Genomic DNA, 72,089 nt, shown 5'->3' on the forward strand with positions numbered 1-72,089 from the left:
TTTTTTTTTCCAGGACGCTCTCTGCAACAGAGCGCAATTATAGCCAAATCGATAAGGAAGCTTTAGCAGCTGTCGCAGCAGTGAAGAAATTTCATGAATTTCTTTTTGGCCACTTTTGAGCTGGTCACGGATCATAAGCCTCTCCTAGGTCTACTAGCAGGTGACAAACAGACCCCTCAAGTCCTGTCTCCTAGAATGACGAGGTGGACTCTTTTCCTGGCAGCATACTCGTATAGACTCATACACCGTCCAGGTAAAACATTGTCCCACGCAGACGCCCTCAGCCGCTGCCCCTGCCTGCTCCAGCTGAGGATCCTGCCCCAGTCCATGCTATCTTTGAGGTCACCCAACTGGACCTCCCCATCACTGCCCTTGACATTGCCGCCAAATCCAAGGCAGACAAAACGATCGCCCAGGTACTGGACTGGGTGAGAGGGGGTGGCCGGGCAGTGATGTTGAAACCAAATTCACGCCTTTAAGACCCGCCACAGGAGTTATCCAGTTTGCAGGGCTGTTTGCTGTGGGGCACACGAGTGGTCATCCCGACCTCACTGCGTACCCGAGTTTTGGAGGCGTTGCATGAGGGCCACCCTGGCATCGTCAGGATGAAGGCATTATGCACGCAGCTACGTATGGTGGCCTGGCCTCGACGATGACATCATCAGATGGGTAAGTTCCTGCCATCCCTGCCAGGAATCCCGTCCATCTCCTCCAATTGCCACCCCACTAAGTGGGAAAGCGCCAGCACACCTTGGTCCAGGATTCACATCGACCTAGCGGGCCCGATGCACGGCAAAATGTTCCTGGTGGTCGTGGACTCTTACTCTAAATGGATTGACATGGCACAATTATCCACAACCACCACGCAGCGGTTACCAAGGTATTGACTCGCCTGTTCATAACACACGGGCTACCAGACTCTATTGTTTCCGACAATGGCCCCAGTTCGCATCGGCCGAGTTCAGTCGCCCGCTGCCAACCTGGGCATCCGCCACATCTTCACGGCTCCCTTTCATCCTGCCAGTAATGGATTGGCAGAAAGAGCCGTTAGGACCACTAAAGAAGCTCTAGCTAGGTTCAGCAAGGAAGACTGGCACCACAGACTCTCCCGTTTCTTGCTGAGCCAGCACTCAACCCGATGCACAGTCACTAATAAGTCCCGGCTGAACTCCTGATGGGTAGACGCCTGCGGACTGTATTGGACAGGCTTCACCCACATTACTGCCCTGACTCTACCTCGCTTCCACATCGGGGGTTAGGCATTTTGTCTTACAGGAAACCGTGTTCGCAGAGAAACTTCGCTGGAGATCCTCTGTGGATCCCGGGCGAGATCGTGGCCATCACCGGACCCAGGTCGTATCGAGTCAGACTGGAGGATGGTCGAATCTGGAAAAGGCACCTGGACCAGCTGCGGGCGCCAAGGCACTATCGTTAGCAGTGACTCAGGGTTGCAGACCAGTGCGAGGCTACAGCATCAACCCCACATCAGCACCAATTCCGGTGACCTGTTTACACCTGCAGCTGAGCGGGAGCCCAAACACGAACCGGGACCATCAGACGGACTGACCAGTCCAAACCAGTCAGCGGGAGCACATCCCCAGTGACCAGCCCTCTGAGTCCCGAACCAGCACTGACCGAGGAACGCGTTCGTGAAACCCCACCGGTCCGACCTTCCTCTGCAGACTCTGAACTACCTGACAACTCACCAGAGTTGCGCCGTTCTGGGCACCAGCATAAGCCTCCCGCGTACCTTAAGGACTATGCGTGTTCGCATCTGGGGGAAGGGTGTTATGTCCCTGGAACTTAAAGAAGTTCCCACCCAGGTCCGCCCGCGCTGGCGGCGGTTGCCCTCCCTCTCATTGGCTGGTTCTCCCAGCAGCCAGCTATAAAAGCAGGCTGCGGGGTCCGACCAGTTGCTGATCGCTGCGAGCCAGTTCCAGGCTTGGCAAGCACGTTCAGTCCTTTATTATTCTAATAAAGTATTGTTGCACCTATGCCCTGGTTCAGCCTCTCATTACCCGAACTTAACAGTAACAAAAAGGCTCTCTCAATACACCCTGAGTGTTTATTGTTCAGGATCATTGCTGGTGAATTTGAATTGCCAACCTTCTTGATCAAGTCATCATTGGAGTTCCGTTGGACTTTTGTGTTGCGTGGTCATGACATCTGGTCTGGGAAGAGCTGAATAAACTCACGAGCAGCTCTAATCAGCAGCGGGGCAGCGAGATAAGGAAGAAACCAGGTGGCATGCTCTCCCAAAGATTTCTGCCACCCCACACCAGACCCCCCCCACACACCCCTCTCTTCCTATTTTTTCTTTCTTTCATTTCTTTCTCTCTCTCTTTCTGTTCTTTCTTTTTCTTTCTCTCCCTTCCTCTCCCTCTCTCTCTCTTTCTCCATCTTGCTGACATACATGCACACACACCTGGTCTGACTGGGAACTGCACAAGAAGGCAGAATGCAAACAGTGGGGCGGTGGCTGGACTCACTTTGTTTATTTTGTTTCCCAGCAGTTATGGTGGTGCTGGCACTGGTGATATTCCGAGAGGGGATGGGGTGGGCAGATATACTTGAGCTGCCACTGCTGCATGTGTGTACCTCCGCTGCCCCCTCAGCCTCAGTGCAGTGGAGATGCCCCTCAAGGACTGCACGCCCATCCACTGGCCAGGCTGGGATGGAAGCGGTGCATCCCCTGGGAGGAGGCAAAAAGTGGCCAGCACATGCAGCCACCATAGCCGGTCGCTTTGTTCACTTTGTGCCCTGGGAGAAGGCAGAAAGCGAGCGGCTACAGGTCCGGTGGTGCTCCTATGGGAGGCAGCCCTGGGAGTCCCCCCCACCCTCCCTTTTGGAGCAGCTCTTATCATGGGGTCGGACAGATATTCCTCCTGCATGGAGTCAGCTCCTGCACAGCCCTGCCTTCCCAGAACAGCAGCACAAAGCCTGCTTGGGTGGGGAGGAAGGAAAGTCTCGGCCCGCCCGTTCTGGCTGGTAGCTCTGGTCTCCTTGCTATTCCAGGTTCCGGCACACTGGCCAGCTCAGACATGGGGCATTTGATGCCCCGCCAACAAATACTGCCCCATCAGCTGCTTCTGCCACCACTGAGAGCAGTTCTCGCCCATCTCTCGCTGCTGCTCTTTTGGGGAGGCATGGCTGTGTGTGTGAACTACCACTGCCTTCTTACCTGCAGTGGTGGCAGGCTGGCCAGTGCACCAGAACCTGGGAGAGAGCAAGGGGAACAGAAGCACTGGCACACAGGTCCACTCCATTGAGCCCGCTGCACCAAAGGGACTTGCCCATGTGCTTTCTCCTTGCAAAAAGTCCCGGCCTTATGTGTGCACATGTGAGGTCCTGGGACTTCCTGCTAGGAGATGGTGTGTGGGCTACCGGCTTGGTACCAGCTAGCAAAGAGGCATCAATTGGGAGACTTCTTGCACCAAAAAAGAGGCAGCAGCTACTGGCGGGGAGCCCAGCAGCTCTCAGCCCTGGCTTGCCTTCCCTGGCAGCCAGCCACTGGAGGAAGGTAAGGTCGCGGCCATGGACAATGAAAGAGGCAGTCGTAGGGGAGGAAGTGAGGAGATTAAGGGCCAGGCCAGGGCCTCTGAAGGGGGGAATAGACAACGCATTGCACCCAAGAGAGAATGGGTGGCAAGTGGGTGATGGCTCGGGGCAAGGCTGGATCTGGGGAATCATGCATTCCCCAACCCAGCCAAGGCAGCTGGCAGTTCCAGGGACTTAGGGAATAGCACGCATTTCCTGGGACCCTGGCCCCCAACCAAAGGTGAAGGCTCAGTGGGGGGCATGCATTGCTTACCTTTGGTGAGCTGAGCCGACTGGACATCAGCAAGGCAACTGGTGAGGCGATTAGCTGGGCCATGTGGTGAAGGCAGTATATATAGGGTGGGGGATGGGGTAGGCCGGGCAAGCATCAAATGGCTGGAAAAGATGATCGAGCATCTGGAAGGGGCGAGCTACCATCAGGCGACCGTACCAGTTTGGGGGCATGGCCAGCCAAAAGTTGCTACTGGCTCCACGACCCATGCCAAGTTCTTGGCACCAGGCTACCAGAATTGGTGCGAACCAGCTGAATACTACTTCTGGTTGATACCATAGAAACATGAATAACATCCCTTGACACCATAGTAACATCCCTGGACACTTTAAAAGAAAGATTAACTAACCTTGAAAAAAAGACACAACACAAAAACCTGAACAACCAATACAAACCACATCTCTACCAACAACCACAACCTAATCCACAAAAAAACCACAAATCCAACAAATAATGATATCCCGATCCTTGTCAGAGAAGCTGTTGAGCACAAATGGAAGTGTTCAAATGCCATCTTATTTGGTCTAGAGGACAACAATGACAATGATGACATCACAATTGTCCACAACATCATCAGTGACTATCAAGCATCAACCATCTCCCCTGATGAAATACTTGACATTTCCCACATTGGCATAGAGTTCACCAAATACAAACTAGGTGGATATGACCTCATTGATGATCCTCACTCTGTCAAGGACCTTGGAGTCCTGATATCAAATGACTTAAGCACCAGAGCTCACTGTAACAGCATTGCCAAAAAGGCATTAAGAGTTGTAAATCTAATCTTACAAAGCTTCTCCTCTGGAAATATCAAATTGCTAACTAGGGCATACAAAACTTTTGCCAGACCAATACTTGAATACAGCTCATCTGTCTGGAATCCACACTCTATATCAGACATTAATACAATTGAGCATGTCCAGAAATATTTCACAAGAAGAGTACTACACTCCTCTTTTTGCAACAGAATACCCTATATCACCAGGCTTGAGATTTTGGGCTTGAACAACCTTGAACTACACTGCCTATGGTTATATTTAAGCATAGCACACAAAATTATCTGCTACAATGTGCTACCAGTCAATGACTTCAACCACAACAATACAAGAGCACACAACAGAAACAAACTCAATGTAAATTGTTTCAAACTTGATTGCAGAAAGTACAATGTCAGCAACAGAGTGGTCAATGCCTGGAATGCATTACCTAACTTTGTTGTTACATTCTCAAACCCCCACTCCTTTAACCTCAAACTAACCAGTATTGACTTCACCCCATTCCTAAGAGGTCTGTAAGGTGCGTGCATAAGAGCACCATCGTGCCTACTGTCGCTGTCCTATTGTCCCCATTTATTTGTACCTATTTCCTGTATTCTTGCTCATGTTTATACTTATATCTATTACCTTGTAAGCAACTGACAAATCAAATAAATAAATAAATAAATAAATAATAAATAAAAATAAATCTTGTGGCTTGCCAGAAAATGTTGAGAGCAGTAAGAAGGGAGATGAGTAGTATTCTCTTAAGGGAAACCTAAGGACTCTGGTTGACAGAGAGCATTCCCTGGAGCGCTGCAGAGCTTTAGGTTCACTTGCTTATAGACTGAAGCAAAAAGGCAAATATGTAAATCAGGGTCCTCAAACTTTTTAAACAGGGAACCAGTTCATGGTCCCGTAGACTGTTGGGGGCCCAGACCGGCTGGGTGGGTGTGGCTAGGTGATCATGTGACTGGATGGGCATGGCTAAGTAGTCATGTGACTGGGTGGGCATGGGTAGGTGGTCATGTGATTGGGTGGGTGTAGCCAATTTATTTATTAATATGGATTTTTATGTTCTACATTTATAGTTTTATCTCACTGTTGTGAGCTGAGTGGCTATTTAGATTTGATAAATAAATATTTTTTTAAAATCTAAGGCTAGCTCTGGGAGTAAATACCTTTCCGCAGCCAGTCTCATCAGGATCTAAGGCAAAAATATTCAAAGGACCCAAAAGCTAATTTCAGCTTCTTTCAAAGCATTTGCAGGATTGATCTATTCATATGGTTATTCATAACTATTCTGAGCGAGATTGCATTGTTACAGATATTCAAATACCTGGGAAGGAATGGAGATAAAACCTCCAACCACAAAGCCCATAAAAATCCCGATCTTGAGTAAGGGATAGACTGGATCACCTTATTTCAGAAGGAGTTTAGTGGCATCTTTTATTTTATTGAAAGCCGAAAGGCTTTGAGATTAGCACAGTCCTCATATAAACCCCTTCCTCATAATATGAACTCACTGGTCTGAAACATGAAGCAAATCTGTTCATTTAGTACAGGAAAGCTCTTTAAAGATTTGAAGAGAAAGATTCCATTGCTTCTTATTGTCCCTTCTGGCTAGACACCTCTCCTCCAACAGAGATCTTGTTCCAATTTTTTTAAGGAAGGAACATGTCTTGAAAAGCTTTCCAATCCAAAAGAATATATTATGATCGCTCTTAAGATTACACTATATATGTGTCCAAAGTTTGTTATTTGTGATGAAATCAAGTATGTGATTAGGAAAGCCTGACCCAAAATAAAATTCTGATTTATTTCAAAGATAATTTGCTTGATTAAGAAGGATGCTTGGCTGATGGTAGGTGACCTGCCCCTTCTAATTTTCTGAAATTCCTAACCCACAATTGCCCAGCCTAGCAGCAATGAGATCACAGCTTAGCACAATTTCAGTCATGCAGAAGAAGTCAGTGCACACCTACGGAGTGCTCCCACCCCTCAAATGGGGAAATGGGGGGGGGGGGAGAGCACAAAACAAAATGCCCATAAGCCCTGTCTGCAACAAAACACCTGCAGATTCCATATACATACAAAATCCTCCCCAAAAGAAATAACCCAGGCATAGAGTAACTTGTGAAAATGGTAAACTGTGCCTCATCTCTTGCTGAGTCGCACTGGTGCTTCTTCCAGGTGGCTGGATGTGGGGCCTGAGGCAGATGAGAGGGCAAGCAGCAGGCACCCAAAGACCCCACAGAAGCTGAGAGGCAGGCCTGAAAGCCTCGCTCTCCCCCCTGCAAAGTGCCCCATGTCCTTTGGCCAAGTGTGGTGGGTCTCCCTCCCTTGCCATTGGCCTTACATTTGTGGGCAGTCATAGTGAGCTTTGCAAGCTCCATGGTTGGGCTGGAAGGTGAGGCTGACAGTGCATGGACCCCTCCCCCAGACCACATCTCCACCTGGGCTCTCAAAAGCACAGCTGCTGAGGATGGCCAGGGACCATGTGGCTGCAACTGCCAGCCAGCTGGCCTCACCTCCCACCTGCCATCTTCCACCCTTCAGCCAAGAGCAGTGGGCGTGGAGCAAGCCTCTCTCCCTTTCTGTCAGGCATAAATTTGCAGACTGCCACAGGGAACTTTGCAAGCCCCATAGGCTGAAACGTAAGACTGATGGTGCTCAGCCCCCTCCCCCAGCCCGCATCTCCACTCAGACTCTTCACAGCACAGCTGCTGGGGGCATCCAGGGTTCATCTAGCTGCATTGATGGCATCACCCCTATGCCAGCCGTCCCTCCTCCATCCACCCACCCATGCCCTTCAGTCTTACCTTAGCAGTGAGCAGACCTTAACTGCACCCTTCACCCTTACCTTTGGGCTGGAAGACCCCCATGGGCTGGAAGCTAAGGGCAATGGCTGGAGAAGGGGCGATATGGATGGAGCAGCTAGCCATGAATGAAGTGGCTGAGACGAGCCGGTGGAATCACCACTATGCACCAGATAGATTGCATCAGTGGGCCATATCTGTCCCACGGCTCATAGTTTGAGGATCCCTGGTGTGGAGAATTACATTGCCTCACTTGGGACAAAAGGCTGCAACACATAGACAATGTTAATATACACTGCTCAAAAATATAAAGGGAACACAAAAATAAGACATCCTAGAACTGAATGAATAAAATATTCTTATTAAATACTTTGTTCATTACATAGTTGAATGTGCTGACAACAAAATCACACAAAAATTATCAATGGAAATCAAATTTAGCAACCCATGGAGGTCTGGATTTGGAGTTACACTCAAAATTAAAGTGGAAAAAAACACTACAGGCTGATCCAACTTTGATGTAATGTCCTTAAAACAAGTCAAAATGAGTCTCAGTAGTGTGTGTGGCCTCCACATGTCTGTATGGCCTCCCTACAATGCCTGGGCATGCTCCTGATGAGGTGGCAGATGGTCTCCTGAGGGATCTCCTCCCACACCTGGACTAAAGCATCCCCCATCTCCTGGACAGTCTGTGGTGCAACATGGCATTGGTGGATGGAGAAAGACATGATATCCCAGATGTGCTCTATTGGATTCAGATCTGGGGAATGGGCGGGCCAGTCCATAGCATCAATGCCTTCATCTTTCAGGAACTGCTGACACACTCCAGCCACATGAGGTCTAGCATTGTCTTACATTAGGAGGAACCCAGGGCCAACCGCACCAGCATATGGTCTCACAAGGGGTCTGAGGATCTCATCTCGGTACCTAATGGCAGTCAGGCTACCTCTGGTGAGCACATGGAGGGCTGTGCAGCCCCCTAAAGAAATGCCACCCCACACCATTATTGATCCACTGCCAAAACGGTCTCCAGACCCTGTCACTTCTGTCACATGTGCTCAATGTGAACCTGCCTTCATCTGCGAAGAGCACAGGGTACCAGTGGCAAATTTGCCAATCTTGGTGTTCTCTGGCAAATGCTAAATATCCTGCACAGTGTTGGGCTGTAAGTACAACCCCCACCTGTAGACGTCGGGCCCTCATACCACCCTCATGGAGTCTGTTTCTGACCGTTTGAGCAGCTACATGTACATTTGTGGCCTGCTGGAGGTCATTTTGCAGGGCTCTGGCAGCGCTCCTTCTGTCCCTCCTTGCACAAAGGCAGAGGTAGCGGTCCTGATGCTGGGTTGTTGCCCTCCCACAGCCTCCTCCACATCTCCTGATGTACTGTTCTGTCTCCTGATAGTGCCTCTATGCTCTGGACACTATACTGACAGACACAGCAAACCTTCTTGCCACAGCTCGAATTGATGTGCCATCCTGGATGAGCTGCACTACCAGAGCCACTTGTGTGGGTTGTAGACTCCTTCTCATGCTACCACTAGAGTGAAAGCACTACCAGCATTCAAAAGTAACCAAACCATCAGCCAGAAAGCATAGGAACTGAGAAGTGGTCTGTAGTCACCACCTGCAGAACTACTCCTTTATTGGGGATGTTTTGCTAACTGCCTATGCTTTCCACCTGTTGTCTATTCCATTTGCACAACAGCATGTGAAATTGATTGTCAATCAGTGTTTCTACCTAAGTGGATTTCACAGAAGTGTGATTGCCTTGGAGTTACATTGTGTTGTTTAAGTGTTCCTTTTATTTTTTTGAGCAGTATATGAATGAATATTTTCACCAGAAGTCATGGGTCCACCAAATAAAACTAACATTTTAAAACAAGCATTCAGAGCATGACTGCTACAATTCCTTCCTAATTCTTAATAGCAACTCTTTCCTGGGTTATCTGACAAGGAGGGAGGAAGTTAAGGAAAGATCTAGTCAGCAGCATATAAAGTAATATTACTTTGGTACTTTTTGTGCCTCAACCTTGAAATAGACAGGTGCAGACTCTCCATTTCCCAAATACAGAAATTTGTACTTGATTTGGTCAAATATAGCACATTTGAAGCACTATAAAAGAAGCATTAGTATTCTTCAGGCAATGAGTATTTTTCAGACTCTAGATGTTGTGGTAGAGTTGTACATTTTCCATGTGTCGGTCATAGAATAAAAGCAAAGCAATTCAGACAACAGTCTTGTAGCTTCTTTGCCGGTTGCATTAATAGTATCAAAAGAAGACTGTGGTAGCTTTTGTATTATACAATTTGTACAAACTATCAGAAATGTGCTTCAGAAAAACAGTGGTTATGATGCAAAATCAGTTATTGTACCACTCACCAGGTGTATCAAGACAAGTGAAAGTGGCACACCTTTCTTCTGCCTCATCATGTTATTTCATCCATTTTACCTGAATCCCAGAGCAAAAAGGTGTCATTACCCAAAGAGATGGGTTAATATATTAGCTGTTTTTCCACAGGGGGTAGCTTCTTAAGTCTTCAAAGGTAATAAGTGAAGCCATCTGAAATCTCATATTATTGAAAGGTAAGTGAAAGCCATCTGAGATCTCATATTTAATTTTAAATATGGCTCATTGTGATGACTCCCTTGAATGATTCCCCAGATGCCTGTCTAGATGTCAACTCATGGAAGGTTGAACTGGTTTTTGGCATGTCAGGAACTGAGTTAATTGGTTGCTCCAAGCAGTGGTCTGGAAGGGATTTGGCTGGAGCTCCAGCTGGAAAAAGCATGAAGTTGCAGATAGCCAGTTAGAAAGAGGAAGAGAAACTGCCTGCTTCACTGATCCAAGAATACATAGGGCAGAGAAAAGGCAGAAGCAGAGAAGGTCAACCAGACTACTTGAGAGGAGAAAGCATCATCCTTCTTGATGGGCTACATTGGAAGCTGACTATTTAGCACAACAGACAGAGGAAGGTGTTGCTGGGAACATCATGTTTGTTCCTAGCTGTGCGTTTTCTGGTCATTGTGATTCCTGCTTCACATTGGAATGACACCATGCCTTGACTTGAATCATGTCTTTGAAACTCTGGAAGTCAAATTGAAACTTTCTTGACTTGTGAGCTCTCTTATGCTGTGGATTTAAGTTTGCCTGGTGGATTTATTTTGTTTGAGAAAATTTCAAGTGCTTTGGCCATTGCTCTGTGGACTAACATTGGTCTGCTCATGGCTAGATTCAATTGGGACAAATCTGGATATGATGAAGGCAATTGCTGGGGAATATTAGTAAACTCATTAAACCACAGTTACATGTATGTGTGAGTGAGCAGAGCATATTGAATATTGTATATTGAAGTAACTGATCATATCTGTCCTCATGGATATTTCATTGATAATCATCATTGAATTTTCATCAGGCTAACTAGCAGGATAATGGATAAAATATGAGGGCTATCCACAAAATAGATTACGTTTTCGTCTGTAGCAAGAAGGGGCGGAGCTAGCGTGGCCATCTTTGGTCTGTGCGTCCGCCGCTCAGTCCACATCTAGTCATGCTAGTGGGAGGTTCGTATCGTTGCCCATTATTTCACAGCAAACGTTTGAAATGTGTGCTGCAATTGAAAATCCCTTGAGTTGTGAGGTGCGATCAGTGATAAGGTTTTTGTTGGCAAAAAACCATAAACCGATTGAAATTTTTCAGCAACTGTGTGAAGTGTACGGGGACAACATCATCACTGAAGGTGAAGTATGCCAATGGTGCATTAAGTTTAAAAATGGCTGAACTATGGCACTCGAGAAGTCCTGAATGCTTTCAAGTGGGAGATTTTTCCTCATCCGCCCCACAGCCCCGATCTTGCACCAAGTGACTACCACTTGTTTCTGAGGATGAAGACCTGGCTTGGAACACAGCACTTTGACGACGATGTGGAACTGCAGGAGGGCGTGACTGACTGGCTCAAATCTCAGACGTCAAAGCACTGTGTTCGGCCATTTTTAAACTTAATGCACCATTGGCGCACTCCACCTTCAGTGATGATGTTGTCCCCGTACACTTCACACAGTTGCCGAAAAATTTCAATCGGTTTATGGTTTTTTTGCCAACAAAAACCTTATCACTGATCGCACCTCACGACTCGAGGGATTTTCAATTGCAGCACACATTTCAAATGTTTGCTGTGAAATAACGGGCAATGATACGAACCTCCCACTAGCACGACTAGATGCAGACTGAGCGGCGGACACACAGACCAAAGATGGCCACGCTAGCTCTGCCCCTTCTTGCTACAGACAAAAATGTAATCTATTTTGTGGATAGCCCTCGTACATCCAATCACATCTGCCAATTCAGAAATTATAGCTGGTATTACACTGCTATTGCTCAAATTGCATTGGATACTGTTGGGTTTCTGGGTGCAATTTAAGGCCCTGGTTTGTATCCTATGAAGCTCTTCATGACACAGAATAAGTATATTTAAGATGCAATAGGATTGGCATCAGGGCTGGGATCCGACCAGTATAACTACCTATTCGGTGATTTTACATTTCCCATTTCTCATGGGAAAAAAATCCCATGAATTGATTGATTCAACTTTTTTTAGTACCATAAACTTTTGTTTCCCTGCACACAACAGTGAGAAACACAACAGAGAAATGTGACAGAGTTGAAAATCAGATTAGCCATTAAATGCTTGAGGGATGTGAGGGCATCTGGGCAGTGGTAAATGGGGCAAACTCTGAGGCACAGCACTGTGCTGCAATAGAGAAATGGAAATGAAGTGATCGATGTGAGGGAAGGAAAAGGAGCAGGGAGAAAAAAGAGGGAAAGAGCAGAAAACCAATTGTTAGATTATTTGAATCCCACTATTGGATGGCTCCAACATTGCTGGACTGTAGAAAGATCTTAAGATATTGCTCTTCCTTCAAGCATTGGTTGGATATTGCAGGTTGGTATTTGTTATTTATGTTATGTGAATTATTTTTATTGTGCTAAATATGCTTACATATGGCATTTATGTCTGCTATATGAACAATTTTTGATGTTTTTATCTTACAAGCTGTTCAGTGTCCCATGGCAACCATATAAATAAAACAAATAAGTAAATATCTGAGCCTGTTCCTTGTTGTAGTGATGAAGAAACCTTTGGGAGCAGCTTTTATTAGGACTAGGTTTTCTGAATCACAAACAACATTAATCAAAAGCTTGAGGGGAATCATATCCTGATTTTTCTAGAAGTATTATGTGTGTATCTTAATTCCTTGTGCTCCATCTTCAGACATGGTTTTCTAAGCCTGTTCCTTTATTTTGGGAGAGATGGTGGAAAGCTAGTGAAGCATTTTCCCCATGTATTTTATTTTTTAAAAACATATATTATTATCAAAAAATATTAAATTAATCCGGCTTACATAATCTAATGTTGTTATGCATAGCTGTATCAGCACTTACTCCTTCATTTTTCAATTATTGATTTTTGCTATATTCTTTTATAGTAATAGCGTTTATTTTTTGCATACCTAGTAACCTCCTTTTCACATTCTAATCTTAACCTTTGATATTCACATTATATATATTGAGTAAAAGTATGTGTAACAATGTCTCCCCATTTCTCAATTTTATATCTATTCTAATTTTTAATATGGCCAATCTTACAAGTTGCTACATTAATCTAATGTTGTTATATATAACTATGTCAACCCATAATTATTCATTATTCCATTATTCAATATTTGCTACCTCCTTCTAGTAGTAATAATATTGTTTTTGAGTATACCTAATAAAATCCTTTTCCAAGCTCTAATCTCAACTTCTGATATTCTCTTTAAATATTGTATTTGGTAAAAAATGTATAACAATATTCCCTCTATTTCTACAGTTTATATCTATTCTAGTTTTAAGTTGGTCTCATTTTTCTTTCTTTTTTAAAAAAGAATCCTTTCTATCCATCGTCTCTTATTCTCTTAAAAGTTATATTCCTTCTCTTTTTAGCTTGCCTCCCATACTTCTCCCTTGGGTCTTTATCTATATCTTTCATATTCAACCAGAGCTTTATTTCCCTTCCCAATATTTTTTGTTGCCAATTCCCGCATAGGTCTGCCAAGTCCTCTATCTTTTTTCCAAAAATATCTTTCAGTTTATTCAATTACATTTTTCTATCTCCTTGTATATATTCTCCCATCTTTATTTCACCCAACTTTATAATCTCCTCCTTCTTTTCTTCTTGTTCTGTTTGCTGTGTCATTTGTTCTGTCTCATCCTCTGACTTTACAGTTGCCTCCTTTGTCTCCTGGATTTTATTGTCTTGCTTCATAAGTCCTTGTTGCACATTTTCAGTCTTTCCAGTTTTATTATGTAGCAAGTATTTTATCTCCTTAGTATTCCGCATCATTGTATCATAAATAGTTTGCAATAGTCTCATAATTTCTTTTTGTGTCTCCAATTCTTCCTGAGGAGCCATCTTGTCTTGTTCTAAAAAATCCAAGTAGTATGCCAATAATCTGTCACCGCTCCAGGGTCTATTCTTTTTGATTTCTCAGAGCCAGCAGATTACATAGTCTTAATATTGTTCACCAGAAGATGCCATAATTAGAGTTCCTTGTATAACACAATTAATCAATAGGTTTCATTTATACAATCCAGGGAATTTTCCAAGTAGTTCTTTAACAGAAAATAGGAGGATTCAGGATTCTCTGATTCTTTGTTCCTTGTACTAGAATGAGATGAGTTTGGGACTAATTTACTTTCTTTTTTCTTTTACTGTCTTTTTTAAAAAGTTTTTTATTTTTCTAAACAAACACAGACAAAACAATACATAAAAACATAAAACCATCTTTCAATTACATACAGTGTGATGACTGGTTACAATTCTTTTGTGCTACGTGTCCATCGTCCTCCTTCACAAGTCACATAAATTCTCATATTTCCTTTTACGTATATATAAAAGTATTATTATCATTATGGTTCTTTCATTTAACAATAACTATTTGTTCCACCACTTCATATAAGATATTCAAGATTTTAAACCAATATGTAATGTAACTTCCATTGCCACTTCATCTAATAAAAAAATGCATTCTTATATCATTTTCTCTTAAATTCTATTATTTTTATATTGTAAAGTTATCTATAAAATATATCATTTCCACACTTTTTTTTCTAACCATCGATAAAATAAATCCCATATCTTATAATATTATTTTTCTTGTTGTTCTCTAATTTCAAATGTCAATTTACTCATTTCAGCATATTCCACTATTTTCTTAATAACTTCCTCCTGCGTTGGTATTTTCTCATTTTTCCAATTCTTTGCAAATACAATTCTAGCTGCTGTTAGTACATTCACAATCAAATATATCAGTTCTCTACTGTATATATCTGGTACAATACCCAATAAAAATATCTTTGGTTTAAAATCAATATGACTTTTTATCATTTTTTCCAACCATGTGTGGATTGTAGTCCAATATTTTTTTGCCTCTGTGCATGTCCACCACATATGGTAAAATGAGCCAGGTGTCTGATGACATTTCCAACATTTTTGGATTTATTCTTAAACTTTCTTGCTATTCTCGTTGGGGGAAGATGACACCTGTAAAACATCTTATATAAATTTTCTTTATATGCAGTTGACATTGTCATTTTATAATTTTGAGACCACAATTTTTGCCATCTCTCTAGGTCAATCCCGTATCCAAATATTTTCCCCCATGCAATCATTGTTTCTTTAACTTGTTCTTCTTCTAATTTAACCTCTAATAAATATCTGTATAATTTCTTTTTCTTTTTTGGATAAAGTTTTTAATTTTTAAACACAAACATACACATACAAAAACATAAAAACATAAAATCCTCTTCCATTTTATATACATACAGTGCGTCAGTTTATTACGTATTTTTTGTGCTATACTTTTGTAAACATTTACTCACAATTTATGTCAATCTTCACATTGCCAAACTAACATGTTTATATATTTATCAGTTATTAATCATCCATGACTAAACTATTTATTCCATCATTTTATACGAGATGTTCCACATTTTATCTTAAAATTTATGTTATACTTTCAACCAGTGGTTATATATATCTGTATTATGTTTTATATCAATCTATTACATTTCTATCACAAAATTATCTAGTCTATTATGTTACCATGCCTTTTTATCCAACCATTGATCAAACAAATCCTATATCATATAAAATTGCTTATCTTCTTGTTCTCTAATTTCAAATGACAGTTTATTCATTTCAGCACAGTCCATAATTTTTTGATAACTTCCTCCTGCATAGGTATTTTGTCATTTTTCCAGTTCTTCTCAAATACAACTCTAGCTGCTGTTAAGACATTTACAATCAAATATTTCAGTTCTTTATTATATATGTCTGGTATGACTCCCAATAAAAAGATATCTGGTTTAAAGTCTATATGCTGTTTTATCATTTTTTCCAACCATGTGTGGATTTTAGTCCAATATTTCTTTGCATCTGAACATGTCCACTACATATGGTAATATGAACCAGGTATCTGATGACATTTCCAGTATTTATCCAATTTATTCTTAAACATTCTCACAAGTCTCATCAGGGGTAGATGCCACCTTTAAAACATCTTATAAAAATTTTCTTTATATGCAGTTGACATTGTCATTTTGTAATTTTGAGACCACAATTTTTGCCATTTTTCCAAATCAATCCCATATCCAAAATTTTCCCCCCAAGCAATCAACATTTCTTTAACTTGCTCCTCCTCCAATTTAAATTCTAATAGATATCCATAAGGTTTTTTTAATTACCTTTTCATCAGTACCCATCAAAATTTATCTAAGTCAGTCAACTTATCATAAATACCTTCTGCCTTGGAGTCTTTATCAAACCTAGATTGTATCTGCAAATAAGAAAACCAATTCATTTTTACACCTTGTTCTTGCAACATTTGCATAGATTTAAGTTCACCCTTTTCATTCAATAACTCCCCATATCTAACTGTTCCTTTTTATATATTACTGGATAAGAAAAAGCTTCAATAGTTGATATCCATGTTGGAATTTTTAAGTAATATTGTCTTTTAATCTTCTCCTAGCTCAAAAACAATGCCTCACGAATATAATGTCTTCTAAAATACCCCTGTGTTTTAGTTCCCTTATACCAGAGAAAGGCATGCCATCCCAGCAGCAAGTCGTGGCCTTCTAAAGTCAATACTCTACTGTTCCTTAGTGTTATCCATTCCTTTACCCACATCAAACCTGTCACCTGGTAATACAGCTCCCAACTGGGCAAGGCAAACCCTCCTTTTATTTTTGCATCTTGTAACAGCTTTAATTTTATTCTTGCTTTTTTGCCCTGCCAAATATATTTCAACACAATTCTATTTAAATCTTCAAAAAACTCTTTCCCTAATCGAATAGGAATTGTCTGGAATAAATATAAAACTTTGGGCAGTATATTCATCTTAATTGTAGATATTCTCGCAATCAATGATAGTTGCAATTTTTCCCATTTCATCAAGTCTGTTGCAATCTGCTGTTTGACATAGTTATCTTCCTTTAGGGTACTGCATCTTGGTGTAATATAAATCCCTAAGTATTTAACCTTGTTCGTGACCTGTATTTTGAATGTTTCTTCCAACTCTTTCTTTTGTCTTGTTAACATATTCTTTGTTAATATCTTTGTTTTGTTTTTATTTATTCTCAGACCTGCTACTTTTCCATATTCTTCTATTTTTTTCTATTAATTTGGATGTTGTTTCCATTGGGTCTTCTAATATAAATACCAGGTCATCTGCAAAAGCTTGCAATTTATACTCCTCCTTTTTAATTTTCATTCCTTTTATTTCTTTTTCTTCTCTGATATTCCTGTTCAACGCTTCCAATGTTAACACAAACAGCAGAGGTGACAATGGACAGCCTTGCCTTGTCCCTTTTCTTATATCTATGGATTCTGTTAATTCTCCATTCACCATCACCTTTGCAGTTTGTTCATGATATATTGTTTCAATGGCTTGGATAAATTTCTTACCAAAGCCCATTTGTATCAGTTGCAATAAAATAAATCGCCAACTCACATTGTCAAAGGCTTTTTGAGCATCTAAAAACATCAAAGCCATTTGCTTCTCAGGGTGTGCTTCATAATATTCCAGAGTATCCAAAATGATTCTCACATTGTCTTTGATTTGTCTTTTTGGCAGAAATCATTTTGATCAGTATGAATCAAATTATTTAAGTATCTTTTTAGTCTTTCTGCCAAAATTGAAGTAAAGATTTTATAGTTTGAGTTTAATAAAGATATAGGTCTATAATTTTTAACTTGCTGCAGGTCTGTACCTTCCTTTGGTATAAGTGTAATGTATGCTTCTGACCATGTTTTTGGTATTCTTTTCTTTAACATAACTTCATTCATAACTTCTAGAAGATGAAAATTCAATATTTCCTGGAAAGTCTTATAGAATTCCGCTGGCAACCCATCTGGACCTGGAGCTTTCCTAATATTCTGTTTTTTTAAAGGCTTCTGTTAGTTCCATCATTGTTATATTTCCTTCTAACATTGTTTCAATATTTTTGGGTATCTGAGGTAAATTCGCTTTCTAACGATTTTCTTCTTCTTGAATATTCTCTTGAAAATATAGTTTCTCATAGTAATCTTGTATAATTTTTTTCTTGTTCTCATTTCCATAACAAACCTGTCTTTCTTTATTTATCAATTGGCTAATTATTCTTGCTTCTCTTTCCTTTCTCAATTTATAAGCTAGCCATCTGCCTGGTTTATTTGCATCTTCAAAGTAATTCTGTTTTGCACTTTTAATTTTTTGTGCTAATTCCTCTTTTTCCATTAGTCCCATTTTATGTTTAATTATATCCATTTTATTTTTAATGTCTTTTTTTGTGGGGACTTCTGTAAGTCTTTTTCCAGTCTTTTATAGTCATCCTCTAATGTCTTAAATGTCTTTTTCTGTTTTATGTTTCTTCTCCTAGTATAATCTACTATCAAGCCTCTTGTGTAGGCCTTCATCGTGTCCTAGAGATTCTGTAAAGATGTATCCTCTTTTCTATTTTCTTTGAAGAAGAAAACAAATTCTTTTTCTATTTTCTGTTTAAAGTCTTTTTCTTTCAGAATCATATTATTTAGAGTCCATCTGGATCTCTTCTTATACCCTTTCCAAATAACTGATACATGTGCTTGTTTCTATTTCAATCTGTCATACATTAGTCAATAATTCTCCTGACATCCATATAATATCTATTCTAGACCAGGATGTGTGTCTATTTGAATAAAAAGTATATTGCTTACTTTCCTCATTTCTCTCTCTCCATGCATCTTTTAAATTAAATTCTTCTGTTATTTGGAGGAAGGATTTTGGTAGTATCTTTTGTATAATCACCATCACCTTTGCAGTTTGTTCATGATATATTGTTTCAATGGCTTGGATAAATTTCTTACCAAAGCCCATTTGTATCAGTTGCAGTAAAATAAATCGCCAATTTACATTATCAAAGGCTTTCTGTGCATCTCAGAATATCAAGGCCATTTGTTTTTCAGGATGTGCCTCATAGTATTGCAATGTGTCCAGGATAGTTCTCATATTGTCTTTAATATGTCTCTTTGGTAGAAATCCATTTTGATTGAGGTGAATAAAATTATTTAAATATCGTTTGAGTCTTTCTGCCATTATTGAAGCAAAAATTTTATAGTCTGAGTTCAATAAGGAAATGGGTCGATAGTTCTTAATTAGTTGCGGGTCCACTTCCTCCTTTGGCACAAGTGTAATATATGCTTCTGACCATGATTTAGGTGTCTTCTTTTTTAACATAACTTCATTCATAACCTCCAGAAGCAAAAAGTTCAACTGCTCCTGGAATGTCTTATAAAATTCAGCTGGCAATCTGTCCGGGCCCAGTGCTTTTCCATTATTTTGTTTTTTAATTGCTTCCATTAGTTCCATCATCGTTATGTTTCCTTCTAACATCATTTCAATATCTTTTGGTATCTGAGGCAAATTCGCTTTCTGTAGATATTGTTTAATCTTCCCTTCCTCTATTATCTCTTGTTCATATAACTTCCGATAAAAGTCTTGTACAATTGCCCTTGGTCATCTATCAGTTGAGCTATTTTTCTTGATTCTCTCTCCTTTTTCAATTTATATGCTAACCATCTGCCAGGCTTATTTGCATCTTCAAAATAGTTTTGCCTAGCATTTCTAATTTTCTGTGCTAGTTCCTCTTTTTCTATTGGTCCTATTTTGTGTTTAACTATGTCCATTTATATTTTCACATCTTTTTTTAATGGTGATTTTTGTAGTTCTTTCTCAAGTCTCTTGTAATCATCCTCTAACATTTTCAACACTTTTCTTTTTGTTTCTTATCTTTGTATAGTCTATAATCAAACCACAAAGATAAGCCTTCATTGTATCCCACAAGTTTTGTATTGATGTATCCTCCGTTCTATTCTCTTTGAAAAAGAAATCCAATTCTTTCTCCATTTTCTGTGTGAAGTCCTTTTCTTTTAATAAAGCATTATTTAAAGTCCATCTAGATGTTTTTTTTTGTCCTTTCCACTTAATTGTAATTGGGTTGTGGTCTGCCCAGGTACCAGTTTCTATCTCGATTTCCTGTATGTTAATAATCAATTCTACTGACATCCATATCATATCTATTCTGGACCATGATGAGTGTCTATTTGAATAAAAAGTATATTGTCTATTTTTAATATTTCTTTCTTTTCAAGCGTCCTTTAGGTTTAGTTCATCTGTCATTTAAAAAAAAGATTTTGGCAAGATCTTTCTCTTTTGTTTTATTGTTTTCTGTGTTTTATAGTCCATCTTCTCATTAATTATTCCATTAAAGTCCCCCAACATACATATATTGTCATATTCTAAGTCAATTATTGTCCTGTGTAATTTTTTTTATAAAATCCTTCTTGATTGTCATTTGGAGCATAAATTGCAATTAAAAGTAATTTCACATTATTGTCTATTATCTCCACCATCAAGACTCTTCCATCATCATCCGTGTAAATTTGTTTTGCTGGAATTGTATCTTTAATATATAAGATTACTCCTTTTTTCTTAACTCATGTCAGTGAAGTAAATATTTTCCCTAATTTGGCTGGACCAGTAGTTGTACATATTGTTTCTTAATGTGCACTTCTTGCAAGCAAATTATATCAAATTTCAATTTTTCTAATTTATGAAATATTTTCCTTCTTTTACTAGCAGAACTAAGTCCATTTATATTAATTGTAATCAATTTTTTCTCTTCATGTTTTATACTTTATAAGAGGGGTTAACAGCTCTGGTTGATCTCACCTCTCATTGTTCTTTAGGTTCCCCATTGCCTCGTACAGCTCCTTGTTCTTTTTGAATCACTTCAAGGCACTCCTCTTGTAGTTTGAGTATTGCTTCTTGTCTTTCCCTCTCATCTTCCTTGTCTCTGAAATATTCTGCATAAAATAATTCTGCTTTCTCAATTGAATCAATTCTATGTCTTTTCTCTTGCCATATAAACTGAAGGCCTTCTGGTATCAGCCATCTGTAGTTCACACCTTTCTTCAAAAGAATTTTAGTCAGGAATTGCTATTCTCTTCTCATCTCTCTTACTTTTCTAGGTACTTGTTTCAAGACCACAATCTCCTTGCCTTTATATTTCAATGTTTTCTCTCTTGCTATCTGTAATATTTGTGCTTTAATGGCCCTCTTCGTAAATCTTATATGTACTTCTCTTGGTAGATTATTTCTCACTGCATATCTTGTATAGACTCGAAAAATTTCATCTACTCCATCCATCATTTTCTCTTTCGTTATTTCCAGTACTTCTGCCAGAATTTCTATCATTATTTCTGCCAAGTTTTCTCCCTTTTCTTCCTCTATATTTTGAAATCTAAGATAGAATTCAGATATATCTATTTCTCATCTCAGCATACTCTTGTTCTGTTCAATCACGTTCAATCTGTTATCTATATCACCAATCTTCTTATCTCTTTGTTCCTCTCTTCAATTTTTGGGACTCTTTCTTCATACTTCATCATCATCTGGTGGATATTCTCAACTTTATCATCTGTTTTTTCTGTTCTTAACTTTATATCTTGAACTCCTTGCCAAATCATCTGTAAGGTCACCTCTTTCTCTTTTTCCTGTTGTGACATCACCATTGTTGATTGTTGTCCTCCAGATGTCGAAGAAGCTGTAGTTGGGATTGAAGAAGCAGTAATTGATGCTCTTCTACTCCTTTTTACAAGGCAGAAGCAAAGAGAAAGAAAAATCTTCAGGTTCTTGTGTACCCCTCCAATTAAATCCAATTGATTAAAAAGAAAACCATGAAAAAGCAAAAATTATAAAAAGAAAAAAAGAAAAGAAAAAGATCTTCAGGTTCAATACCTTAATCCAAGTAATCAATATGGAAAAAGCCAAATAATATCATAAAAATAGTGTTCCAAATCCCCAAAAAAGAGAAGAAGAAAAAATAAAAATAAAGAAAAAAATAAAAATAAGTAGATCAATATACTTTGAGGTAAAAAGGAATCCAAAGGGAAAAAGAAAAAAGCAAAGTACCGAGGATTAAAAAATTAAAGATTAAAAATTAAAAAGGAAAAGCCATTTAACAGGCCACTATCACAGATGTCAGCAAAAAAATAGATTATTAAAGGGGGAAAATAAAAAAAGCAAAGAAGGGGAAAAAAAAAAGCCACACACTGCCACACTATAGTGTCCAAGACTCTCTTGCTAAGTTAAGTTCCAAAAAAGCTTTAAAATTTTCTTCTCAAGATCCTCTCAATCTTCTTTCTCTTTACTTTTTGCTTTCTCTCACTGTCTGAAAACAACCACAGATAGTAACCCAGAAGAGCACCTGTAATAACATTCTTCCATGCTCATCCCACTATCTTCACAAACTGGCTCACTGTCCTTGACAACGGTTCTTGTTATCAAGCCACAAAGAAGAAAGAAACAGTGTTTCCAAGCCTCTAGATGGCAGTGTTACTTATTGTCTCTATTTTCACTTCCCCCCTTGTATCCAAAGAAAAAAAAGTTAAAAATGGCTAACATATAAGCAGTTAAACTAAAATGCTTTTAGATATTTAAAAGAAGCACTAGGAAAAAGAAAAAAGTTCTAAACAACAACAAAAAAAGAGTAAAGGAATCACTGAATGTAAAATTCAAGAAAAAGACCAGTCAATTTTAAAATTTTAAGGTGTTTGTAAAAATGTCCAGCAATAAAAAATATTAAACACACTAATCTTGACTGCAGGTTTAATCTTGCCACTTTCCCTCTTCTGTCTTCACTTTAAACTTTTTCTCTTCCCTTCTCAGGGTGTTCTCTCAAATAGTAGTATTTTAAAAAATCATCTCATCAGATCGACACACTTTCGCTTTCCACTTTCCTCTTCTTTCCGGAGCTGTCCCAGCTTCAGCGGCTTCAATGGCCGCCTCTCTGCCGCTGGAAAAAAGGGCTTCTCCTGGATCAACCAGGGACTTTGCAATGTCCCTGGGATCAGCAGGATGTGCCCTTCTCTATTACCATCTCTACGGGATGGTTTAGGTCGGTGAGGACTGTCCAGCAGCCGAGGTATTGACGGCAATCTTAGAGCATTAAGATCACACGTCGTACTGCCACGACACCAGATAGGATTGAGGGCAACATGTTTTCAGAGATCGTAAGTCAACTGACTCTATCCTACAAGATTATTAAATGATATTTTTTCTCTATATTATAAACCATTAGCTAACCATCTAACAGAATAAAAGAAATGATAACGGTGAAATTCAGTAAGATCTGCTTGTTTTAAAATTTTATAGAAAACAATGGAAAACTCTGTTTCTTATGACTGAGAAGGTTCTTTGAAATAGTAATTCATTCAACTGGATACTTTTATTACAAAATGAGATGAAAAAGATGACAAACAACTTAGCATGAATTTTTCATTCTATATATGTATGAAAATAGAGTCTATTTTTGAAGGTCTTTTAAAAAACAACCTTCATATTCAGTATAGTATTAGTATTTAAATTAAATACTAACTTTAAATCTCTGTTTTCTTTTAAAAGCATTTAGATAACTATAGATTTTTGATGCCAATAATACTACTCAGGTTCATAAAATAACAATTTGAAAAGATGCACAACTTTAATTTCTTTCATATCTGAGGCTACACATACAGCAAATTCCATGTAAGGTTTTGCAACACATTCAGATTTAATAGGCTACAATAATTGAAGCAGCTATCAGTTGATTGCCCTCATAATTTACTCATTAGACTAATTTATTTAATCTGGTCATTTCAAAATTAACTGAGTTTCAGCACCCATCAACTTCATAAAATCTAGCCAGCACTGTGGATAATTGGGGGTAGGGCAGGGGCCAATGTCTATCACATCTGAATTTAGAAAAGGTTTGTTAATCCAATAAACTTTTCTGTCAGAACCCTATAAAACACCTCTGGTACTTTATGTATTTGAAAAACTTATCTTGGCTTTATATTCACTTAATGATCATTTCAGTTTGTACCCATCTTTTAGAATCTATCTTTAATGACCATCCAGATTCAGATAAATTTGTTAGGACTGTTTCTTATGGAATAATAATGTAAGAAATTTACCTCACTCAAACTTTAGAAAATTGTCTGATTAATAATTTAAAAGCCACTAAGATTGTGACTATTTCCCTCCATTATCGTAAATGAACAGCTGTAGGGTGTTTGTACTTCTAAGTGTCCTGTAGCATAAAAATGGATAAGGGATTTGTTTCCACTTTAATATCATCTGACCTGATTTTTACCTATCAATGAATTTGCAAAAAGAAATCAGTGATTTGTCATAGAAATAGAGATATTGCTTCCAAATATACTAAATGAGTATGAATTTTCCTGTGGATTTTAAAAACAACAACAACAAACTAATAAAATTAATGTACTTTTATGCTTTGAAAAAAGTGAGATGTTTTCAATTGATTATTAAATTATTGTCACTGAGAAATCAGATACTTTAGAAGGTTTTTATTTTAAATCTTATTAGAAGAGCAATCTGTTTATTCTGGGGGCAGCCTAAAGAAACAAAGTGTATTGACATCTTTAATCATTTAAACATTTCATTTTCAACTCTAAGCATCATTTATGCCACAAGTACCAATATTGAGTATCAAAGATGGATCTATCATATTAACCATACTACAGGATAGCATTTATTTGAAATATTACCTGTGTTCCATAGTAGTTTATTCCAGAGGTGAGATCAAATTTTTAACAACTGGTTCTGTGGGCGTGGCTTAGGTGGTGGGTGTGACTGGATGGACATGGCTTGGTGGTCATGTTATTGGATAGGTGGGGCCAACTGAACATCACTCACATCGAGGCACACATCTGGCCTCTCATGATTGTGGGGATGCTTCAACAGTCGGAAGTGTGAAAAATGGTCATAAGTCACTTTTTTTCAGTGCCATTGTAACTTTGAATGGTCACTCCACACAAGCAAAGTACCAGCAAAGGAGGGGAAAAAACTCCAGAGTCATTCCTGAGACAGGAAGTCTAGTCCTGCCAAGAATGTAATAAGGGTTAATGGAGAGGCAGTTTCTGTTAGCAAAACCAGAATGTTTCCTTCCTGCCTTCCTTGCAGGATTAGGCCAGTAATTTCTTCTAACAACCGGTTCTCCGAACTGCTTAGAATGTTAACAACTGGTTCAAGCAAATAGGTACGAACTGGTAGAATCCCAGCCCTGGTTTATTCATTATTCCAGAGTATCTTAAAGAAAAAAGAATCCACAGAAGCCTCTCAATTGTCTGCAATATTATATGATAAATATTACAAATATTTGCAAAAATTTAAAATAATGTCACTCTTCTCATTATTACTTTTATTTATCAAAATAATATAGGATTTTATTCATGAAAAGTATTTGTTTTATGTTAATATCTAATGTGTTTATATCTTACATGATGAAAACAATATTCTATAAATGAGTCAAATTTAATTTTTGATATAGGAAATTTTGATAAATATAAGCTATACAAATAATGGGTTTTGGTCTCACTATCTGCATACTGTTAAAAGTCTCCTGTCTGTTTGTCTATTTGTAATCTTGAACTGGGCAAAAAGATGCATTGTAGGGCAATAATTTCATTAAGTGATTGCAGGATCACAAACCAAACATCAGAATAGTTAAGCAAGACACTGAATGCCTATTGTGGGCCAGTTGCCAAGCACCCAAAATGCAGTCAGGTAACCTTGGGATGGTTCCAACTATCAGAACTTAAAAACAAGTCATAAGTACCCTGGGAAAAGTCCATCGTAACTTTGAGTGGTGGCTAAGCAAATGGTCATAAGTTGAGGATTATCTATACTATTTCCCAGTTTCTAGCTTTTTTTTCTGGGATGATAAGGAACCTGAAAAGGAGAAGAGAATAGGAAGTTTCTCTGGACTGGTTATCTTCCATAGTTGGACTTCATTTTCCAATGACTTTCTAAAATATCCTGAGACTGTATATTCAGTCCTGCTGTTGATAATTTACATTGTTATCTATTATGTTGTTTATTCTGTATCAGAATGCTGTTTTTTTGTTTAAAATTGGTACAAACATGATCTATGATTGCCATTTTTCAAAGAAAAGTCTGTCCTCATCTTCAGCTGCCACTTATATACAATTAGACATATCTTAGCTTTTGAAAGTTTAAATTATAGTTAATTATCACTTGACAGATTTCATCTAAGATTGTTGTTGTTTTACCCTGGATAAATGAAATTTTGCTTTATTGGAATTTTTCTTATTTACAGAATGTTCTGTTATGCATGTACTTTATTCCCACTTTATGGGAACAGCACAGTAGAGACATGCAAGGATCCATTCAGTTATCACTTCTAAAAGTAATGTTTGTTATTTCTCCTTGACCCTCAGGGAGGTGCTTGCCTGCTTTTGGCAGAATAGAAGGCTGTCTTACTCCTGCTGCCATATATACCTTTTGCTTTCAAACTTCTTAGCTAATCACCATTCCACTAGAAATTATTTTAGCAGAAACAATATTGTATTACTGTCAGTCATATCCCTGTAGCTTCTCAAGCAAACTGCTCCCATTTGTTAGAGTTTGCAGCAATCCAACCAACACACAAGTAAATAATTCAGCAAGATTCATTCATAGAAGAGACTTATTTATATACAATAATATGAAGTATGATATATGTATACAATACCCAGAATCAGAACTCAGAATCTAGAAGTCATAATCACAGAAGCAATACAAACACAGAAGCACTCATATATATACAGATCAGTAAACCTAAGCCATGCCCAGGCTCCGACCCATCTCAGTCATCAAACAGTCCCCATTGGCTGACCTGTTACCATGTCTATTCCAATTTATGAACCTTATTCATTGACACTCCTCTCTTCATGACTGGAATAGACATAAAACTGAATAACTTAATATTCTTCCCATGGGGCATTCCACCCAATGGCTTAGTCATTATGTCTGCCAGATTGTCCTCTGAAGAACAGTGAAGCAAGCTAATTAATTTACATTTGATGGCTTCTCCAATAATACAATATTTAATGTCCACATACTTGTATCTAATTCTCTACTCTGTCACCTGTTGCCATTTTTATGCAAACAGCATTATCCTCATATACTGTTACAGCATCATGTACCTTTACACTTAAATCCTGTAACAGCTGTATGTACCAAGTTACCTCTGAACAAAGTTCAGATAGTGCTATACATTCTTTCGCAGTAGAGATGGCTATAGTTGTTTGTTTTCTGGACTTTCAACCAATTAAAGCCCCTCCAAACAATACCACAACCTCAGAATTAGACTTTCTGGTTTTTATATCATTGCCATAATTGCTGTCTACATAACATTTCAATTTCAATTCTTCAGAGACCTGTATTTGATGACCCAAGTTCACAGTTCCCTCCAAATACCTGAGAATCCCTTTCATAACCATCCAATGCAATTGTGTTAGTGCAGCAATAAAGTGACTTAGGATGCTTACTGCACAACCTATGTCTGATCTGGACCATTGTGACAGATATAACAGGCTCCCTATTGCTGACTAATATATCTCTTGATCACAGGCTTCACATTTGTCCTCACCCAAACTGTTATGAAAATCTGTGCACATAGGTGTTGGAGCAGAATTATAATCCTTCATGTTGTATCTGTGCAACAGCTGTTCAATCAGGGGTGGATTCACATTTTTAACAACCGGTTCTGTGGGCGTGGCTTAGTTGGTGGGCATGGCTTGGTGGTCATGTTATTGGCTGGGCATGGCCAACTCAATATCACTCACATTGAGGCACCCATCTCCTCACCTGGCCTCTCATGACTGTGGGGATAATGCAACAGTTTTAAGTGTGAAAAATGGTCACTTTTTTCAGTGCCATTGTAACTTTGAATGGTCATTCCACACAAGTAAAGTACCAGCAAAAAAGGTGAAAAAAATTCCAGATAAGTTCCTGAGACAGGAAGTCTAGTCCTGCCAAGAATGTAATAAGGATTAACGGAGAGGCAGTTTCTGTAAGCAATACCAGAATATTTCCTTCCTGCCTTCCTTACAGGATTAGGTCAGTAATTTCTTCTAACAACCAGTTCTCCAAACTGCTTAGAGTGTTAACAACCGGTTCTAGCGAATAGGTGCGAACTGGTAGAATCCCACCCCTGTGTTCAATTTTTCTTCTTTGAGAACATAACCACCTTTCTCAGTTTTTTGTATCTCTCTATACCAATATAATTTTTTATTTCATCCAAATCCTTTATTTCATTTTTTTTCTCTAATTGATTAGCAAATTCTTTTCTCTATGACAAGTCCTTTGCAATGAAACAAAGATCATCTACAAATGCTAACAATTGACAATCTCCACCTTGTAACTTTCTAGTATATATGCAAGCATCAACCTTGCAACTATTGAACCCAAGACCCTTCAATGCTGTATCTAAATAGATATTCCAATTCCTGGCTGACTTCTTCAGCCCATAAATAGCCTTGTTCAATTTATATACAGGCTTTTTACTTTCATACCCTGGTTACTTTCAAACCTTGTAAATTTCTTCCTCTAATTCTGCATTGAGGAATGCTGTGATTATATCAAAATGCCAAATTTTATGGCCATATGCTGCTGCCAAACTTATGCTTTCACTCTTCACCATTGGTGCGAATAGCTCATTATAGTGCACATTTTTCCTTTGTGAAAAACCTTGTGCCACTAATCTTGCTTTATACTGGACCTTATTGTTGGATAGCCCTTTCTTTTTGTACACCCATTTACATCCTACAGCTTTGCAACCTTATGGCAAAGTCATAGATGTGAACACTTTATGTTCACTCATGGATTTCATTTCTTTGTCCATGGCTTCTTTCCACTTTATTTGTTCAATTTTGGATAGTGCCAATATTTCCTGATAGTTTCTTGGCTCATACCATACATCACACACCTTTACTTCACAAGCAGAATACCTGCCAGATGGAATCTCCTTGTTCCATCACTTTGACCTGCATGGCATTGACTGCTCTTGTGTTTCAACCCTCTCTTGCTTCATATCTGAGTCATCATCTTTTACTGACTCCTTTTCTTGTTCTTTCTCACTTTCTCCTCCCTGAATGCTGACTCCATCACTAAGTAGATCATTCCAAAAATTGGCATTAATTCTGTTCCAATTTTGCTCTGCAAAACTAGCAGACCTGGAAATCACTATTCTTTTGCTCCCATCACTAAAACTATAGCACTTTGAGCCAGGTTCATAGCCTGTAAACCTGAGCTTTCTGGCCTTTGGTTGACCTTTTCTCCTGAGTACTTTTGGGATATGCACCCACACATTGATTCCAAACATCCTTAAATGTGCCAGAGATGCCTTTTTCCTATGTAACACTGCATATGGAGTATCATTTATAGATGAACTTCCACAGACTATTGATTAAATAATTAGTAGTCAACGTTGCTTCCCCCAGTATGACTTGCTCAGACCTGAATTTTCCAGCAGTGAGTCCTTCATTGTTTGTAAGATTGTATTCCACCTCTCAGCTACACATTCTCAGCTGCTGTGTACCGATTAGTGCATCTGTGTTCCATTCCTAACTGTCCCAATTGCTAACGTGAATTCTGAACCTCTGTCAGTTTGCAGCTCACATATCTGTTGTTTATATCTCCTTTCTATAAAGCTTACCCATTGCTTAAATTTCTGAAGCACCTCTATTTTACTCTTCAGTAAATAGCAGAACCCAAATCTGCTGTAATTATCTACAATGGTCAACACATACTTTGCTCCTCCAAAACTGGCTTTCATTGACCCCACCAACTCTGCATGTACCAGCTCTAGAGCTCCTATTGTCTGCTTTGTGCTACTCTTGCTTACTGTGAATGCCTTGGACTTTGATGATTTACATACTGCACAATCCAAATATGCCTTACACCCTTTTAAGTTCATGCCATCTGCAAACTGTTGCATTTTTTGCAAAACTCTGAAGCTGGCATGGCCAAGCTTTCTATGCAAGAGAAAGAACACATGAATGTTGTGCCATATTTCCAGATGTTTGGGCACATTGAGCCTTTTGTCCCTGCAACACACAAAGATTATCCAGTTTTATGCCCTATGCATATACACTCCCATTTCTTTTTATGAAACAGTTCCCACAAGCGTAGTCTCAAAACCTTGTTGGTCTAGATTAGAGACACTCAGTAAATTATGCTCCATTTCAGGCACAAATAATATGTTACTAAACTTTTCCTCCAGACATGGAATCAGCGCACTCCTATGACTTTAGCCTTCTGGCCATTTGCTAAGGTTACTGCATCACCTCCAGCTGGATCCATTCTGAAAACAATTTAGAATTATTAACAATTGTTTGACTAGCCCCACTGTCAATTAACCATTTGTCTCTGCTAGCTAACTTTTGCAACAGCAGCTTGTCCATCTGTTATCTTTCTTCCTTGCAAACAGTTTTTCTTCAAATGATTTTTATCACCTCAGATGAAACACTTCTGGTGTTGCTATCCTGTTTTTTGTTTTTTTTAAAAACCCTGCTGGGCTTTAATCTGATCTCTGCAGATATCTTATCTATTGCTCTCACTGCACCTTGGCCCTCCACCTCAGAAATTTCTCCTTGTGGCTTCTTCTAAAGTGGTGTTTGTTCTCTTCTGAAATAAGGCCTTTAGAGCTTCCATTCATAAGTCTTGTTAGGGATATACCCTAGCAGAATCTGCAGAGTAGTCAGGCAGGCAGGCAGAATATGTGAGATAACGTTTTTTGTAGCTTACACTCAGTAAACCAGATACACAGTGCCTATTAAATAGTTTTATTACAGCAAGAGTTAAAGCATAGTCAAAACAGTCCATATATCATTCACTTAGTTCAGTCCGTCCAGGGATTATTCAGTTGCAAATTCCAGTGTCGAAAAAGAGAGGTCAGTACACTTACAAATGTCAGTCCGGTGATATATCTCCTCGCAGTAGAGAGATATGAAGAACTCAAAAAAACTCCTCTCTTCCTTCAGCAACTCTTCAGTAGGGAAATACGCAGCTAACAAACCATCAACGTAATCCAATCCAGTAATTGTCAGTAATTGCCAGCAAACCGTCAGGGAATCGTCAGGTTGTCTTGCTCCCTCTTATGGTGGTTTCACACCACACCCAAAATTACATGCTTTGCAGTTTTAAAGTGACACACACTTAAACTAGCAATCATAGCTTATATATATTATTTTACCCAAACTACGTTAGGTGACCTATGTTATACCTAACAAGTCTTGTTCTGGTTTGCACTCAAAAACTGCTGCAACAATGACCCACATTTCATCAAGACTATTTAACCCCAACAGCACCCTCTGAGTTTCAGGAATCTTCATTCCACTCTGTTCCAAGTCAATAAATAGTTTGCATTCTCAGCAAATGCTGCTACACACTCTCTTGTGGTAGCATCTGGGCTCTGTATAATTGAATTGATAATGACACAAAATTGCATGCAGATGCACTCACATGCACATTTCTCAACTTCAGTCAAACCTTGCAGTCTTTAAATCAGCTACATTCAAAAATTGTTCATCTTCTAAACTTAAGATTATGTATACCAGTACCTTATTATGATGCCTTTGATCTGCTGCTACTAATGATGCCTGGGGTGGATTAATAATAATATCCCAGAGCTCAGGAAGGATTCAAATTTTGCAGCCCAAACAATATAATTCTTCTGTCCCAATTGAGGCAGAGAGCTCTCCTTGAAATTGACAGCCATCCTGAAAGCCTTTTGAACCTTGTTCTCTTTTCCTTATAACACAGGTGGTCCTTCAGCTTAATTACAGTTTAGTCTTACTATGTGTTTGGTGTGCTCTGGGCCCATGACCTGTTAGGGTTTTCAGAAATCCAACCAGCACACAAGTAAATAATTCAGCAGGATTCATTCATAGAAGAAATTTGTTTATATACAATAATATAAAGTATGATGATTGCATACAATACCCAGAACCAGAACTCAGAATCCATAAGTCATAATCACAGAAGCAATACAAACATAGAAGCACCTATCTATATCTATATCTATATCTATATCTATATCTATATCTATATCTATATCTATATCTATATCTATATCTATATCAATATCAATATCAATATCTATCTATCTATCTATCTATCTATCTATCTATCTATCTATCTATCTATCTATCTATCTATCTATCTATACAGATCAGTAAACATAAGCCATGCCCAGGCTCCAACCCATCTGAGTCATCAAACAGTCCCCATTGGCTGACCAAATACAATGTCTATTGCAATTAATGAATCTTATACACTGGCACCATTTCCTGTGTGAAAGCAGTCCACCTCCTAGAAGGGTTAACACTAATTTTGGATGTATTGTATGGTTTTGATAATGCACCATCCAGCTTGGTGTGGGGAGAAATATAAGAAACCTTGTCCACCCCAAGCACTGTAATTCAAATGTCACTCAACTTTCCAATAACAAAGAATTCAAAGAGTATATGAATATGCTCATTAAACAATTTAATATATACAGCAGTATATATTTTAGAAAATATTTTGTTGTGAGTATAGATAGTGCTTAATAGTGCTTAATAGTGCTTTTTCCAGAATACATGATGCAAAAGAGCCTCCATCACACTACAATATTTGAGGTATATGAATCAATTGTAAATGGGACAATTTCTTCTCTGGTTCCTAATTCAGAATCCTAGAGGTCCATTGGAAATTCTAAACTAATACCTAGCAGCACATCTGTATGGGATTAGCTTGTACAAATTGAAGCATCTTCCAGATGGTTAGTCTTTTTGCTGAGACTTCTCCATATCTTCTGCTGTCTGCTTTTGATAAGTTACAGAAAAGAAAACACATATGTTCTTTTTCTCTCCCAATGACATTAGTGACAGATATTGTTTCATTAAAGAATTACTGGATTTAAAAATCTGAAAGAAATTCTCTCTATTCTTGTATTTTAAAGGAAGCCAAATGAAATGGACATGAGTTAGATGGGAAGCTTATCCACTATTATTTATTTTTTTGGTATAGAGAGTTATTATTCAAAGATTTAATCTGACTCATAGCATTGATTCATTCAACTAAAAAAAAACTTTGAATTTGTGAGTCTTTTGTTAGTTCTCAATAGAATTAAGTAAACTGAGTCATACTCAGGAACTCTGAGAAGAAAAAGAAATTATTCTTCCCTGCCATTGTATATAATACATGCCCATATTCTAGAAGATTAATTGCTGCCTGTAATGAAGACATATCAGAATATACCTCTTCACATCTTCTCTCATCTGCACATGAGACATCTTTTAAATGTATATGGTGCCCCTCAGGACTTTGCAAACCTCCATTGGGAGGACGTGTCATTGCAGCATGGTCAGGATGGATATGTGAAGGTTGGCAGAAAACGTACTGTGCAAGCCAGGGAAAAGGTGCAGCATGTGGCATGTCTCAAAAAAGGATGTATGGGGATGTGCAGGGTGCAAAACTGATGACACAGGGGTCAGACAGAATGCATGTAGGAGTGCACAAATGATGCTGTGTGGGTTGGGGAGGACACAGAGGAGTTTTTTCTGATTGAAAAGACTGTGTGGGGTTTGTGAAGGTGGACAATAGGTACTGTATGGTTCAGAAAGGGGGCATGGGGTTGCATGATGGTGCATGAAAGGTGCCTATGGTCAGAGATGTATGGTGAAATTAGGTAGGGTATTTGAGAGTGCATGTTGGATGGGAAATGTTTTGCAAGAGTCCATAGGTGAGATATACCATGCAAGTTGGGAATGATGTATGAGGCTATGGCTTGGACCTGGGTGGGTATGAAAAGGTGCATGAGTGGCGCATGAGTAAGTTTTCCCATCTGCACAACTCAGCTCTCTTACCTGAGCAATTTGCAATTTTTTCTGCTGTTTTCTTCATTGTCTTGTGGAAAATTGACAGGGAGTATTGGAATTACAGTCACATGAACATGTCTGACCATGGCAACTGTAGTATGGTGGTGCTGAAGGGGGAAACACTTTGTCAAATTTCATTCCCCACAGGAGTAATGGATGCTTGGATTCTATGAGGTAGCCCATTTGAGGTACCTTCCTAAGAACTTCTTAATACGAAGTTTATAGTTTGGAGGTGTTCTTGAGTATAATCCAATTCCTGAACAGCTATCATTTCTGAATACTCACATTCCTTACATTTTTAAAATTAAAATTATAAAGGAGGTAATGTTTATAGATTTACCATATCTATTCTTTTAGATAGAAAAAAAAGATATGAAATCTAAACACAAAATTTTAAAAAGAAGAAAAAATGAAAACATAAAAACATAATAAAATATATAAAATCTACAACCAAGGTAACTCCAGTCATTAAAATAATCTGTACAGCCACTGTATTGCTGACTAGAGTCATTGGTCCTCACAGTTAACAAAACTGTGTCTTCAAGGCCACATGAAAAGCTAGCAGGGCTGGGGCCTATCTGACCTCCAGGAAGACAATGCTGCAAATATGAGTCAGATATGATTTAGAGTCCAAATGAAGAAGGACGGAATATTTTCATGTATCTTTACTTAGGTTTTAATTTTGGCCAGGTGTTTGAGTAGGAGGATTGAATAAGTACTGCATCATTATAAATATGGAATAAATAAGCAAGTGTATAAAAAGAAGGGAAGGAACATTTTACAGCAGGGATCCCTAACATATGGGCCACAGCTCATTACCAGGCCTGGAGCCATTCAGAATCAGGCCACAGAAGTAATGGTCAAATGCGTGCATGCATCCCCACTTATGCAAATGTGGGCAAGTGCGCATGTCTGCTCCCTTTGTGCAAGTGGCAGGCACACATATCCACCACTTGCACAAATGGAGCTATGCATGTGTGCTTGCCCACCACTTGCATGGAACTATCCCTTCCCCCCACCCCTAGATGGTCCACAAAGCTGTAAAGGTTAGGGAAGTCTATTTTACAGGATTATTTATAGTATGGAAATAGATAATTTGCATTGCACACACACACACACACACACACACACACACGTACACACACACACACGTGTGTGTATCTGTGACTGTTATCTCAGATATTAAAAGTTCTGCAGATCTTTAAGCAATCTTATAAAGCTATTTGGCATATAAGAAATGTGTTTCCCTGATTATTCTCCTCTAAATGTCTATTAAATATAAAAGAAGAAATGTGTTCAAGGCTGCTGTTTTTGAAGCTCTGGAACAGAGATGGATGGTGCATTGCACTAGGATCATATCCAGTATTTAACCTAATTTCATATGGTCTCAATACAATGTTCACAGTTCTTAGGAAATGAGTAAGATAAGATAATCTTTATTGTCATTTTTTTTCTGTGAGCACACTGGCACACATTAAAAAGAAAATTCTGTTGCCTGCTCTCAAAAGTATACACATACATAACACACATATAGATATTTTATACACATACATATGTATATACATACGCCCTAACATATAAATACAATGTAATGTAGAAATCTAATAATCTTGTTAGATTTATTTATTTATTTATTGAATTTATATTGCTGCCTATTTGCCCATGGAGAAATCGATGCAGCTTATAGAATATAAAGCCACATTTAAAACAATAAAAACTAACAAAAAGAATCAAATAAATTAATACAGTACAATATAACAAAATCAACTCACACACACCCCACCCCGCCCTGATGACAGCAAATCACACAAGCCATTTAATGGGCTCCATCCCACTCTGGGTTCTCCAGGCCCACTGGCAGGACCAGGTCTTCAGTGTCTTCCAGAAGAGTATTAGTGTGGAGGTTGTTCTAATGTCTGGGGGGATGATGTTCCAGAGAGAGGGAGCCACCCTGGAGAAGGCCATTCTTCTGGGTCCCACCCAGTGTATCTCCCTCAGGAATGGGACCTGCAACATTCCCTGCTTCTCTGCTCTGATGGGTCGGGTAGATGTGACCAGCAAGAGACAGTCCAGTCCCTCAGATTACCTGGTCCCAAGTGATGAAGGGCTTTAAAGGTGACAACCAGCATCTTGAATTTCATCCAGAAGCAAATCAGCAGCCAATGCAGCTCCCGCAGGAGAGGTGATACATGTGCACATCAGGGTCTGCACAAAACCATGCAGGCTGCTGAATTTTGCACCAGCTGGAGCATCTGGATACTTTTCAAGGGCAGCCCCAAGTAGAGCATATTGCAATAGTCAAGACAGGAAGTGACTAGGGCATGAGTGACTGTGAGTAGGGACTGTTGCGCAAAGGCCCCTCTGGCTACGACAGCCACCTGGTCTTTGAGCAGGAGTTATGAGTCCAGGAAAACCTCTGGAATAACAGCATTCCATTTACTTGGCATATAGTTATGCTGGCCACATGATCACAGAAATATCTTCTGATACTTCTGCCTCGACTGGCTGAAAAATGGAGAGGAGCACCTTTGCCTAGATCAGATTTGACCGGACAAGAGAAGGATAAGGAGTGATGAGAAGATTAATTGTATTAGTTGTGCAGACTTTGTAAATAGTTGGACAGTGTTGAGGGAATTATAATGGTGATGCAGAGTGATGGCATTCAGGGAAAAAAACTAGTTGTTCTGGTCTGCAATGCTCTATAGCATCATTTTGAGGGAAAGAGTTGAAACAGTTTATGTCCTGGATGTGAGGGGTCTGTATAATATTATCACAGCCTTCTTTTTGACTCATGCAGTATATACTACTCTATACTATTATATTACTATAATCTTATGCCAGTGAATTGTGCAATTAATGAACAACTTTGCTAACATGTTAGATTCAGAATGGGTCAAACATTGCCTGCTTTTGAGTTTATGCAAACTGTATACTATATTTATAATAGGCATTAAACTACATTTATTTTATTTTATTATTTTGTTCACCAGTTCATTTTGAAATCTCACTAGCTGCTGATCTCCAGGTCAGGTTATGATTTGATCTTCACCTATAATGACTCTTCTTTGTAGTTAGCCAGGTTATAGGTTTTCTATATTAAAAGTCACAGTGATCTGAATGTTAATTGTTAAAAATTTTGCATTCTGAACAATAGTAATGATAATAATAGGATTGGAATAGCAACAACAAATAATTAAATGTATAGCTAAAGGAAGATTGCAGACAATGAGGTCCTAAAAATAACTTAAACATTATTAAAACTCAATAATTAAATCTAACTTAAAATGTTACCAATAAATTAAAGAAATAAATCCTTAACACCAGTCTACAATGCTCAGTGGATTAAACAAAGATTTAAAATGATAAAAGATAATATGAGTTTTGGTGGGCCAGTTCTAAATATATCAGCAAAACAAAATACATTTTTTGTGTCCCATGTATAGCAAAGCTTATTGTCTAAATTTTAGTGCAAACATAAAAACAGCTAACAATTTCAGGTGCAATTATATGTATTTGCATATATTTAATGCCAAGTCAAATGGAAGTTCTAACTGATGAATCCAGTTTCTCTACGGTGAAAGAATTCATGAAAAAGCTCAATGAACAAAGACCATTTTAATAAAAAAAAAGAGGAGGAAATTTTTTTCCCCTTCTGTTCAACTGTGTCCAGTTCTCAGAGACTGCCTGGACAAGTCCTTGCAATTTTCTTGACAGAGTTTTTCAGAAGTGGTTAACCATTGCCTCCTTGCTAGAATTAAGAGAAAGTGACCCAAGACCACCCAAATGGCTTCATGCCCAATACATACAATAACTTATACTTTCTTGTCTGACACTTTAACACCAAAGTGTCTAAGAAAAACTTGCATCACTGCAACACCTGGAGTAATTAAGGTATTGAAAACACAAGAGATACAGGTTCAAATCTAGGACTGCATCTAGGGCAAGATATTTAGATTCTCAATTCCTTGAGAGATGAGAGGGAAGTGGAAAGATGTTTTTATGTTATTGACATTCCATGAAGCTGTAGAAATCTGCTGTAACTGAGTTACTTGGCATTAAATTTACAGGTTTTCTGGATAAACATTTAAACTGAACAGCAGGGACAGAGTATTAATGGATACAGAACATTTCTGTCCCCAGTAACCTAAAATTAATAAGGATACCAGTGCATGTAACATAGATGTTTGTGCAGGTAAGATTTTCAACCTTGCTGTCAAGTAAAACCAAGCATTTAATAGTGAGTGCCATACAATACGCATTAATCAAACAGGTGGCAAGAAAGTAGGGGCAGGCAGGCACAACACAGGTTATGTAGACAGTAAACACAGCATCAGACATAAAGATCTCAAGTGCCTATATACAAATGCACAAAGTCTGGGGAACAAGCAGGGCGAACTAGAACTATGAATACATGAAGGTAGATATGATATAGTTGGAATAATAGAAAGTTAGTGGGATAAAACCCATGATTGGATACAAACTCTTAAAAAAAATCCAGACCCCATAAAAGAGGAGGTGGAGTTGCACTGTATGTAAAGGACCACTATATTGCTACAGAAATGCATGAAACCAAAGATGAAACCCTCATAGAATGAATATGGGTCAATATAAAAGAAAAAAAAAGAATGACATGGCCATAGGTATATATTATAGGCCACCCAATCAAGCAGAAAAAATAGATATCTTTTTTGCAAACCAACTAACAAACATATGCAGGAAACACACAACAATAGTAATGGGGGACTTCAATTATCCTGATATCAGTTGGAAAACTAATTCTGCACTGAGTGAGAAATTAAATAAGTTCCTAACCAACCTAGCTGACAACTTTGTTGTCCAAAAGGTAGAGGATGGAACTAGAGGGGCAGCCATACTGGACTTAATTCTTACAAACAGAGAAGAAGCAATAAAGGAAACTGCAGGAACCATCGGTGAGAGTAACCATGTCATAGTAGAATTCAACATAACACAAACACAAACAATAGAACATAATGACAAAGCCTTGGATTTTAAAAGAACTGATTTTAATAAACTCAGACACAACTTGGGAACGATTCCATGGATGAAAATGCTAAAGGAGAAAACAACTCAAGAATCTTGGGAAACTCTAAAAGGTATGATCTTAGAAGCCCAGACCATCATAATACCATTGAGAAAGAAAAATAAGAAATCCAAGAAGAAACCAGCATGGCTGCACAAAGATCTCTCTGGCTAATTGAAAGAAAAAAAGGACAAGTACAAAAAATGGAAAGAAGGAGATACAATTAAGGCAGAATATCAGCAGATAGCCAGAATCTGCAAAGACGAAGTCAGGATAGCAAAGGCTCAGAACAAACAAAGACTTGCAACAAAAGTCAAAGAAATAAAAAAAAATCCAACATATAAATAACAAGAAAAAAATCAAGGAAACAGTCAGTCCACTAAAGAGAGAAGACGGCAAGGAAGTAACAGGCAACAGAGAGAAAGGAGAACTGCTTAACTTATTCTTTGCATTGGTCTTCTTAAAAAAGAAACTATAGCTCAACCCATCAAAAACTTGGTGTGTAAAAGACAGACCAGAAATAAAAGTTAAAATAAGCAAAAAAATAGTTAAAGAACACCTGTCTGATCTTGTAAATACAAATCATCAGGGCCTGACGGATTACATCCCAGAGTTTTAAAGGAGCTGGCAGAGGTCATCTCAGAACCACTGCACCATATCTTTCAAAAATCCTGGAGCACCGGGGAACTACCAGAGGACTGGAAAAGAGCTGATGTGGTTCCTATCTTCAAAAAAGGGGGGAAAAACAGACCCAGGAAACTATAAACTCATGATGGCAAACCTATGGCACGGTGCCACAAGCGGCATGCAGAGCCATTTGTGCTGGCATGAGAGCCTCAGCAAACTTACCTCATTGCGCATGCATGCGCCTCACAGCTGATTTTTTTTCTGTTGGTTTGAGGCCTTTTACAGCCTCCCAGGGGCTTGGAAAAAGCCTCTGCAAGGTCTTTCAGGCCAAATTATAGGCCGTTTCACCACTTCTTGTAATACCAAAAGTGATGAAATGGACCTATAATTCGGACTGAAAAGCCTTGCAGAGGCTTTCTCCAAGCCTCTGGGAGGCTGAAAAAAGCCTCAAACCAGCTGAAAAATCAGCAGTGAGACACAGTGCAGGTGGTGGTGGGGATTGCGTGTACATGCGCAGGGTGCATGGGAAGGGGGTCGCACATTGCATTCTGGGTGCTGGCACATGAGTGCATGCGTGCTGATGCATGCACAATTTTTGGCACAGGAGCCCAAAAGGTTAGCCACCACTGCTATAGACCAAACAGCCTAACACCAATACCCAGGAAGATACTGGAAAAGATAATAAAAAAACAGATTTGCCAACATCTAGAAACAAATAAAGTAATAACTAGCAATCAGCAACGGGTTGTTAAGAACAGATCATGCCAAGCCATCTTATTTCATTCTTCAACATAGTGACTAAATTAGTAGACCAGTGAAATACTGTGGACATAATATATTTAGATTTCAGCAAGGCATTCGACAAAGTAGATCACAACCTACTTCTTGGTAAACTAGAAAAAAGTGGAATAGATAGCACCACCACCAGATGGACTTGCAACTGGCTGACAAACAGTACTCAACGAGTAGTCCTTAATGGGTCTAAGTTTACATGGAGGGAAGTAAGCAGTGGGGTGCACAAGGTTCTGTCTTAGGCCCAGTACTCTTCAATATCTTCATTAATGACTTAGATGAGAGAATAGAAGGGGAAGTTACCAAATTTGCAGATGATACTAAGCTGGCAGGAATAGCTAACTCCCAAGAAGATAGGCTCAAGATCCAGCTGGATCTTGACAGACTAAAACACTAAACTGTGACAAACAAAATGACATTCACTGTAGAAAAAAGTAAAGTCCTACAGTTAGGCAAGAAAAACCAAAAGTACATTCTTCCAATATTTGAGGGGCTGCCATAGAGAGGAGGGAGTCAAGCTATTTTCTAAAGCACTTGTAGGCCGGTGGTGGGATTCATTTTTTTTTTACTACTGGTTCTGTGGGCATGGCTTGGTGGGCGTGGCAGGGGAAGGATACTGTAAAATCTTCAATTAGAGGTTGCATTTGCTGGTTCTCCGAACTGCTCAAAATTTCCACTACTGGCTCTCCAGAACAGGTCAGAACCTGCTGAATACCATCTCTGCTGTAGGCCAGACAAGGAATAATGGATGGAAACTTAACAAGGAGAGATTTAACCTGGAAACAAGGAGAAACTTTCTGACAGTGAGAACTATCAACCAATGGAACAGCTTGCCCTTGGAAGTTGTGGGAGCACCATCACTTGAGACTTTCAAGAAGAGATTGGACTGCCTTTTTTCAGAAATGGTGTAGTGTTTCCTGCTTGGGCAGGGGGTTTGGACTAGATGACCTATAAGATCCCTTCCAACTATGATTAACTGTTATCTGTTAATGTGATATGTCCATCTTATAGAAGGATCATCTTTATTCCACAAAGACCTCTTGAGTAATCAGTATCTGGGCATACTACATGCATGTAAGTGCTATGGCAGGAACTGTAAAGGTCTTTCAATAGATGTCCAATTTCTAATTCTCAAAGCTGATTTGAAAATCCTTACAAACATAACCAAAAAGTGAAGAAAGGAGATTTAATTTTTCCATGCTCTCTAATCATTCCTGATATAACTGCTATCAAAGACCTTTGTCACTGTCTTGGCAAGCAAGCTTATATCCTTTTATTTCATATATAGAAGATGCTGTTATATTTCATAGCTGTTGTGCAAAAATAGCCTTATATCCCAACATAAATCATCTGAGTTTCCCCTCCCCATTACATTTAGAAATGAATTTAGATTTCTTTAATAGGGCAACATTATTATTTTTTATGCATGTATTCATCCTGTGAAGCCAAAACAAGGACTTGAAAATAAAGCAATGCATTAATTATGCACTCCAATGAGCAAAATCAAATTATAAGAGTAGATATAATTATATAAAAATAGAATGCAGTATTTCCACTGAGAATGTAGTGGAGATGGGGTGGGAGAATGGAGAAAGAACTAGATTTTACATGGCTTTTCCTGCACAAAGAGTGTCTTAATGTCTGTGTCACATGCTCGCTTGAACTCAATGGCTATTTGCCATTATACCTGGCTGGCAGCTAATGTGAGTTCTCTGCTATGGTAGTTCTACAAGAAGAAACAAGGCAACCAGGTTTCAGAAACTTTTGGAAACAACCTTCTATTGTGGGAAAAGAAAAGAAAAGCTCAATCAGTTTGCAGATAAAGCATTCCTTTCCACAATCTGCTCCATCTCTCCAAGTCTTGAGAAGTGATCTTCAACCCTCTAAGTTTGTGAGCAGAGGGAGAAGATGATCCAGCAAGAGCTTCTTTTCAACTGGTGGCAGAGACCAAGGATAGCCTGGAAGTACAAAATGACTATAGAGCTGAGTTTTGGCTGCAGAGCAGCTCTTTTCTTATGGGTTTTTAGTGGCATTAGTAGCAGAATCGGGGCAGCCCTTCTGACATTATATAAGTACTGCATTTTTGTGTTATCTACCAGCATCTCTTCTGGAGCAGGCTGATAAAGGAAAATCCTGTAAGGACTCAAAATTGCTTTGGGTAAGTTTTTTGGGGACAATTGCTGCCTGTACTGTTTGAATGTGGAGATGATGCCAATTTCTATAGGAACAAAGATGCTGGTATTGCATTTAGTTGTATCAAGGGGAATGGCTTGCTGATTGGATTTCTAGAAAATACTTGCTACCCTCAGGTCTTCAACGGATTTTCTAAAATCTGAATTCTAAATAGCAAAGTAAGCATGCTGGAGACTGAGAAGTTGGGTGGCAGCAGGTAACTTTGTGGATACCTTGGTTGAAAGAAGCTCTTTTTATTTTCAAAAAAGAAAATTTTGCTTCATGAGGCAAAATTCTAAAAGTAGAGCTCTCAGCAGTTGAGTGGATTTCACTTGGGTGGTTTCCTTCCTTTCCAGTGAGAAATTTTAATCTAGTCACAAAATCTACTGAGTTATGTGCTGTCTACTGGAGGTGAGCAGCCAATCAATTTAAATACATAAATAAACCTAGCAAGTTTAAAGCAAAAAATTATCATGGATTTGTTGACATCACAATAAAGTACAAATAGTTTATCCAATGCCTACAAAAACTTGTTCTTCAAGAGGAAGGCATTTGCAAATGTTTATGGTTTTCCAACCAAACAGCAGCACCTTTACATTTCTATTCTAAATGATAGTAACAAGAATATGACTTGAAAATAAGTAAATATATAATCAATCAAAATAAAATTATAATAACAAGCACTATAACCTAAATCACATCTGAGACTATGTGGAGTCAGAGTGAATGAAAGAGGAGAAAACCAGAGAGAATTTTTGGATGCAAAACCTACAGTAGTGTTTGATCGCATGACAAATTCTTATCCAGTTATTTTAGCATAGCTTTTCTTCCTTGGCTCCTCCCATGTATGTATTTTTAATTGCAGAATAGGGGAAAGCACGCATGCGGATACACAAGGACACACACACAGACATACACTGCTCAAAAAAATAAAGGGAACACTTAAACAACACAATGTAACTCCAAGTCAATCACACTTCTGTGAAATGCACTTAGGTAGCAACACCGATTGACAATCAATTTCACATGCTGTTGTGCAAATGGAATAGACAACAGGTGGAAAGCGTAGGCGGTTAGTAAGACATCCCCAATAAAGGAGTGGTTCTGCAGGTGATAACCACAGACCACTTCTCAATTCCTATGCTTTCTGGATGATGGTTTGGTCACTTTTGAATGCTGGCGGTGTTTTCACTCTAGTGTTATCATTGAGACGGAGTCTACAACTCACAAAAGTGGCTCAGGTAGTGCAGCTCATCCAGGATGGCACATCAATGCGAGCTGTGGCAAGAAGGTTTGCTGTGTCTGTCAGCGTAGTGTCCAGAGCATGGAGGCACTACCAGGATACAGGCCAGTACATCAGGAGACATGGAAGAGGCCGTAGGAGGGCAACAACCCAGCATCAGGACCGCTACTCCGCCTTTGTGCAAGGAGGGACAGGAGGAGCACTGCCAAAGCCCTGCAAAATGACCTCCAGCAGGCCACAAATGTGCATGTGGCTGCTCAAACGGTCAGAAACAGACTCCATGAGGGTGGTATGAGGGCCTGACATCCACAGGTGGGGGTTGTGTTTACAGCCCAACACCGTGCAGGACATTTGGCATTTGCCAGAGAACACCAAGACTGGCAAATTTGCCACGGGCACACTGTGCTCTTCACAGATGAAAGCAGGTTCACACTGAGCACATGTGACAGACATGACAAGGTCTGGAGATGCCGTGGAGAATGTTCTGTTGCCTGCAACATCCTCCAGCATGACCAATTTGGCAGTGGGTCAGTAATGGTGTGGGGTGTCATTTCTTTAGGGGGCTGCACAGCCCTCCTTGTGCTCACCAGAGGTAGCCTGACTGCCATTAGGTACGGAGATGAGATCCTCAGACCCCTTGTGAGACCATATACTGATGCGGTTGGCCCTGGGTTCCTCCTAATGCAAGAAAATGCTAGACCTCATGTGGCTGGAGTGTGTCAGCAGTTCCTGCAAGATGAAGGCACTGATGCTATGGACTGGCCCGCCCATTCCCCAGATCTGAATCCAATTGAGCACAACTGGGACATCATGTCTTTCTCCATCCACCAACGCCATGTTGCACCACAGACTGTCCAGGAGATGGGGGATGCTTTAGTCCAGGTGTGGGAGGAGATCCCTCAGGAGACCATCCGCCACCTCATCAGGAGCATGCCCAGGCATTGTAGGGAGGCCATACAGGCACGTGGAGGTCACACACACTACTGAGCCTCATTTTGACTTGTTTTAAGGACATTACATCAAAATTGGATCAGCCTGTAGTGTTTTTTTCCACTTTAATTTTGAGTGTAACTCCAAATCCAGGCCTCCATGGGTTGCTAAATTTGATTTCCATTGATAATTTTTGTGTGATTTTGTTGTCGGCACATTCAACTATGTAATGAACGAAGTATTTAATAAGAATATTTCATTCATTCGGATCTAGGATGTCTTGTTTTTCCCTTTATTTTTTTGAGCAGTGTACAAAAGCAATGGAGCCTTCCGCAGTCCTGGCTTTTTTTTACAAGGAAAGATGCTGAGCAACCAATATAAGTGCTTAGGACCGCTCGGAATACTTGCTGGCTGAACTGCTTCGATGCTAGTCGGATCCCAGGAGGCTGGAGCAGAGACAGCCTATACCATCTCAGTTTGAACGCGGGGGAGGGGGCTGCAAAGAAGAAAAGAAATATGCAAAAGATAGGAAGTCACTGGTTATTTTTCGGTTCAAAGCAAAAATAAGGGAAGAAAATGTCCTTCTGATTGGAAGAAGCGGCTTCCAAATTCAATACCATGGGCAGCACCATCGCCGTTGAGAAGTGTGAGAGCGGCGCCTCCCCATTCTGTCGTAGCCATTCCTGCACCGGCTTTTGCTCAGGGCTGGTGATACTCCTTTAGCTTCCTTTCGGTTTAAACTAGAGAAGTTCGCTAGGCGGCTCTTCCAGGTAGCGGGAAGTATACGGAAGAGAAGGGAGAGCCGGCGAATAGGCAGAGAAACGGAAGGGGAGCATTTGTCCTCCCCATCTGCCTCCCCCTCTTTTTATTGTTGGTTATATTACCATTGCTGCTAGTCATGGTGGCGGTGACAATATATCCTTCTGCTGGCGAAATGAATAAAAGGAGAGGCTGTTAAGCAGGGCCGGGATGTTTCTATAGATTACTGGGCTGAAAAATGATATTCTGCTCTCTGGTTGACTGTGCATATAAGGTTCGCGTACCTGTACAGAGGAGCCAGGCTGAGGAAAGCTCTCAGAAACAGCCCTCTGCTATATAGGAGGAAGGACTCAGCCGTAGCGGTTTTAGCTCGGGGCAGCAGGCAAAGCGTTTTCTTCCAATATCCCACTCCGTCTCTCCAAGCTCTTCTCCTCACGAAGTGACCTCAGTCTCTCATACTTCGTTTGGCGTGATACTTCGAAGAAGGCTTGCATATATCAAGAGAACAAGAACATCAAAGTGTTCTGGACTTCGTGTAAACCAATAAAATAGGTAACTGTACTCGACTTTTACCCGAAAAGTGACAATTAGTAAGCAGAGGGAGATCTGAAAAAGACCCAGCAAGGGCTTATTTACAACTGTCGCCTGAGAGAAGTGGTGGGGAGGTAGGTCTGGAGGTGCAGGATGGTTGTGTTTCTCCATGCTAGCTGCCGAGCAGCTCTCTTTCTGTGGATTTTCAGCAACATCAGTGGCAGAACCCAGACAGCCCTTGCCTCCTCTCGTAAGTACTTCAAAGAATATTCCATTCATACGTAATGACTTCAAAGAATATTCCATTCATACGTAATGTTTGATTGGGCAGGAAGATATGAGAGGTCATATGCGGGATCAAAGTTGGTGTTTGCACTGGTGTTGGGAGGGTCTTTCTCGTTGCTCTCTGGCTCTAGTGTTAGAAAATAAAACTGGAGTGAATTCTTTGGAATGAAGATGCTGGTGGCAGATTTGTTGAACTGAGAATGCAGTTCTTTCTTTGGTCACTTTTTGTCGGATTTTCTGGAGTTTGACTTCTAAAACACTTTATTGTGTTTATTGGGCTATATCAAAATACGGGGGGGGGGGGACTTCTAAAACAAAGTGCTCATGTGCACATTGGAGAATAATTCCTTGTGATAATAATAGGTTTCATAAGTTATTTAGTTGAAGGTGGCAGTATTATGGGAAGAGAATAAAGTTTTGTTTCTTAAAGAAAATTTAAGGTTAACTACCAGCTTTCTAAAAGAGTGTTATAGAAGTGGTTAATGACTAGATGAAGGGCCAGAGGATTTTAGAGTGGGTGGTAATACCTGAGAAGATATCTTGTTGCTAGATCTACTGAGTTAGGAGCAAATTTTTAGGTTCATAAAATTAAACTATTAAACAAAATGTGAGCATTTGTTATTATATATAATGGCTTGTCCAATACCTATAAAAACAGGTTTTCTTGCACACTTCTATGAAATTACCTCCAAAGAGCAGCAGTAGTTTTATTTTCTAAATGAGGTGGGAAGTAAAACAGTTAAAAAAGGAGAGATGCATTATACATTCTAGTAACTAAAATTAAATTATAATAAACATATCTTAATAAATAGAGGTCAGTAACTCTCATCTGAATCTGTTCTGGAGTTGGAGTGTGCTAAAGAGGGAAGAAACGGGCAGAGGTGACTTTTGGATGCAATTTCTTATCAAACCCACAATAGCGTCTGGTTGCTTCCTGTCCTGTTCTATTATCTTAGTACATTTTTTGTTTCTTCCATGCGTGTATTCATACCAGTAGTACATGAATATACACAAACACCTACACTCACAGTGGAGCCTTCGGTAATCATCCTACTGGTTTTACACGCAGGATACCGAGCTCCTATTTTGAGTGCTTAGGACCGCTCGGAAGACTTGCTGGCTAGACTGCTTCGTTTGTAGCTGGATCCCAGGAGGCTGGAGCGGAGGGAGCATATACCATCTCATTTTGAAGGGGAAGCAAAGAAGAAAAGAAGTAGGAAAAAGAGAAATATCGATTTGTCGGCGACCTTTTTTTAGGTCCCATGAAAGCGGAAAATAAAACCCCCAACCCTAAACCTCCTGCCAAGATCACGATGGAGAGGTTTCTTAGTTCAGTACCATGGATAGCAGTACTTGTGTTGCTGTGCTGCCAAGGGCAGCCGCTCTCTGCTCTCTAGCGACTCCTGCAAGGCCCACTGCGCAAGGCTGGGGCTGCCGTTTTATCTCCCTTTAGGTTTAAAAGTATAAGTGGGGAAGACTTGGGGAGGTGGCTCTTTCAGCGAGCGGGGGGGGTACACGGAAGAGGAGGAGCCGCCAAAAAGACAAGAGAGGAGCAGGAGGGACGCGTAGGATTCTCTCTCCTCCCTCGCCACCTCTAGGTTGCTGGTTATGCTGTTATCAGTTTTAGTAGCTTTGGCGGCCGCAGTGTTTCTTTCTGCTGGCGAATGGTGATTGTAGGAAGACAGAGACTGTAGGTTGCTGCTCTGCGGCGGGAACGTCTCTATCGCCCGCTCGCCAATCTGAATGCGTGCCGGCTTTCTGGATGGCAGCGGCATGCGTGTGAATCCCGCGGATTAATTCAACGGCAGCCGAGCAGCCGGGCAAGGGGAAGCTTTTTGAAGTACCCCTTCTCTTTACAGAAAAAGCTCAGCAGCTGTATTTCGGCCACGGCTCTTAGAGGAGTGTTTATTCCCGAAAGCTGCTCTCTCTCTATCTCAGCTCTCTCCAAGATTCTGTCCCGTAAAGTGACATCTGTTCCTATTGGTCTAATATCCTGAAGTGAAGTTGCTTACCTATATTCCAAAAGAAAAGGAACGCTGAAGTCTTGGGAACTTCGACAGAATAGACGACAGTGACATTTATCCTCAAGGTGACAAGCAGCAGAGGAAGATTGAAGAAAGAGGAGGACGCAATCAAAATATTTCCAACTGATAACCTGGGACTAACAGTTTGAAGGTGCAGGATGACTGGGGTTCGTGCTGCCTTCAAAACCGCTTTCTTCCTGTGGATTTTGAGCAACATCAGCAACCGAGTCCGGACAGCCTTTCCGTCCTCGCGTAAGTACCGCGCTTCCACACTGAGGCAGTGACAGGTTGTGTTTAATGGGGCAGTTTAGTAAGGGAAATCAAATAAAGGCTTGCAGATTCTTTGGAATTGTTGCAAAGAAGGTCGGATAATCGCAAGGCCGCTGCCGTTTTTTCTTGGAACAGAAGCATTGACGGCATTTAGTTGAACCGAAGGAACAAGCTGCCGGGTGTTGGTGGGTTCTCTTTGAAGTTTTTGTTTTCCATTCTTGGTGAGATTTTTCCTGGAGTTTATTTATGAAAAGTGAAGTGCCAGTGAGCACAGAAGAGAGTGGATATCTGGTGTGATAATGGGAAATTTTGAGGCTGATTCAGATGAATAAAGTTTCATTTCTTGAAGCAAAATCGGTAAAAAGTAAGAAGAGCTGTTATGAAAGTACCTATCCGGTGAGTCAGTAAGATTTCACTTCAGGAGGTATCTCTAGGTGCCCTAAGGAAATTCAATACACTGAGCTACGTGCAGATAGAAACCTAACAAGTTTTACAGTACATGCAGGTTTGTAGTATTAGTTGTTTAATATTGGACTGAAATATTGTTATTTGCCTAATACTTATAGAAAACGGTTTTTCTAGTTTACAGAACTATTTACAGCATTCCAACCAAAGAATGGCAGTTTGACTTTTTCTTCCAAATGATCTACATGCATGTGATACACAGTGCTGACTATTCTGCTTTTGGAGGACACAAATATTGTATTCTGTCTTCTTATACTGTCTTCTTATCAGTCATACTGAAGATTTAATAGCCAAAGCTGGTAGTATTTGACTCAGCATATTTCCATTTACTACCTATAATAGAGCTATTTATTTTGTCACAAAGGGAAAAACTGATATTGGAGCTAAATCATATTTTGAAGAAAATTTTGGTTGCTGATGAATGAATAAATGAATTATTGGCTAAATGTGATTAGACACACAAGGAATTTGTCTTAGTGCATATGCTCTCAGTGTACATAAAAAGAAAAGATACATTCATCAAGAATCATAAGGTATAACACTTAATGATAGTCATAAATGAATTATTGGCTAAGTGTGATTAGACACACAAGGAATTCGTCTTAGTGCATATGTGCACAAATAAACAATCAAATCATACTAGGAAACAGTCAATATAAATCATAAATACATAAGCAACAAAGTTACAGTCATACAGTCACAAGTGGGAGCAGACGAGTGATAGGAACAATGAGAAGATTAATAGTAATAGTAATGCAGATTTAGTAAATAGTTGGACAGTGTTGAGGGAATTATTTGTTTAGCAGAGTGATGGTATTGTGGTGGTGGGGGGAGATTCTTGTGTCTAGTTGCTCTGGTGTGCAGTGCTCTATAGCATCGTTTTGAGGGTAGGAGTTGAAACAGTCGAAACGTTGATCTTTGGGTCCTTAGTGCATTTGTGAGGAATTACAGCTAGTAGTGGGAGGTAATCCAGGGCCTGATTAGAGGAATAGCTTCTTTACCTATTTGATAAAATTAAGTTTGGTAAAAAGAGGTATGATAGTAAAAGAAGTCCTTGTAATTCTCTAAAGAGTCTGTGTAATATTAAGACAAATATAGCTTAACACATGAACCAAATAATCTCATGCCATATTAATGAATTCCCTCTTTTAGAAATAATCTAATGTGGAGCCTTTTCCTTAGTGCTGTTGGATTGCTCTTAATATTGATTTTATGCCAGTTAACATATGCAGTGATATTGTATATAAGAAAGGGAAAGTAAAGAAAGACTCTGTCATCTTTGCCCTGAAGAATCAATATTTGATGTCCGATTTGTTGAAATCCAAGTGTTGTATAGCTTTCTTCAGGTACATATAAGTATTAAAGTGCAAGATGCACACATGCGCGCACAATTTTTATATTAATGGCTTACAAGAGGTTTGTTCATGCTGCTTCCTGTTAAACAGAGAGTTGTATTATTGTAACTACATTAGTAAAATGGAAGTGGAATTGACTGATAGAGAGATGCATAGAGGCAGAAACAAAATCAAACAATATAACCAGGTCTGCTGTCTTGAACAAGTACATCAATCCAAATTATATACTAACATTTCAGAAATTAATTGTGCAGAAAAGCATAAAAACTCAGACATCCCTTGCTTTATGCTAAAGTTAGATTCTCTTCAAACTTCAAATGAGGTGAATTTGCATAAAGTGAAAACCTGAACAAAAAGGGGATTTGGTGCCCAATTTTGTAATCCAAATGTATTGACAAATACGCTTAGCACCAGCTTTTCTGCAGCATATGTCCAACTTTTTTCCCCCTGAAGTTAATGTCTTTTTCAATCACAAAATAAGTAATTCACATAAAATGAGGGAAATCTCTTTACCTACTGAAGTGCTAGTGAAATAGTAAAAGTGATTTGAAACAAAAAAGTCTAAATAGTCTTAATGTTACCTAACTATTCTTATTTGTAAATCTTTTGGTGGATGAACCTATTTTGCTTGGCAAGAAGATCTTCCTCAGCAAGAAGTTATATATTGGATTGACCTCTGATTTTTATTGCTTGCTTGTTTTGACACAGAAATGAATTAAGTAATTGCATGATGGGAGAACATTTTTTGAAAACTGTTTTGAAGAGCAGTCTTCTGAATGTTATGCATACAAATTGGGTATGATCCATATCACTGCATGATCAGTTATAGAAATCTCGTAATGCAACTCAATGATAGGAACCACTAATACTATTTAATAAATGAATGCAATGGTTCAGATTACATTTTGAAAAGGTACCATGTGATATGTCAGAATATGAATATAACATCTTTAAAACAGGCCTGATTCAGCCCCCCCACCTCACCCACAACAGCATGGCTGTTTTCATGACATGTGCTTAGGGTACCCCAAAAATCTTTTATACATTGTGTTTGAAATGTTACATAGCTTTACTATTTAATACAATATGACTCAACTTTATTATTAACCATGTATATGTGTTTATGCGTGTGTTTGCTTATTGCACGGGTTCCCAACCTTTTCTAGAACACCCCTAGAATGCTTCTGATATATTCTCGCATCCCTTAAAAATAAATGCATATGCATATAATTATACATATACACTAAAATTTTGAAACTTTTAAAACCCAAGTTGTTGCACCCCCTATACTATTGTCTCGCAGCCCCAGAGGGTGTGAGCACCCCTGGTTGGGAACTCCCAGTTTATTGCAAGGATAACCACAGTTACAGAGAAGCTGCTGAAGTCAATATACATAGTCACATACAACTTGGCACAAAAGAACATTAAGTCCTAGAGTTGCTTTATAAATAAATACATTTTACTTGTTTCACTTAGTAGAATTAACTAAACTACTAAGTATTTCTCTATAAGACTAGGATTAGGGTAAATATATATAAATTTTGAATCTCATATAAGTTCTCATACAAATGAAACATATACCATTTAATCCCGTGCTTTAATAGTTAATACTACAAATACCATTTTTAAATGATTGCAACAGTTAAATTACTAATGGACTGATAAGATTTTTAAAAGATGAAGTGAAGATACTGAACTATTTATTTTAAAGATAATGAAAAGCTTAGCCAGGAGAGGTCATCAGAAGACAAAAAGTAAAAGAAAATAATGTTTAAATCTCTCTCTGCCATTTCTTTATTTTCATATTTAGGAAATAAGAAAATGGAATGTAAACATGGTTTTTTGGGGGAAAGAGTAAGTAATTGGCAAAAAAAATGTGATTACACAATAAATGTAGGCAGATGAGCATTCTTTCAGTCGGCTATGAATAGGAAAAAATAACTTGCTTTTTACAGGAAAACAATATGACTGTTATTGCAGAAAGACATTACTATTTCTTAGCAGATGCTTGATGAAGCATAATATGATGAAGAAATAAGAATAAAAAAGAAATTTTATGTGTGTATAAATATAAATTGTCTAATATAATTTTAAATTGTCTAATATAAATATAAAACAATGCTGGGTGTGTAACATTTGTAACCTACACTCCTACTGATGAGCATACTGAATACAGGTACAAATTGAACAGGCAATGAAGCTCATTGTCTAATAAGAATGAAAAGCTTCACCTGATATGGGAGAATACATAGAATTGGATTATGAACTCAATAGAGTGCCTGTTAGCTACTCAACATTCATATGTTTTATCTGGTACTATGCTTCTTTTCCTCAGACAATGCACAGAATGTCCTTGGGGCTATTCAAATTAACATGTAGGTAGAATGCATCTGTGATCAATTTGCATTGCCCAGCATCAGCATCATCTATAATGAATGGGTGATGTTAAAAATCCTATCTGCAGACTGCTAATGTTTGCATATTTTTTATATATCTTCAGAGACAACTGAACAATTCCACATCTCACTGGCTTTCTCAAATCTGAAAAATAATCTATAGTGAATACATTAGAAACATAAATTCAATTTATTCCTTCTGGTCAAAGAATAAAATAAAGAAGTCACATTTATACTGATATTATGCATTCCTTTATATTTATAAAATGTATATATAATGAAAAAGTAGTACTTGAAGAATATAATCATTGATTTATTATTAAATACAAAGTCTTTCAGCAAATAGTATAAATTAAGTTCCAGTTGGTTAGCTGTTTGCAGTCTGATCGTGTTTGATAAAGATTTTAGTGTTTTGTTCACACAAGATCACTGAATGAAGATGCATTAGTCACAATATATAGTTATAGCAAATGGCTAAGGCATCGAATTAAGGAGAAGCCTCGAAATGCAAGGCTTTAGAAATCCAAGCATTGCTGGCTTTCAGATGCTACATTTTATGTTATTCTCCAGCAACTGCATCCAACTGATACCTCATTTACTCAACATGCAGCAGGCAATGACTTTTATTGACTTCCCATGCTACCTTGTACAAATGCAGTTGTTATCCATAACAACTGACAGAATATAAACAATGCATTTGTCAGGAAAAGCCAATTTGCTTTATGCTACTTGCTCTCAATATTTCAAAGAGCTGTTGGCCTCCTGTGTTGTGATTTCAAAAAACCATGTCAAGCTTCCTCTGATGACCTTCTTGTTTAGGCTTTTATCCTTTTAACACATTTAATTCCAGATAACCATCTTTCATCTACTGCAGTTCTGACAGGAAATATTGTTAACTTTCTTCAATGTTCTAATCAGAAGCCAAAAGCTTAGTACCATTGACTACTTTGACGAATTATTTAGCCTTTTTCAGTCCAGATTTTGGAAATTCTTTTGAAATATCATGTAATATGTTCAGTTCCTGAGAAGTGCTTAAAACTATTTCAAATCTAGCATCATTCTGATAAGACAATTGATAGACTGTGACTGTCTTCTCTTTTGGAAAAAAAACCCTTGAGCATAAATTATTGTGCACTTATTATTTTCTTTTTCAAATGTAAAAGTTCTCTGCTTCCCTAACATCAGTATGCACCTATTCATTGCTAGGTCAAATTAATTGGGAAAGCTACCTTAGATAAGTATTGATTCAAAATAGCCACTGTACAGTAATAATCCTTGTTGATTGCAAGAGCTATCTGATTGCTGGTAATATTGAAAAACTAAGCTAATCTTGATTAAAATTTGGATAAGATACCACCAGGAAATCTCTATCCTATAGATTAGGAAGCAAAAAAAAAAACCCCAGAAGACTATAGGAAACTTATTTTATAATATTGGCAAGGAATTGGTGTAGATTTATTCAGAAAGTCACCAAGAGTTGAAATGAATCTGAAGGAAGATTGTTCTCAGCCTAATTAGCCTGTGTCCATTTTATTGAAAAATATCAGTGATTAAACTTGGAAGCTTCTGAGTGCTTATTGACTCTGCTTATTGACTTCTCTATAAAATATCTACCTGAACTAGCTAAATTAAGATGCTTTTCATGTGCATTCTGGCATTTGCCTTGCAACTATGGAATGTAGACTTGTATTTTGAATTTTTTTTAAAAAAAGCATCCTTCAATGTGCAATAAAGCCTATAGGAATCCCTGATCATGTAATCAATATTTTTGAATTAGGGATAATCTGGGGCTAAAGGTGGGGTGGATGAAGAGAGGACAGAGAGCAAGTGCTAATTTCTTTAGTTCACCAGAATTGGCAAAGGATGAAAATAGAATTTTGTATTTCTATTTATAAATATATGAAATATATATATACATATACATACATACATACATACATACATACATACATACACATACATATACGCACACACACACAAACACACACACATATGTTTTCATAGATTTTCACGGGTACAGGTATGCAGGTCTTGGCGTGTTTGGGTCTTTTTGAGTCCCAGCCACGAAAACCAACACTGGACCCAAAACAACACATGACACCACCACCATTCTCCCTCACTAGACTCAAACCCAAACCCATCCCATAGACAAAAGACAACCACCATGCAGAAACCAGACCACAGCTGCATCACCAGCTGCCACATACCCCAACCCCCAAACCAACCAAACAGACAAACGCCATGAACACATATTTAGGCCTCAAACTTGGAGGCAAACCAGAACCTGGAATGTTACATCACTGCCACCTGCTCAGGATATCACACCACAGAACTCAGGAGGTTACACCACAAAACCTCAGGATGCTGTCACAAAACCTCAGGATGTTGCAACACAGCCAACGACCCAGGAGATTACAGCACAAGACCCAGGGTGCCACAAGAATAGAACTCAGAAGGTCATCACACAGCCCATTACCCAGGTTGTAGACACACACACACACACACACACACACACACACAGGGGTGGGTTTCTACTGGTTCTGTCCATCTCTGTAGAACCGGTAGCTCTGAAGAGCAGCAGACATAGAACCAGTTCTATGTCTGCTAATGTTTTTGCCCACCTGCCCACCCGGGTTCTTACCTGACTTTTATTTCCTGATTTTTCAACTTCAGCTGCTGTGCAAGGCACAGCTGCAGTTAAAAAAGCAGGAAAAAAGGGCTTTTTCAAAGGCTGTTTCCCTGCACGCAGTGTGCTAATGACGATTTACAGGCACGCATGCCGAAGCATGCAGGGAAGCACATTGTAAATCACCGCACCTCATAAATCACCGAACTGGTAGTTAACCCTGTTGGATCACACCCCTGTATATATATGTGTGTGTGTGTGTGTGTGTGTGTGTGTGTGTAAATATAAATATATATATATTGGTATATATTAATTTACAATAATATCTAGTCTTTATGGTAAAGGATGAAAATAGAGTTCTTGAATTTACCAAGAGTCTTGCTAGCTTAATTTCATTCTTCTTTAAAAAAAAAAACTTGTTAAAGGTAATACCGAAGAATTTGAGGTTGGTAACCATAGTCAAATTGGATAAGGAAAGTTTTAAGAAAAAAATAGAATACAATGCTGAGTGGATTGAAAATTCCTGCCTTCAATGAAGGAATCTGAAAGCAGACATATTTTTTTACTAATATTTTTTCTACTTCTGCAGTTCCCAAGATTACTAGACCAGATTTTTAGACACTCCTACAATTCTGATCCTATCAAAACATTTTGAGTAAATGGGGACAACGATATTTGAATTGAATGAAAATTTGTCTCCTTCCAGTTCACTAAAGGAAATATGGTTCTATACATAAGATAGAAAATTAATTGTTCACACTTTTAGATGATCCTGTACTGCCATCTTTGCCTATTTGACTGCTCCATAGGTTTTTATATCATTGACGATGACATACTTCTGGATCAATTTAGGGGATTGAGGATGGATTAACAATGTGTTGGTTCATCTCCTTTCTTTGGGATTGTCTCGAAATGATGATGATTGGGGATGAGATATCTATCTCATGTATGGCCCATATCATGTAGGGATCTCTTCTTTATAACATTTCCATGAAGCTGTTGAATGAAATCATCCATCCATTTGGATGATCCATCCAGATCAACTATTGAGGTAAGGTATCATTGACATGTTCATGATACCCATATATATATATATATGTGTGTGTGTGTGTGTGTGTGTGTGTGTGTGTATGGATCTTTGGTTATTCAGGTTTTCTCCCACGTAAGATTGGCAGTATCTAGGCAACATTTCAGTGAAGTCTCATTCATCATCTTCAGGCTTGTGTCTTCAGCTCTGTGCTTCTCAGAGCCGAAGACACAAGCCTGATGATGAGACTTCATCGAAACGCTGCTTAGATACTGCCAATCTTACGCGGGAGAAAACCCAAATAACCAAAGATCCACATACAAATACCCACGAGAACCTCAGAAAATATAGATATAGATATACATATACATATACACATACACACACACACACACACACACACACTCATATACATATACATACATATATATAAAATCTACCATGGCAGATTAAACAATACTATGGACATCTTGTCCTCTTGTTTGAAGGTGTGATCATCCAGAATGGAGAATAGACTTCAATTGGACCCTAACAAAAATGAGTTGCTTTGGGTTTTAGGATTTTTGGTGCTGAATGGGGTTGTATGACTCCAAAGAGACTGAGTGCACAATATGGGAGTTCTCTTGGACTCACAACTCCTGCTCAAAAAGCAAGTGCCAGTTTTGGTCAGGTGGATCTTTGCACAGCTTTGTACTATTCATAAGTTATACCTGTTCTTGGATCAGGGGGCTCTGCTCAAGGTTACTTAGTGACCTACCTAAGGATGAACTTTTGTAATATGCTCTACATGGGCTACCATTAAAGGATATCTAAAGCTTCAGCTGCTGAAAAATGCAGCAGCACAGAGAGTTACATGTGCTTTTAAAAAGCATATATTATCTCTTATGTGAGTTGCATTGGTTGCCAATCTTTCAAGCTGGTGATTTTGCCTTTTATAGCTCTTAATAGCATGGAGATGTTTATAGGAGGGATCACCTCTCCCACATAACACCTGCTCATCTTATCAAGTCCAACCAAAGAAGCATGCTATAGGTGTTGATTCTTAGGGAACTACACTTGATAGGTCCAAGGTGCTCTACTGCTCACATTTTGGAACATTCTGCCCCTTGAATTGAAGTCAGCTTCATCCATCATTATTGTCCAGAAGTCCCTCAAGAGAGACTTTGTCATCAGGCCTGGGAGTCTCAGGGACTATGAGATATTGAGGTTGTTCTATTACTGATCAAATCTCTATTTTCCTCTATATGATTATATTTGATATGCTTATGGTTTTTATACTTTTTTCCTATGCCACCAGAATAACTTTTTGGGCAACTGATACTGACAGACAGACAGACAGACAGACAGACAGACAGAATGAATGAATGAATAAATGAATGAATGATTCGGTGGTGGGATTCAATTTTTTTTTAGTACTGGTTCTGTGGGCGTGACTTGGTCGGCATGGCATGACTTGGTGGGTGTGCCAGGGGAAGGATACTGCAAAATCCCCATTCCCTCCCCACTCCTGGGAAAAGGTTACCACCAGTTCTCTGAACTACTCAAAATTTCCACTATTGGTTCTTCAGAACTGGTCAGAACCTCATGAATACCACCTCTAGAATCATTGCAATGATCTGACACAACAACAGATATTTGTTGGAGTTGATGTTGCTGTTCAAAACAAGCTCATTCTCAGAGCTCTCCCATAAATAAACATTTTTTCCAGATATCTGATAGATAAAACTGCTTGGCTTTGGCATTTCTTTTCCAACTATAAAAACAACTATACAGGTTATTTTTATTACATAAAGACTCAACACCTTTCTTCCAAATATCTACCATGAGAGGTTATTAAGTAAGCAGCCATTCTTTGAGAAATAATTTTTCATCTGCTTTCGTAACAACTTTTTTTTTGTAATATAAAAGATTTAATATGCTAGAGGCCCAGGTAGTTCAGAACTGTTATTTATTGTATTTGTATTCAACAATGAATTAAAGGCCAGTTTCTGATTATTCAAAATTATTAGAATAGCATCACAATTTGTAATCTATTGAACAATAGTTTTAGGTTGTAATAAAATATGCCTCACAATATATTCATGGAAATATCAAATGTCAGAGTTAGAACAATAACTAGGCTTGGAAATAAAGTATGTGTCTCAATATATTGGTGTTTGTTATCAAATGTCATATTTAAAAATATTCAACATGATTTCTCCCATTCAATGTGAACATCTAGTGGGATTTTAATGGATATACATTTGTATATTTATGTAACAGCAAGTATTAACATGTTTTATTAAACATTTAATTTGTTTTATTATACAAAATGATTCCCATCTCAACTTTTATCAGTGAATGTTGAATATACTGTAAAATACTGTTGAATCTAACTAACCCAGGTGTATACTTCAGCAAACTCTGATTCCTTTGCTTGAAAGCATTGAAAGACAGATTAATTAACTTCCCTTTGAAAGAAGATCTTGGCATTTGCCTGTTGCAGAAGCTGAGACAACCATAGATATTTTCTGGAGCTGCCCTCTTTACCACTTAAATAATTACTCAACACATGTTTGACTTTAATCACAGATTTGTTTTTCTTTTGAGCAATCAATAGTATCAGTAAAAACTCAATAGAACTCAATGTGGTGGAATGCAGTCTGGATTCTAAGGAGTGAAGAGCTGCATTCTAGATGACCAGGAGACAGCAAAGTTTTAAAAGTTTGATTGGGAGAAAGAGGGTCAAGATAACTTTTCCCTAGAACTTCTCAGTGTATTTAATGATACAAGTAATTGCTTTAATTTGGCAAGATTTATGTTTATAAGTGAGAAAAAAATAAGGAAACAGTTTCTTTACACACATACACACTAAGCCAACCATAATGATGATGTTGGGTTTCATATAAATGGGTTTTACTCCTTCTTTTTGCTAAACTAAGCCGATAAATATTCTGTGTTTTTTAATTTTTTTTAAACAATTTATGACAATGTAGTCAATAAATAAGTAGAATAAAATGTACTTTCAACTTTATTGTATATAAAGCAGGATAAAAATATAACCATTATAGTAGAAGCAAACTAAAAGGCAGTTGTGACTTCTCACTCATGCACCATTTTAATAATATTGAAGGGGAGTCAATTCCACTGAAATAGATGTAAACTTGTTAATTTATAGTGAGTCATGTCATTCATTAATCTGGGCTCTATTCAAAGATGTCTTAATTTTTGTTTGGAAGAAGTCATCAGACTTATTGAGCTCCACACATTATGGAACAATTTTACATAAACACCCAAGAGTGTAAAATAGTTGACAAATCCTGTGATATTAAACAAGATCTGATGTGATACTTCTGTCCAAAATGTCAATATGACTTGCACAAGGTTCGTGTGATAGAATGTGCACCTGCAGAAGCAGTGGGGCAGAGATTTGACAAAACAGAGTTTTCCACAAAGAGGCTTGGATTAAAGGTCTGCACAGTGGGGAGGGGAAGTTCAGGATAGCCACACCCTACAATCTCTTATGATATGTCTAGTAGTTTAAAATGTGTTAGCTTTCATTTGGCAAGCTTTTGTATATTAGGTATAAGGAAATAAAGGATTTAGGTAGATTGGATTTTGTTGTCCTCTTTGGGTTTATGCGTGAAAATCTGGGCATATTAAAAATATTGATTGTGGAGTGAACATTGTCTCTTGACAAACCAGAGGTGTCCTGCCCAAATTGCCCTGATATATTTCTTAAGTATTAGCCTCATAATTGATTCAATTCAAGGGAGTTTATACCAACAAAAAAAATTAAAAGTAGAACAATATTAGTGATTATCACCCAGCATTTATTTATGTATTTCTTTAGTGTATGGCAAATACATGGACTTACAGTGGTCCAAATGCTAATGTCCAATCCACTCAGCCATTCAAGGACAATGTTGAAAAAAATCAGGCATTTGGTGTAAGTTCTTGATGGATATTTTGCTGAGGAGCACCACAGTCACAAGGAGGGGTGGAGACAAGACCCCAGTTAAACAGCGATTCCTGGCAGACACCATGTTGGGCATTGATAATAACACTTGACTAATTCTAAGCTTGAAAAAAGTATTTTTACTCAGTTACCAGAACTGCTGTTTTTTCTTGGTGAAATTGCTTCTATAACTAATGAAATCTCAATTCCGATTCCTTACATTGCTCAGTATTTTTCAGAAGTCATTTTACAAAAAAAGAGAGCAGCTTTGAAAAGTGCTATCAACAATATCATTAAAGCTGCCTTCCTTTTCCTCAGTTAAAATATTCTGGACCTTTTTAAATAACTTCTTTAGGCTTTTCTGATCCCAGAGATAATGCATGTGAATTTTTTAAAGAGTGCAATTTGTTTTTGATGTTATAGCATTTTTTGATATTATAACAATTTGTTAATGATGTTAACAAACACCAGGTGAAAATAAAATTATCCAATGACATTGTTAGAATCAACACAATTGATTCCCACTTAAGCCTTAGCAAGTTTTGAAAATATTTGATTAAATTCTGGCAAGTTTAGTCAAGTTTATTTATTTATTTTATTTATTTGATTTGTCAATCGCTTACAAGATAATAGGTATAAGTATATACATAGTTATGAATACATGAAATGGGTACATATAAGAAAAATAAAAGAAACAATAGGACAGGGATGGTAGGCACATTGGTGCACTTATGCACACCCCCTACAGACCTCTTAGGAAAAGGGTGAGGTCAATAGTAGACAGTCTAAGGTTAAAGTTTTTGGGGAAGAAGCCACAGAGTCAGGTAGAGTATTCCAGACATTGACCACTCTGTTGCTGAAGTCGTATTTCCTGCAATCAAGTTTGGGGTGATTAACCTTGAGTTTGTATCTATTGTGTGCTCTTGTGTTGTTATGGTTGAAGCTGAAGTATTCACTGACAGGTAGGACATTGCAATGTATGATTTTATATACCATACTTGGATCAGACCGAAGACAGTGTAATTCAAGGTTTTCTAGGTCTAGAGTTTCAAGTCTGGTGGAGAACTCTTCTTGTGAAATATTTCTGGACTTTCTCAACTGTGCTAATATCAGGTACGTAATGTGGGTTCCAGACTGATGAGCAGTATTCAAGTATTGGTCTAGCAAATGTTTTGTATGCTCTAGTTAGTAGTGTGATATTATCAGAGAAAAAGCTATGTAGGATTAGGTTAACAAGTCTTAATGCCTTTTTGGCTATGTAGTTACAGTGGGCTCTAGCACTTAGATCATTAGAGATGAGTATTCCAAGGTCCTTTACAGAGCTTGGATCATTAACAAGATCTTGATTATTCAGCTTGTATTTTATTTTCTGATTTTTTGTGCCAATATGTAAGACAGAGCATTTATTTGTTGAGATTTGAACTTGCCATTTGTTTGACCATTCTGATACATAGTCAAGATCTTTTTGAAGGGTAGCAGTATTGTCTGTGGAATTGAACAGCTTTACATCATCAGCAAAGAGAACACAGTTGCTCTTAATATGATCACAGAGGTCATTTATGTAGAGTATGAAGAGAGTTGGTCCTAGAACACTGCCTTGGCGGGACACCACTATTGACAGGTACAGAATTTGATAGGACACTCCCAATTTTAACCATTTGTTGTCTGTTTGATAGGAATGCTTCTATCCAGTTATGCAGTTGTCCAGAGATACCATAAGATTTTAGTTTTAGGAGTAGTTTGTCGTGTACCACTGAATCAAAGGCTTTACAGAAGTCTATGTAGATTGCCTCTATTGCTTTGCCCTGATCGAGTTGTGTAGTCCATATGTTTTTGCAGTGTAAGAGTTGCAGATTACAGGATAGTTTTTTCTTGAAACCAAATTGTTTATTGGAGAGTAGGTTGTTTGTCTCTAAGTGGAGGATAGTGGATTAGTTAATAATTGATTCCATGACTTTACAGGTGATGCAGCATAAGGAGATTGGTCTGTAATTTTCAACTAGGCTGGGGTCTCCCTTTTTGAAGATGGGGATAACCATAGCTTGTGACCATAGGTTAGGCAAGGAGCTGGTCCTGAAAGATTTTTCAAAGATTATGCTTAGAGGTTCAGCTGTGGCAGTGGATAGCTTTTTAAAGAAGTAGGCACATATTCCATCCGGTCCAATAGATAGAGATGGTTTTAGATTGCATAGTGCTTTTTCAACATTGTCTTCTGTAAAATCGATATGTATTAGATCATTGTAGTTGTCTGTGATTCAGCTAGGAAATACTGAGCATGATCCATTGCTGTTTACAAATACTGAGCCGAAGAATGTGTTAAAGATGTTGGCTTTAATGGTGTTGTCGTTGCAGTCTTTACCATTAGGTCCTATCAGAGGTGGGATGGACCTTGAGTCTTTTAGTTTGTTGTTTACAAAATTGTAAAAAGCATGGGTAGAAGTGGTGCATAGAAGGTTTTCCTCTTGTTTAATGTGATAATTGGTGTATTCAGTCTTTATCTAGTGGCATAAATTTTTGTATCGGCTTTTGAAATTGGCAATGTGACCAGATTTGTTTTTCTGCCAGAGTTATCTCTTTTTGGATTGAAGTTTCCTTATTGTTACAGGTAATCTGTTTTTTTTTGGGGGGTTGTTGTTGGTACATATAGTTTGATGACTCTTTTGACTTCAAGTAAAAATATGTTGTAATGGTCTTCAACAGTATTGCATCAAGGGATTGCCAATCAAGGGATGAGAGATCATTGTCTATAAGAACATAGTTGCCTTTTTTGAAGTTATAATTGGGGATAATGTCATTATGATGATTTTTGTGTGGGCGTATGTTGAGACAAAAGTCAATCATATTGTGGTCACTGCTGGAAAGGGGTTCTTTAGCTTGTATTCTGTAAATTAAATTCAAACTATTGAACTATTGCAGAAGATGAGATCGATGCAGTTGTTTAGTCTAGTGTTGTTGATTACTAGTTGTTCCAGTCCCAGATTTGTAACAGCATTGTAGAAGGTTGCATGTATGGTTTCAGTTGTACATTCATTTAGGGTCCAGTCAATATGAGGTAGATTGAAATCACCAAGAAAGATAAAAGCGTGTGGGCAGGAAGCTGCCCGTGTTAGTAGTGTATTTAGCTTGTTTACATGTTCGATGTCATAATCAGGTGCTCTGTAACATAGTAAGAATTGAAATGTGATATTTAAGGATAGTTCACAGATGATGGTCTCAGGAAGAGCAAGCTCCTGGGTAACTTGGATGTTTTTTAGATGTAAGGACTTTTTATAGAAGATAGCAACACTACCTCCACTATGAATTTCACGATATGATCGGTAAACATGATGGTCTCTTACTGTGGTAATGGAGTCAGGGAGAGATGCATTGAGCCATGTTTCACAGACAAATATGATGTCGAATTTAGCCATATTTAGTAAGAGGAGAAATTCAGGTATTTTATTCACAATGCTTCTTGCATTGAGTAGCTTGCGTTTAAGGCCAGCAGTAGTTGGAATTGGGGTAGTTAGGGGCATGCGTGCCTAGTCTTGGGTGATGGTGGATTGGTTGAGGTAGGGTTGTGGTTGAAGGTTAAAGCTGTGTTGTCGGTTGTGTGACTTATTTTTGATACAGTCAGCATGGTAATCAATGTACAGGTCCTTCTCTCTATTGTCTAGACGTTTTTTGAGTTCAGTGCAGAGTACATGGGAGCGGGCATGTTGCTGTATGGTTAGGTCAGGGTAACAACAGAGGTTCTTATGGTTGGTGTTGGTTTTGGGGAGTGAATTTATAGTGTAAATGAATTTATGTTTGCTTGATTCATTTTTGCAAATGACCCTGCAGAAGCATGGGGCCTCTGTTTTTGAGCTCTCGGCCAATGCGGGAAATGTCAAGTATTTCATCAGGGGAGATGGTTGATGCTTGATAATCACTGATGATGTTTCAGACATTTGTGATGTCATCATTATCATTGATGTCCTCTAGACCAGGGGTCCCCAACCACCGGTCCCCAGACCGGTACCGGTCCATGGATCATTTTTTCCGGGCCCCAAAGCTTGGGCACCATCATCTTGTTTCAACAGCGCTTCCGGGTTTTTGGTTGCTTCCGGGTTTTTGGTTGGAAAGTGCTTCCAGTTTTTCAGTTGGAAAGCGGCGTTTGGGTGCTCGCCTCTTAGTTTCGTCGAATGGGGGCGGCTTTGAACAAAGAGCTGTCCCGATGGCAGTGGAGTCTCATGTTACTCAGGTACCGGTCCGTGGAAGAATAAATAATCATAAAACTGGTCCCTGGTTCGAAAAAGGTTGGGGGCCACTGCTCTAGTCCAAATAAGATGGCGTTTGGGCATTTCTGTTCACAGTCAACAGCTTCTCTGATGAGGATTGGGATATCATTATTTGTCTGGCTTATGTTTTTTGTGGATTGGGTTGTGGTTGTTGGGTAGAGATGTGGTTTGTAGCTATTGGATGTTCAGGTTTTTGCGTTGTGTCTTTTTTTTTCAAGGTTGGATAATCTTTCTTTTAAGGCATCCAGGGATGCTGCTATAGTGTCAAGGAATGTTATTCGTGTTTCTATGGTATCAACTCTTTCAAACAGATCCAATTTGGGTCTGCATGATTTGCAGAGGTATGGAAACTCATTGGATGATTCTAGGTATTGAATCATTTGCTCGGGTAATCCCAAGCAGTCATGATGAGCGTATTTGTTACATAGAGAACATTTGATGGAGTTTTCATTATCCTCTAGAGTTTTGTAGCATTTAAGGCATGTGCAGGAGTCTTGTGGTTAATTGGGGGGATTACTTTCTCTTTAGGTTGTGGTTTGGAATTGGATTTTTTTCTTGGCATGGTAGGTTTCTTAAGATGGTACATTGATTAAATTAATTAATGGAACAATTTTGGGTAATCAATATAGCCAATATCACACCAATCAATCAATTACAGAAATCTCTCTAGTCAAATAATTTTCCTAAGCAACAATCAGCCTAATCAATTAATTACACTAATCATTAATCACACCATTCAATTAAATTCACTAAATCACTGATTTTACTAATCAATTAAATTACATAAATCTTGATCTTTTAAACTAATCAGTAATCACACTATTTGCACTAAACACTCTAATCACACTAATCAATTAAAACAATAAATCAATTAAACCATTAATGAAATATTTTATAGAAATTGATTATCTAATCATTGATATAGGTGATGAGGTAGAAAAGTTGTAAGTTTTGAGGTAATGAATTAATCAGTGTTTGATTAAAGTAATGAGGTAGTATTGAGAGTTTAGTCATTTAGTCAGTACTGCAAGTTTAGTCATTTGGAATGCATCTGAGAGACTGAAAAGGGATTTTTTAAAAACTGATTGGTTCCCTGCCCCCCTCCCAATGGTTCTATTTGGAAAATATCCTGTCTGCACCCTTCTGAGGTGATAGTGTGTCAAAAACTTTGATATGGAATCCTTGTTTTTCAGAAATACTTTGTTAATGTGACATTTTTATTTTACTTGCAAGGAAGGCGCTGTTAGTTGGGTGGTTTCCTCTGGAAGCTTGATAAATATTTAAATCAGAATAACAGAATGAACCCAACTTTTCTGAAGGCAAGCCATTCCAGTGGTTAATTGTTCTCACTGTTAAGAAATTTCTCCTTAGTTCTAGGTTGCTTCTCTTCTTGATTAGTTTCCATCCATTGTTTCTTGTCTTGCCTTTTGATGCTTTGGAAAATAGGTTGACCCTTTCTTCTTTGTGTTAACCCTTCAAATATTGGAACACTGCTATCATGTCAACCCAGTCCTTCTTTTCACTTGACTAAACAAACCTAATTCCTGCAACCATTCGTCATATGTTTTAGTCTTCTGCCCCCTAAGAACCTTGTTCAGGGGTGGGATTCAACTGGTGTTACTACCGGTTCAGTAATTACATTTTGATTCTATCCCTCTGTTTATGCAACCTAGAATTGCAAAAAAGAATTGCCTTTTTCAGCTGCTGCAGCCTATTGCTGGCTAATATTTAAATGTCTGTGGAGAGTCTCAGTCATCCAGGTCATGATTGAAAAGAACACTTTTGGGATTGTCCACTAGGATTCCAAGATCTTATCATAGTTACTACTGTTGAGACAGGTTTCACCTTATCTGTACCTATACATTTGATTTTTCTTGCCTAAATTAAAACCTCTTCATTGAATTTCATTTTGTTTAGAAGGGTCCAGGGTTCAAATCTGTTGAGATCCATCTGGATCTTGATCCTGTCTTCTGGAGTGTTGGCTATTCCCGCCAATTTAGAGTTGTCTGCAAATTTGATGATTTTTCCTTCTATTCCCTCATCTAAATCATTTGTGAAGATATAGTAGAATACTGGACCAAAACAGAACCCCACTACTTCCTTCCTTCCATATAGATGTAGTGTAGTTCCACTGAGTACCACATCTTGACTGTGATTTGTCAGCCAGTTACAAATCCATATTGTGGTGATGCTGTCTATCCCACATTTCTTATCAAAAATTAGGTTGTGGTCCACTTTGTCAAATGCCTTATTGAAATCCAAGTATACTTTCTCCACTGCATTTCATTGGTTCAGTGTGGTCTACTAATTTAGTTACCATACTTAGTCAAATAATTAAATAAGATTTTATCTCATTCTTTGTTTTATTTGTTCCACATTAGGGCTTAGTCTGAAAGTGGGAGAATATCTTCTCCTTAATAACTAACTGCTTGTCCTGGCAATGATGAACACACATATCCTTCAGATATTCTGAAAGCTTCAGCCATGTTTATAAAGCACAGCAGGAAAATGTTGTCTGTCAATTTTTAAGATATGTAACTCCATCCCCAATAGACATATGATGAAGAATTTATATATGTGAGATACATTCTTTTTGTATCCTTTTGATTATTTTAATGGGATCTGAGAGTTGCATCTTATCCTAATTTCAAAATCCAAACTATGCTCTCCAGTTAAATGTAAATTAAATAAATCAAACCTTGGACTTTTTTATTTTTTAGAAAGGTAGCATGGCAACAATTAAGAAGGATAGGGTAGAATAGAATAGAATTCTTTATTGGCCAAGTGTGATTGGACACACAAGGAATTTGTCTTGGTGCAAATGCTCTCAGTTTACATAAAAGAAAAGGTACATTCATCAAGAGTCATAAAGTGCAAAACTTAATAATAGTCATAGGGTACAATAAGCAATCAAATCATACTAGGAAACAGTCAATAAAAATAGTTAGGATACAAAAAACAAGATTACAGTCATACAGTCATAAGTGGGAGGAGATGGGTGAAAGGAAGGATGGGAGGATTAATAGTAATAGTAATGCAGACTTAGTAAATAGTTTGATAGTGTTGAAGGAATTATTTGTTTGGCAGAGTGATGGCATTTGGGGGAAAACGGTCCTTGTGTCTAGTTGTTCTGGTGTGCAGTGCTCTATAATGATGATTTGGAGGGTAGGAGCTGAAACAGTTTATGTCTAGGATGTGAGAAGTGTGTAAATATTTTCAGAGCCCTCTTTTTGACTTGTGCAGTATACAAGTCCACAATGGAAGGCAGGTTGGTAGTAATTGTTTTTTCTGCAGTCCTAATTGCTCTCTGAAATCTGTGTTTGTCTTGTTGGGTTGCAGAACCAAACCAGACAGTTATAGAGGTGTAGATGACAAACTCAATAAGTCCTCTGTAGAACTGTATCAGCAGCTCCTTGGGTAGTTTGAGCTTTCTGAGTTGGATGGGGACAAAGTTGACTGAGTAACTAATTCTGTTGAATCTGCAACTCCGAAATTGGATTTCATCGGTAAATGTTATACTTTTTTCCCTTTATAGTTTTTCCTGTAGCAATTCCTTGAATGGATATTACAGTAGTTAAGGAAAATATTATGTTTTATCCTTGCATCTGTATTAAAATTGTATATTTAATCAGCAGTGATGGAAGTCAGTATGTAGGGAAGCAACAAAATGAATGAAAACTTTGGTTTTTGAAATTACATTTATCTTAATACATGCATTCCAGCACTGTTTTCTTTCCCTCTCCTCTTCCTCCTCACATCTTAAATTCAATAACCAGCAAAAAAATAATAATACAATGAATAATTATAAAATATACAGAGAAAAAATTCAACTATGTTATTTAATAATTTTAAGAGCAGTTGCATCTCAAGTCCTCTTTAGTCACCAACTTACTGAAGACTTACTGAGTTAAAGCCATTTTTCCTCTTCTAAATAATTAGCAAGTTAATACTTAGTAATGTTTGCATAGATTTTTCTAAGGAATTGGTTTTATTATAATGTTCTGGAGGAATGTGTGTGAATTACAGAATATTTTATGTTTGTTATAAGCATATACAGGTTAACCTACATCCAATCTTATCTTTATTAGATAAATATCAAATATTAGTCCATTCCATAAATTTTGTAAAATAACTGGCCAACTTTTATTAATATTATACATTATATTTATATTTATTGGATTTATATCCTACTCTTTGAACAGGATGATACACTATGGAAATAGAATTCACTTCTCCTATTTTACTCACAATTCTGGGGAATAACTTGAACTAAGGGAGAGTGACTGATTCACCGTCACAGTGAACTTCCATGGCTGAGAAGGGATTAAAATTTGGCCTGCCTGCATCTGGCCTGATATTTTAATCATTACATTGGCTCTCTATCATAAACTTAGGCAAAATAGTAGTTTTTATACAATTCTTGCAAACATTGTTTCTTTTTCAACTTTTGGAAATAGATACTTTTAATGTACCTTATTTTTAAATATTTTAAGAACTATTTTAAGATATTGATTGATACTAGATTATGTGAATTACATGCTTGGACATGATGGACTAGATTTTAACATTCATGCCAATTTGTTTCTTTTATATTCATGGATATTAGGTGAGGAAAAAGGAGAAGTGACATTACATGTGTTATGATGTGCAGATGATTATGTAATGTGCATGCTGCCACCATAATTTCCTTTTGATTTTAGTTCCCTAAATTTTTAAATCAGAAGAATATTTACAGAAAATAAATGCTATTTCTTCCTCATTTTCACTGTACAGATGATAAATTGAATAAAGTCATTAGCCCACTGAGCACTTTCACTCACTTCATTTTCCAGTTTCTGTCAGAAAGTCAATCTTATCAACATTAATGGTGCTGAGTCCACCAATCCATCACCAAACCATTTAAGTGGCCATGTGATTTTCGGGATCTGTTTTTAGCTTCTGGATATTTGACTTTTGGATTTTCCAAAATGTTGGCATATCATTGTTAATGATTTATTATCAAGTACTTGGATTAACCCCTTTATTGCTTTAACATTAGACAAGCATGTATCTTTGTGCATCTATACGTGTGATATATATCCACACACATAAACATATTCCTTATGCTGCACCCACTTACCACCATTCAGATGCCCAGTGGCAGATTAAGGCCCACTGGTGCCCTAAGCACTGATAAACCTTGGTGCCCCCCTCCTTTGTTCATACAAGATTTTTTACAAATTTTCATTGGTTTTTTTTCTTTCTTTCTCAACATTGTGCTGCCCCCTTTGGGCCTGGTGCCCTAAGCACGTGCTTAGTCTGCTTAATTGTCAATACACCACTGCAGATGACTACTCCATCTTGTCTGAATCAAACCTTTCTAAGTGAAGCAGTTTGATCCTCTTTGATCCTACCTTTGGTAGCTTGCCAGCTTCCAGAAGGAGGCACTCTATGTCCTGGAAGGTAGAAAATGAGTAAGAGTAGCTTAGTTGCATCCAAGACATTTAGGAAGCTTTTTTTTTCCCCAATAGATGAGAATCAAAATAAATAGATTGAAGGAAAAGAAGAAAAGCATGCTCCTCAAAGTAGTTATCCTCTTTTTTATGACAGTTATATTAATAATCACTAAGAACCTCATTAATTTAATTATAAAGATGATTTTGATGGGACTGAAGGAATGTTCTGGGAAAAATATTTAAACATTTTTTAAAAAGTTTCAAGTTTCATCTATTGATTATACAGCATTTAAATGGTTGATTTAATATACACACAGAGAGATATGAGAATGGGTTGCATGCTGTGTATTGCAACTGAGCTTCATGCAAGTAATTATGATGATTATAAAATTTAGATGAGCAATGGTGAGAGCTAGTCTGATAGCAGCCACACAGGTGTAGTAAAAAAAATTATTTTGATTCTGAAATAGTTCTATTTCTTAAAGTTTGTTAAAGTTTGTAAAAGTATAGCCATATAATTTATTCTATTATTTTTTTAAAAAAATCCTTTAGTTTTGAAACTAATTTGCAATCATCAGACAAAAGAGAGTGTTCCATGCTATTCATATCTTATGTGAATCATACAGAAAGGCTGCAAACATTCCTGATGATGGCAGACAAATTTTATGGAGTAATATATCCTGTTAGACCAGAATAAAAAAGAAGATAGGATAGTTGTAAATCAGTGGTGTATATTATGAAGGCTGGATTAGTTAACATGCACCAGAAGGCTCACTCTGCATTGAGCAGATTCATCTGAGCAGTCTGTTTTGCAAAACATCACCTAGGAATTTGCCTTAAACCAATACTACTGCATGTTAAAATGTAAATCAATTTTCAGTGATGAATATAAATGATACAGCTATTTAAGAATAGGTATGTTTGAAAATAACATGGAAGAACAATTAAGAATATTAAGAACATGCCATTAAGAACAATTTTGCTACATTTTCTCCTACTAGTTCTTATTCAAAGCAGTTTAAAACTACCTACTCTAGACATCAAAAATCTGGAGACCTATTAGATATGAAGAAAGAGTTTCAGATGGGTATATCTTTTTGTTGCTCTCTTGTGAAGTCTGCAGTGCTGGGAAAGATAGAAGGACAACCAGCAACAGGAGGACAGACTAATCATCCATTGGAGAAGGAAAACCTTTACCTTTGTTAATCAATCAAACAAACAAACAATATAAAGCATATTATTCCTGCTTGACCAGAGTTTTGCAGTATTGTCTGGGGCATTGTCTTATACACCACTTCATGAACATTTTTCTTTGTTACCTTGTGGGAGAAGGCTTCGTGGTATCCAAAGCGGAATGACTAGATTCTGTAATAGCTTTGTATCATATACTATTATCCTTGTTAACTCTCAAGACTTTTTTTTCTGCTATGTATTCAAAGGGAACCATGATTCTCTCTCCCTCTCTCCCTCTCCCTCTCCCTCTCTTCCTCTCTCTCTCTCCTATCATCTATCATCCCATCACCTATCCAAAGGTGGTATTCAGCAGGTTTTGACCAATTCTGGAGAACCATTAGTGGAAATTTTGAGTAGTTCAAAGAATCGGTGGTAAACTTCCCCCAGGAGTGGGGTGGGAATGGAGATTTTACTGTATCCTTCCCCTATCATGCCCACCAAGCCACACCCACCAAGCCATGCCATGCCCACCAAGCCATACCCACAGAACCGGTAGTAAAAAAATTTGAACCCCACCACTGTATCTATCATATATATCCAATCTGTCTGTCTATATGGGAATTTCATTTCAATGTGTGCCATTGTGTACAGAAAAAATGATAATAAAGGTTTTATCTTTATCTTATCTTATCTTATCTTATCTTATCTTATCTTATCCTATCCCATCCTATCTTATCTTACCTTATCTTACCTTACTGTACAGGTTACTCGTTGTGTAAAAAGCAGACTTTGGAGGAAAGGGTTCAAGAGCAGAATCAAATGAGCAAGCAACTCTGTCCTCACAGTTATGGCTTTGAATGTGTCAGATGTTATATCCGTTTCTGTGCAGATGATTTAGATTATATGGCAAGTTTCTAAACCATATTGGTCATTACTTTAACTTGTCATGGCCTTTACTTAGTATGAAATCATTTGCCATATAAAAATATTTATGTTGTTAAAAGG

Source organism: Pseudonaja textilis, chromosome Z, assembly GCF_049901715.1.
Source record: "Pseudonaja textilis isolate UNSWEBS1 chromosome Z, rPseTex1.2, whole genome shotgun sequence".
Lineage (NCBI taxonomy): Eukaryota > Metazoa > Chordata > Lepidosauria > Squamata > Elapidae > Pseudonaja > Pseudonaja textilis.